Source organism: Petromyzon marinus, chromosome 4, assembly GCF_048934315.1.
Source record: "Petromyzon marinus isolate PM22_M1 ecotype Great Lakes invasive population chromosome 4, UKy_Petmar_22M1.pri1.0, whole genome shotgun sequence".
NCBI classification, from domain to species: domain Eukaryota; kingdom Metazoa; phylum Chordata; class Hyperoartia; order Petromyzontiformes; family Petromyzontidae; genus Petromyzon; species Petromyzon marinus.
This window is the reverse complement of record NC_133670.1, coordinates 3,955,106-4,027,194: the sequence shown is the minus strand read 5'-3', so window position 1 is coordinate 4,027,194 and position 72,089 is coordinate 3,955,106. Positions and strand designations below refer to the sequence as shown.

At 46.5% G+C, this 72,089-nt stretch overlaps 1 protein-coding gene across 1 annotated transcript; it reads right to left on the bottom strand.

The window, feature by feature from the left end:
• Positions 1–37,705: 37,705 nt before the first annotated feature.
• On the bottom strand, positions 37,706–64,434 carry LOC142906407 (pre-miRNA 5'-monophosphate methyltransferase-like). Its single transcript, XM_076054093.1, has 2 exons — positions 64,186–64,434; positions 37,706–38,341 (listed from the first exon to the last, which is right to left on the bottom strand). Exons 1-2 carry the CDS (start codon positions 64,432–64,434, stop codon positions 37,706–37,708), a joined length of 885 nt encoding a protein of 294 aa, XP_075910208.1.
• Between the last annotated feature and the right edge of the window lie 7,655 nt (positions 64,435–72,089).

Below are 72,089 nucleotides of genomic sequence, written 5' to 3'. Positions count from 1 at the left end.
GAACGCTGTTAAGATTCGTAGCGACTTTTAAGCTGGTTGGGAGAAGTGAGGAGTGAGGCTCCCTCCTCTGCCGATGTTCTGTCTCAGATGTGAATAATTAGTATTGTATTACAATTCTATAAACAATACAGTGTTGTAGTGCATCACGTGTTGATGTTCCATTGTACAGCCACGTTCCAAATGCTATAATGACGTAAGAGCCGTGGAAACCTCTGACGTCACGGTGACGTCATGGCCCGGTGACGTCACGGCAGAGGTCAGAGTGGAGTCGGCTCCTGGAGAGGAAACCACCTCGCCCCACGCTGCTCCTCCACTTCGAGTTCTTCAGAGACCTTCGCCACCACCACCACCATGGCGATCTTCACGGCTGTCCTCACTGTGGTTCTGCTGCTCACGCAGCCGATGGTGGAGCTCCTCGGAGGATCTCGGCGTGGGGGTTCGGTCATCAACGGCTCCAACACCACCACCACCACGATCAACTACTCGGGACTCATGAAGAACGTCTCTGCATCAGCAGGGGTCGCCACCTGGGGACCGATGTTCAGTAGCCACAGTGAGGACATTGTGGACAGCGTGCTCCCTGCCCTCCTGCAGGCTATGGGTGATCTGAGCAGCAGCTGCCAGGCCATAGTGGACAGCGCGCTCCCTGCTCTGCTCCACGCTGTAGGTCAGCTGTACAGCGGCTGCAAGGAGGCCATCAGCTCCACCATGCTGCTGAACACCCTGCACATCGCCGTGCATCTCTGGCGTTTCATACGTCGCCAAGTGAGTGAGCAACATCCATCATCATCACCACCATCAGCCATGGTCAATCCACTAGTGGGTAGAGACCAACACGAGCCGTCGCCACCTCCCACGATGCCGCTGTGCAGTAATCCACCCAGCACCTGCACGTGGAGCGATTTCATTGCTTCATCTCCCCACTGGGCACCCTCTCGGATGACCCCCTCGCAGCCCGTCGGCATCACTCACCCCCTTCACACCTCCACCGATCCCCCTCAACTCCACTCACGGTGTCTTCAACAGCCTGGTTGGGCACTGGAACAGTATCCCGGACAGTGCCGGATTAAGCTCGTGCGAGTCCTGTAGCTTATATTATAAAGGTGCCCAGAATAAATAAAAAACACAATTATAAAGCACGAAGTTTTTAACTTGCATAGTAAAGTAATTGTAATTTTACTATAGTAATAGAGCAAGTACAGAATCACTGAACGGGGATTTATAGGGTGAGATCATTTAGCGCGGGGCGCTTGAAAGTGCGGGGCCCACAGCTAATGATTATTTTGTTCCGAGGATAATCCGGCACTGATCACGGATTGAGTATGAGGAGCAGTGATGAGATTTAAAGTATTTTTTAACATGTTATTAAAATGTTATGTTTAATAGAAAATATAATGTTGTTTGTCTCTTAGCTGTGATTCGTAAAAACACTGTTGTTACTCAATGGTCTTTCGGTAAAGTCACGTAGAAAGAAAATAAAATAAATAATAGAATACGACGTTTCGATTGCAACTCAAGCAGTCGTCATCAGGTGAAACTAAATTTGAGAGAGAGAGACCAAACACAGACAGGGAGACACAAAGATCCCCCGTATAGCCTGAACAGACTGTAGGGGCAAGTGCTGTTAGCGAGCACCTGTGAAGGCCGGAACAGTACACGAGGGGGTGGGTGGCCAGCACCACGCCCGACCGCCTTTGTCTCCCTAGTGGCGATGTTTACACACCGCACCAGGTACTCATTTGAGGCTGAGTCGACCTAGGGGAGGCCCGGGACCGGTTCAGATAATCGTCACTGGTGTTGGCCGTGAGCGGGAATCGAACCCGGGTCGCCAGGTTCATAGCGCAGCGTAGCGCTAACAGCTGCACCACCGCTCCCCACACACAGGGAGACACACAAGCAGAGAAGGACGGTGATCAACCAGGCAAAGTATTATTTGTTGTGTTGGCCGACTCAATGAGTTGCATTACATTTCTAAGTTTGCTGAGTTTGATCCTCTTTCTATCAGCTTGTACCCTCTGTAAATTTCACCCCCACTATCTCGCCCGTTACGGCAGCCCCTCCGCTCCCACTCCCCCTCGGAGTAGCCGAGGGATTAGCCGGGGTATGCTTGCTCTGCGATCTTACATTTACTTGCAAATCCCACCACAAACGTATATAGTGTAACCTTTGGTTGCAGTAGCTCTCTCGCTACATTTCTTCCTGTCTCAGCAGTCCGCCTGCTGTATTATTTCACCTGAAGACGATTGCTTGTGTTGTGACCACGTGTATACTGTTTACTACAGTACTATGGTGTTGTGACCAAGTGTATACTGTTTAATATAGTACTATAGTGTTGTGACCACGTGTATACTGTTTACTATAGTACTATAGTGTTTTGACCACGTGTATACTGTTTACTATAGTACTATAGTGTTGGGACCACGTGTATACTGTTTACTACAGTACTATAGTGTTGTGACCACGTGTATACTGTTTACTATAGTACTATAGTGTTGGGACCACGTGTATACTGTTTACTACAGTACTATAGTGTTGTGACCACGTGTATACTGTTTACTATAGTACTATAGTGTTGGGACCACGTATATACTGTTTATAACAGTACTATAGTGTTGTGACCACGTGTATACTGTTTACTATAGTACTATAGTGTTGTGACCATGTGTATACTGTTTACTATAGTACTATAGTGTTGTGACCACGTCTATACTGTTTACTACAGTACTATAGTGTTGTGACCACGTGCATACTGTTTACTATAGTACTGTAGTGGTGTGACCACGTGTATACTGTATACTACAGTACTATAGTGTTGTGACCACGTGTATACTGTTTACTATAGTACTATAGTGTTGGGACCACGTGTATACTGTTTACTACAGTACTATAGTGTTGTGACCACGTGTATACTGTTTCCTATAGTACTATAGTGTTGTGACCATGTGTATACTGTTTACTATGGTACTATAGTGTTGTGACCACGTGTATACTGTTTACTACAGTACTATAGTGTTGTGACCACGTGTATACTGTTTCCTATAGTACTATAGTGTTGTGACCATGTGTATACTGTTTACTATGGTACTATAGTGTTGTGACCACGTGTATACTGTTTACTACAGTACTATAGTGTTGAGACCAAGTGTATACTGTTTACTATAGTACTGTAGAGTTGTGACCACGTGTATACTGTTTACTAAAGTACTATAGTGTTGGGACCACGTGTATACTGTTTACTACAGTACTATAGTGTTGTGACCACGTGTATACTGTTTCTATAGTACTATAGTGTTGGGACCACGTGTATACTGTTTACTACAGTACTATAGTGTTGTGACCACGTGTATACTGTTTGCTATAGTACTATAGTTTTGTGACCACGTCTATACTGTTTACTATAGTACTATAGTGTTGTGACCACGTGTATACTGTTTACTATAGTACTATAATGTTGTGACCACGTGTATACTGTTTACTACAGTTCTATAGTGGTGTGACCACGTGTGTACTGTTTACTATAGTACTATAGTGTTGTGACCACGTGTACACTGTTTGCTACAGTACTATAGTGTTGTGACCACGTGTGTAATGTTTACTACAGTCCTATAGTGTTGTGATCACGTGTGTAATGTTTACTACAGTACTATAGTGTTGTGACCACGTGTATACTGTTTACTACAGTACTATAGTGTTGTGACCACGTGTATACTGTTTACTATAGTACTATAGTGTGACCACGTGTATACTGTTTACTACAGTACTATAGTGTTGTGACCACGTGTATACTGTTTACTACAGTACTATAGTGTTGTGACCACGTGTATACTGTTTACTACAGTACTATAGTGTTGTGACCACGTGTATACTGTTTACTATAGTACTATAGTGTTGTGACCACGTGTTTACTGTTTATTACAGTACTATAGTGTTGTGACCACGTGTATACTGTTTACTACAGTACTATAGTGTTGTGACCACGTGTATACTGTTTACTATAGTACTATAGTGTTGTGACCACGTGTTTACTGTTTACTATAGTACTATAGTGTTGTGACCACGTGTATATTGTTTACTACAGTACTATAGTGTTGTGACCACGTGTATACTGTTTACTATAGTACTATAGTGTTGGGACCACGTGTATACTGTTTACTACAGTACTATAGTGTTGTGACCACGTGTATACTGTTTACTATAGTACTATAGTGTTGTGACCACGTCTATACTGTTTACTACAGTACTATAGTGTTGTGACCACGTGCATACTGTTTACTATAGTACTGTAGTGGTGTGACCACGTGTATACTGTATACTACAGTACTATAGTGTTGTGACCACGTGTATACTGTTTACTATAGTTCTATAGTGTTGGGACCACGTGTATACTGTTTACTACAGTACTATAGTGTTGTGACCACGTGTATACTGTTTACTATAGTACTATAGTGTTGTGACCATGTGTATACTGTTTACTATAGTACTATAGTGTTGTGACCACGTCTATACTGTTTACTACAGTACTATAGTGTTGTGACCACGTGCATACTGTTTACTATAGTACTGTAGTGTTGTGACCACGTGTATACTGTATACTACAGTACTATAGTGTTGTGACCACGTGTATACTGTTTACTATAGTGTTGGGACCACGTGTATACTGTTTACTACAGTACTATAGTGTTGTGACCACGTGTATACTGTTTCCTATAGTACTATAGTGTTGTGACCATGTGTATACTGTTTACTATAGTACTATAGTGTTGTGACCACGTCTATACTGTTTACTACAGTACTATAGTGTTGTGACCACGTGCATACTGTTTACTATAGTACTGTAGTGTTGTGACCACGTGTATACTGTATACTACAGTACTATAGTGTTGTGACCACGTGTATACTGTTTACTATAGTACTATAGTGTTGGGACCACGTGTATACTGTTTACTACAGTACTATAGTGTTGTGACCACGTGTATACTGTTTACTACAGTACTATAGTGTTGTGACCACGTGTATACTGTTTCCTATAGTACTATAGTGTTGTGACCATGTGTATACTGTTTCCTATAGTACTATAGTGTTGTGACCATGTGTATACTGTTTACTATGGTACTATAGTGTTGTGACCACGTGTATACTGTTTACTACAGTACTATAGTGGTGTGACCACGTGTATACTGTTTCCTATAGTACTATAGTGTTGTGACCATGTGTATACTGTTTACTATGGTACTATAGTGTTGTGACCACGTGTATACTGTTTACTACAGTACTATAGTGTTGTGACCACGTGTATACTGTTTCCTATAGTACTATAGTGTTGTGACCATGTGTATACTGTTTACTATGGTACTATAGTGTTGTGACCACGTGTATACTGTTTACTACAGTACTATAGTGTTGAGACCAAGTGTATACTGTTTACTATAGTACTGTAGAGTTGTGACCACGTGTATACTGTTTACTAAAGTACTATAGTGTTGGGACCACGTGTATACTGTTTACTACAGTACTATAGTGTTGTGACCACGTGTATACTGTTTACTATAGTACTATAGTGTTGGGACCACGTGTATACTGTTTACTACAGTACTATAGTGTTGTGACCACGTGTATACTGTTTGCTATAGTACTATAGTTTTGTGACCACGTCTATACTGTTTACTATAGTACTATAGTGTTGTGACCACGTGTATACTGTTTAATATAGTACTATAATGTTGGGACCACGTATATACTGTTTATAACAGTACTATAGTGTTGTGACCACGTGTATACTGTTTACTATAGTACTATAGTGTTGTGACCATGTGTATACTGTTTACTATAGTACTATAGTGTTGTGACCACGTCTATACTGTTTACTACAGTACTATAGTGTTGTGACCACGTGCATACTGTTTACTATAGTACTGTAGTGGTGTGACCACGTGTATACTGTATACTACAGTACTATAGTGTTGTGACCACGTGTATACTGTTTACTATAGTACTATAGTGTTGGGACCACGTGTATACTGTTTACTACAGTACTATAGTGTTGTGACCACGTGTATACTGTTTCCTATAGTACTATAGTGTTGTGACCATGTGTATACTGTTTACTATGGTACTATAGTGTTGTGACCACGTGTATACTGTTTACTACAGTACTATAGTGTTGTGACCACGTGTATACTGTTTCCTATAGTACTATAGTGTTGTGACCATGTGTATACTGTTTACTATGGTACTATAGTGTTGTGACCACGTGTATACTGTTTACTACAGTACTATAGTGTTGAGACCAAGTGTATACTGTTTACTATAGTACTGTAGAGTTGTGACCACGTGTATACTGTTTACTAAAGTACTATAGTGTTGGGACCACGTGTATACTGTTTACTACAGTACTATAGTGTTGTGACCACGTGTATACTGTTTCTATAGTACTATAGTGTTGGGACCACGTGTATACTGTTTACTACAGTACTATAGTGTTGTGACCACGTGTATACTGTTTGCTATAGTACTATAGTTTTGTGACCACGTCTATACTGTTTACTATAGTACTATAGTGTTGTGACCACGTGTATACTGTTTACTATAGTACTATAATGTTGTGACCACGTGTATACTGTTTACTACAGTTCTATAGTGGTGTGACCACGTGTGTACTGTTTACTATAGTACTATAGTGTTGTGACCACGTGTACACTGTTTGCTACAGTACTATAGTGTTGTGACCACGTGTGTAATGTTTACTACAGTCCTATAGTGTTGTGATCACGTGTGTAATGTTTACTACAGTACTATAGTGTTGTGACCACGTGTATACTGTTTACTACAGTACTATAGTGTTGTGACCACGTGTATACTGTTTACTATAGTACTATAGTGTGACCACGTGTATACTGTTTACTACAGTACTATAGTGTTGTGACCACGTGTATACTGTTTACTACAGTACTATAGTGTTGTGACCACGTGTATACTGTTTACTACAGTACTATAGTGTTGTGACCACGTGTATACTGTTTACTATAGTACTATAGTGTTGTGACCACGTGTTTACTGTTTATTACAGTACTATAGTGTTGTGACCACGTGTATACTGTTTACTACAGTACTATAGTGTTGTGACCACGTGTATACTGTTTACTATAGTACTATAGTGTTGTGACCACGTGTTTACTGTTTACTATAGTACTATAGTGTTGTGACCACGTCTATACTGTTTACTACAGTACTATAGTGTTGTGACCACGTGCATACTGTTTACTATAGTACTGTAGTGGTGTGACCACGTGTATACTGTATACTACAGTACTATAGTGTTGTGACCACGTGTATACTGTTTACTATAGTTCTATAGTGTTGGGACCACGTGTATACTGTTTACTACAGTACTATAGTGTTGTGACCACGTGTATACTGTTTACTATAGTACTATAGTGTTGTGACCATGTGTATACTGTTTACTATAGTACTATAGTGTTGTGACCACGTCTATACTGTTTACTACAGTACTATAGTGTTGTGACCACGTGCATACTGTTTACTATAGTACTGTAGTGTTGTGACCACGTGTATACTGTATACTACAGTACTATAGTGTTGTGACCACGTGTATACTGTTTACTATAGTGTTGGGACCACGTGTATACTGTTTACTACAGTACTATAGTGTTGTGACCACGTGTATACTGTTTCCTATAGTACTATAGTGTTGTGACCATGTGTATACTGTTTACTATAGTACTATAGTGTTGTGACCACGTCTATACTGTTTACTACAGTACTATAGTGTTGTGACCACGTGCATACTGTTTACTATAGTACTGTAGTGTTGTGACCACGTGTATACTGTATACTACAGTACTATAGTGTTGTGACCACGTGTATACTGTTTACTATAGTACTATAGTGTTGGGACCACGTGTATACTGTTTACTACAGTACTATAGTGTTGTGACCACGTGTATACTGTTTACTACAGTACTATAGTGTTGTGACCACGTGTATACTGTTTCCTATAGTACTATAGTGTTGTGACCATGTGTATACTGTTTCCTATAGTACTATAGTGTTGTGACCATGTGTATACTGTTTACTATGGTACTATAGTGTTGTGACCACGTGTATACTGTTTACTACAGTACTATAGTGGTGTGACCACGTGTATACTGTTTCCTATAGTACTATAGTGTTGTGACCATGTGTATACTGTTTACTATGGTACTATAGTGTTGTGACCACGTGTATACTGTTTACTACAGTACTATAGTGTTGTGACCACGTGTATACTGTTTCCTATAGTACTATAGTGTTGTGACCATGTGTATACTGTTTACTATGGTACTATAGTGTTGTGACCACGTGTATACTGTTTACTACAGTACTATAGTGTTGAGACCAAGTGTATACTGTTTACTATAGTACTGTAGAGTTGTGACCACGTGTATACTGTTTACTAAAGTACTATAGTGTTGGGACCACGTGTATACTGTTTACTACAGTACTATAGTGTTGTGACCACGTGTATACTGTTTACTATAGTACTATAGTGTTGGGACCACGTGTATACTGTTTACTACAGTACTATAGTGTTGTGACCACGTGTATACTGTTTGCTATAGTACTATAGTTTTGTGACCACGTCTATACTGTTTACTATAGTACTATAGTGTTGTGACCACGTGTATACTGTTTAATATAGTACTATAATGTTGTGACCACGTGTATACTGTTTACTACAGTTCTATAGTGGTGTGACCACGTGTGTACTGTTTACTATAGTACTATATGTTGTGACCACGTGTACACTGTTTGCTACAGTACTATAGTGTTGTGACCACGTGTGTAATGTTTACTACAGTCCTATAGTGTTGTGATCACGTGTGTAATGTTTACTACAGTACTATAGTGTTGTGACCACGTGTATACTGTTTACTACAGTACTATAGTGTTGTGACCACGTGTATACTGTTTACTATAGTACTATAGTGTGACCACGTGTATACTGTTTACTACAGTACTATAGTGTTGTGACCACGTGTATACTGTTTACTACAGTACTATAGTGTTGTGACCACGTGTATACTGTTTACTACAGTACTATAGTGTTGTGACCACGTGTATACTTATTCTTAGTTTTTTCGGTAAAGTCACGTTGAAGAGAAACAACAAAATAACAAAATATATATAGTAAGAATTTTTTTATTGTTTTTTATATATTTTGTTATTTTGTTGTTTCTCTTCAACGTGACTTCACCGAAAAAACTAAGAATATGAATTACTGCAGTCACGAAAGCTTTAAATCACGTGTATACTGTTTACTATAGTACTATAGTGTTGTGACCACGTGTTTACTGTTTACTATAGTACTATAGTGTTGTGACCACGTGTATATTGTTTACTACAGTACTATAGTGTTGTGACCACGTGTATACTGTTTACTATAGTACTATAGTGTTGTGACCACGTGTTTACTGTTTACTATAGTACTATAGTGTTGTGACCACGTGTACACTGTTTACTACAGTACTATAGTGTTGTGACCACGTGTGTAATGTTTACTACATTACTATAGTGTTGGGACCACGTGTATAATGTTTACTACAGTACTATAGTGTTGTGACCACGTGTATACTGTTTCCTATAGTACTATAGTGTTGTGACCATGTGTATACTGTTTACTATAGTACTATAGTGTTGTGACCACGTGTATACTGTTTACTACAGTACTATAGTGTTGTGACCACGTGTATACTTTTTACTATAGTACTATAGTGTTGTGACCATGTGTATACTGTTTACTATAGTACTATAGTGTTGTGACCACGTCTATACTGTTTACTACAGTACTATAGTGTTGTGACCACGTGCATACTGTTTACTATAGTACTGTAGTGTTGTGACCACGTGTATACTGTTTCCTATAGTACTATAGTGTTGTGACCATGTGTATACTGTTTACTATGGTACTATAGTGTTGTGACCACGTGTATACTGTTTACTACAGTACTATAGTGTTGTGACCAAGTGTATACTGTTTACTATAGTACTGTAGTGTTGTGACCACGTGTATACTGTTTACTATAGTACTATAGTGTTGGGACCACGTGTATACTGTTTACTATAGTACTATAGTGTTGGTACCACGTGTATACTGTTTACTACAGTACTATAGTGTTGTGACCACGTGTATACTGTTTACTATAGTACTATAGTGTTGTGACCACGTCTATACTGTTTACTATAGTACTATAGTGTTGTGACCACGTGTATACTGTTTACTATAGTACTATAATGTTGTGACCACGTGTATACTGTTTACTACAGTACTATAGTGGTGTGACCACGTGTGTACTGTTTACTATAGTACTATAGTGTTGTGACCACGTGTACACTGTTTGCTACAGTACTATAGTGTTGTGACCACGTGTGTAATGTTTACTACAGTACTATAGTGTTGTGATCACGTGTGTAATGTTTACTACAGTACTATAGTGTTGTGACCACGTGTATACTGTTTACTACAGTACTATAGTGTTGTGACCACGTGTGTACTGTTTACTATAGTACTATAGTGTGACCACGTGTATACTGTTTACTACAGTACTATAGTGTTGTGACCACGTGTATACTCTTTACTACAGTACTATAGTGTTGTGACCAAGTGTGTACTGTTTACTACAGTACTATAGTGTTGTGACCACGTGTATACTGTTTACTATAGTACTGTAGTGTTGTGACCACGTGTATACTGTATTTGCTATAGTACTATAGTGTTGTGACCACGTGTATACTGTTTACTACAGTACTATAGTGTTGTGACCACGTGTGTACTGTTTACTACAGTACTATAGTGTTGTGACCACGTGTATACTGTTTACTATAGTACTATAGTGTTGTGCCCACGTGTATACTGCGGGATTGTGGGTAATTGTCTCCCATGCTCGGTCTCAGTCGGTGTGCCTCACTCGTATAGTCAACATCCGTGCGAACCTATCTTGTTTACTATAGTACTATAGTGTTGTGACCACGTGTATACTGTTTACTACAGTACTATAGTGTTGTGACTACGTGTATACTGTTTACTACAGTACTGTAGTGTTGTGAATACGTGTGTGTGCGTAAAGCATTTTTTTATTTTGTGTCCATGTGTAGTGACTGTTCTTTAGTAACTGTACTGCAAGTGAAAGTCGTCCTACACAATAACCATCCTCTATCTCGTCTCCCTCACACCAGCCACGATTAAATGTAATTAATAAATTTGATTACTTTATATTAAATAATAAAAAATATAAAAAGGTATTTTGTATTAATATTTTTTATATGAATACGGTATTTTTGGTTTGTGGAACGAATCATCTGAGTTTCCATTATTTCTTATGGGGGAAATTCGCTTTGATATACGAGTGCTTTGGATTAAGAGCACGTTTCCAGAAGGAATTATGCTCGCAATCCAAGGTTTCACTTTATTAGTTATTTTTCTATCTACGTGATTTTACCGAAAGAAACCAAAGAGTATGCTGTTGTTAGTTTAAATGTTTGGTAAGTAAGACTTAGTCTGTGCTGCTCTCCAGTTGCCTGGATGAAAAGTGGCCCAAGTTTTTCCCAATCCTGGCCTCCTGGCTCAAAAACGTAAAAAACAAACTCGCAAGTCTGTCCCCAGGGTCACAACGCACTCACAGACACGGAGCAGGGAGATTCAGCTAATGACGCCGTTGATGTTTTTCGTAACTTTTGCAGAGAGCGATGAGAATGAGGATGAGGACCGGAAGGAGGAAGATTTCCCGGGTGCTGCAGAGAAAGAAAGGTGGAGGTCTCGGCCGAGCACCGAGTCCCTGGGCTCGTATGGCCGCGGCGCGGAGACGAAAGCGGCGGGCGCAGGGGAGGGGAAACAGCCCCGGCACCAAGCAGAGCTGTGCTCCTCACCTGAAGAATCCAGCTCCACTCAGGCCATCGCTCCCACTGGGGCCATCGCCTCCACCTCCACTCGGGCCATTGCCTCCATCTCTACTCGGGCCATCGCCTCCACCGCTGCCATCGCCTCCCCCGCTGCCATCGCCTCCACCTCCACTCAGGCCATCGCCTCCATCTCTACTCAGGCCATCGCCTCCCCCACTGATATCAACTCCACCTCCAATGCTTCCATCGCCTCCACCTCCACTCGGGCCATCGCCTCCACCTCCACTCGGGCCATCGCCTCCACCTCCACTCGGGCCATCGCCTCCACCTCTACTCAGGCCATCGCCTCCACCTCTACTCAGGCCATCGCCTCCCCCACTGATATCAACTCCACCTCCAATGCTTCCATCGCCTCCACCTCCACTCGGGCCATCGCCTCCACCTCCACTCGGGCCATCGCCTCCACCTCCACTCGGGCCATCGCCTCCACCTCCACTCGGGCCATCGCCTCCACCTCCACTCGGGCCATCGCCTCCACCTCCACTCAGGCCATCGTCTCCATCTCTACTCAGGCCATCGCCTCCCCCACTGATATCAACTCCACCTCCACTGCTTCCATCGCCTCCACCTCCACTCAGGCCATCGCCTCCACCTCCACTCGGGCCATCTTCTCCACCTCCACTCGGGCCATCGCCTCCACCTCTACTCAGGCCATCGCCTCCACCTCCACTCAGGCCATCGCCTCCACCTCTACTCAGGCCATCGCCTCCACCTCCACTCAGGCAATCGCCTCTACCTCCACTCGGGCCATCGCCTCCATCTCTACTCAGGCCATCGCCTCCACCTCTACTCAGGCCATCGTCTCCACCTCAACTCAGGCCATCGCCTCCACCTCTACTCAGGCCATCGCCTCCACCTCCACTCAGGACATCGTCTCCATCTCTACTCAGGCCATCGCCTCCCCCACTGATATCAACTCCACCTCCACTGCTTCCATCGCCTCCACCTCCACTCAGGCCATCGCCTCCACCTCCACTCGGGCCATCTTCTCCACCTCCACTCGGGCCATCGCCTCCACCTCTACTCAGGCCATCGCCTCCACCTCCACTCAGGCCATCGCCTCCACCTCTACTCAGGCCATCGCCTCCACCTCTACTCATGCCATCGTCTCCACCTCAACTCAGGCCATCGCCTCTACCTCTACTCAGGCCATCGCCTCCACCTCAACTCAGGCCATCGCCTCTACCTCTACTCGGGCCATCGCCTCCACCTCTACTCAGGCCATCGTCTCCACCTCAACTCAGGACATCGCCCCCACTGCTGCCATCGCCTACACCTCCAATCGGGCCATCGGCTCCACTGCTGCCATCGCCTCCATCTCTACTCAGGCCATTGCCTCCACCACTGATATCAACTCTACCCCCACTGCTGACATCGACTCCACCTTCACTCCTGCCATTGCCTCAACCTTCACTTCTGCCATTGCCTCCACTGCCACTATCGCCACCACCGCCACTCGCACCATCACCTCCACCCATGAGTAATCAAGCTAACCCCCAGGATTGGGAGCTCCCTGCTTTCCACCTGCCTCCACCTCCACCAGAGCCCTGGACTCCTCCACCCCACCGTGATACCAGACCGGGCCCGGCACACGAGTCTTTTGCTCCCTGTTCTTCACGGCAGCGTTACCGCAAGTCCCGCAACAGCCGCCTTCCTCCCCGCCTCCGCAAACCTCCTCTCGAATCCTCAACTCCACTGCTGCCATCGCCTCCATCTCTACTCAGGCCATTGTCTCCACCACTGATATCAACTCTACCCCCACTGCTGACATCGACTCCACCTTCACTCCTGCCATTGCCTCAACCTCCACTTCTGCCATCGCTTCCACTGCCACTATCGCCACCACCGCCACTCGCACCATCACCTCCACCCATGAGTAATCAAGCTAACCCCCAGGATTGGGAGCTCCCTGCTTTCCACCTGCCTCCACCTCCACCAGAGCCCTGGGTTCCTCCACGCCACCGTGATACCAGACCGGGCCCGACACACGAGTCTTTTGCTCCCTATTCTTCACGGCAGCGTTACCGCAAGTCCCGCAACAGCCGCCTTCCTCCCCGCCTCCGCAAACCTCCTCTCGAATCCTCAACTCCATCCGCATTGATTCGTCCCATCCACCCGGACCGAGAGCACCTTCCCCCCGGCCTCGCTCCACCTGCAGGGCAGCGGATCCCTCCCCAGCCCAGGTGCAACGGCCGGGGTCCCGCGTACGGAGTCCCAGGTGCCCCTTCTGCCTGGCACCACTCCCACGAGTCGCGCTTCACGCGGCGTCCCGCCCTCCTCCCCACGCCTCCACCGGATCAGTGGATTCCTCCCCACCTTCGTCCCAGCCGAGCGGCTCCTGCTCCACACTGGGCCACCCGTCCCACTTTTGTTCCGTGCCGCTCCACAGATTTCCACGACAGACATCATCATCCGCCCCTTGTCCAACCCACACCATTGCATCACCATAGCCCGGCGACATTCACGGACTGCTCACACACGTGACTCCTGCTGGTCGGGTGACCGTGATGAACTATATGTGTCGCGTTGATGGCCATGTGATGGACATTGCTTTGAGTGGCAGAGCAGGTGGTTGTCATGATTAATACATTTGTGTTGTTATTGGACACTGCAGTGTGCGTGTGAGTTGCTGTGCGGTGCAACAGAGCACGTATTTGGTGTCGATCTTCGCGTGTGTGTGATTGTGTGGAGCGGTAGTGTCATGGTTAACGCTACACCGCGCTTCGAAACCCAGGTTTGACCCGAGTTAGCTTTCCGCACACGGCCACAGCCGGTGCAAGCAGTTGCGCAACTCGGTTGCACACAACTGAAGTCACTCTACACGTGGAAGTCTCTGCAACCAATTTGCTTGGCGATTGGTGGCCAGAACCACGAGCGATCCACACAGCACAGGGTGCTGGTCAGTCTGACCAACCACCCATTTCACCTGACTTTCCACAAAATCACCATTAATGTTCCTTTCCCGGGCAGTGACACCAACTCTGCCAAAGTGTGTTAGGAACTAATGCTGTGTATGTTCGGCAGAAACTCTGCACGATTCTGCTGATAAGACACTTAATTTCGAAACCATTTGAGAATGTCGTATTTATAATAAACGTGCACCATTTTTTAGCTGCTTGCCGCCCCTGTACATAGTACCTCTGTATTGATTACAAGTCCTGTGTGCTCACCATTGTACCATGGCATGTGCCTAGGTGGCACTACCGGATGGCTCCCATCCATAGCTGCCAGGCCATCGGCCAGCGCGATAAATATTCGACGCCAACCAACAAATATTTATTCCCACGAGGGGTGACGGGAACCGAACCAGGGATGTCCAGAGCAATCAACTCGTTAATGCGGGAGACCTGAATAGTTCCCGGCGCGTGACACAGTAACGCTGTTCGGCTGGCGACAGCACTCTGCTGCCGTATGCAACAACACACTCCACCCCGTTGACAACCTGGGACAGAACCGCGCCAATGCTGGTGTTGGTTGCGTCAGTATCAAGGACGCACGGCATGGCAAAGTCAGAGTAGCGGAGGGGAATTGCGAAGCGCAACAAATGCGGCTTCCTCCTCCCCCCAATGAAACCTCTGACCCATAACCGTCAAGGCGTGGAGAGGTTTTACGAAGGTAGCGAACCCAGTGACAAACCGGCGATAATAAGACGCAAAACCAATAAAACTCTGCACCTGCATCATCAACGTGGGGGTCGGCCACGTCCGAACACACGTGGTTTTGTCGGGATCTATCGCAATGCCCGATTTACTGACAATATGACCGAGATACCGCACGGATTTCTGAAGGGGGTAACACTTCTGCGGCTTGAATTTGAGATGGGCCGCTCGCATTTTAAGAAAGACAGCGCGTAACCAATCAAGATGTTCTTTGAACGTACGGCTGAAGACGATGACATCGTCGAGGTATTGTAAGCATGAGTCCCATTGAAGTCCAGCCAGCACCAGCTCCATCAGTCATTGGAACGTAGCCGGTGCTGCGTGGAGTCCCATGGGAAGCTGATTTAATTCAAACAGGCCTTGAGGTGTTTGAAAAGCCGTTTGGGTTTAGAGGCCTCATTTAGTGGCAAATGCCAAAATCCGGACAGGAGATCAAGGGTGGAGAAGTTCTGTGCTCCCGCCAGAGCGTCCAGGGAATCGTCCATCCGAGGGAGAGGATACGCGTCAGCCACCGATATCTTATGAAGCTTCCTAAAGTCGACACACAACTGCAAGCTACCATCGTGCTTCTTAATGTGGTGGGTAATTGTCAGGCGTAATACGCCGCCACCACTACTGGAAAATATGTAGCTGCAGTCAGGGCCCAACAGGCGGCAATAGCGGGTCCGGCCTGTACCAAGTAGGACTCGTAGGTAAGGCAATTTGGAGGGCGGTTTGGAACCGGAGGTGGACACCCCAGGCCCCCAGTTGGGGCTGGGGGATTGCGCCGACATCCCCGGGGCCGGTGGGTCGTCGTCCTCTTCATCTGGAGACCTGGTACGTATTGTTCGCCTAGTCTCCATAATCTATAGTTAATTAACTAACGTTTGGCCACTTCCAACACCAGTTGTAGTGGGCTCAAATGGAGACTCAGGCTTCTATAGGAGACAACACGTTTATTTAACATTAACACGCTAAAACTAGATTCAAAGTTTTCGTGACTGCAGGAATTACGCTTTGGTTTTTTCGGTTAAGTCACGTTGACAGAAAAAAAAAAAAATAATAGAATACGCCGTTTTTCTAGTGTCGCTCCTCCTATAATTTTGTTGACGGACAAATGGACAAAGGGCACAATAGCTTAGTGTTTGTGTATGTATATGTTATGTTTTTAAGAGAAGACAAGTTTGTAAATATATTTTTGCCCCGGGAAACGCTGGGTACTTCCCGCTGGTACTGATATTAAAATATATATTTTGAACTGTGCCAAAATCAATCAAAACGAACAACAGTAGATCAGAATTAAATCTACAATGCTTGATATTTTATCATCCGCATAGGCGAGTGATGGTCAGGATGTTGTGTATGTGTAGTCACATAGAATTGGTCACTACGTAGCATAGCGCTGGCTGCTGGCAGGGAAGGGGATCTGCAGAGTGAAGCAGCCCTGATTGACAGCAGACCACGTGATAGACCTGAGAAGGATCTCGGGTAGGACACGTCGAGATCCTGCTAGTAGATTCTAGAAGGGGAGCGTGGCCGGAGGGGAGCGAGGCCGCGCTAAGAGGATTAAAGGGGACCCCGAGCAGGGGATGAGGGCCATCGTTTGGAGTGGGATCGCCGTCGTCGTCGTCGTCGTTGCTGTTGAAGATCGTCGCCTTCGCCGCTGTCGTCATCCACTTGATAATTGTGCTGCTAGCAGTAGTTGCCTGTCTTAGTTCAGCGCCGTCAGTGTCAGATGGCGAGCGTTGTGTTGTAGGCTAGCCACGAGTGAGAGTTGCGTTTAAGCGAGGGACAGAGCATTGTATTACAGCAGAGAGTGTGTAACAGTATGCTCGGTGTGTAATTAAAGAATTGCCTCGAAGAAGTTACGTCTCCAAGTTAGTCACTATATATTTTTTCATGGGCATGGCTAGAGTTGTCACCTGTCCAGGAATTACCATTTGTGTTTAGGTGGTGGGTATTCATTCTTACGAGATATAGCACCCGCATTGTGTCGTTTACTGTGTAGTTCTGATAATTCTAGACTGAGTGCTGACTGAGAAATCTGTCCAGGCTTGGTCTACAGTCAAAAATGTGGCAATCTCATAGCAGCACCCTCCTGCGTCTCCAGTGTGAATATGCTGTAGAGTAAGTTTTCAACGCAGCGTATGTTTGCATGCTGAACTTCTTTCGCACCGTACGCAGGCAACCATGCTTATTGGAGGTGCGGGAGAATAACAAATTGAACAAAAAGAACAGGGACACAACTTGAAAACATAGAAGTGCATTTATACGTGGGGCGGTTGTTGAAGGGGGAGAGGGATGAAAATTATTAAGAGAGGCGTATCAGGGCAGAGCACAGTGCTGATTGGAATCTGAACTTAAATCATGAAACGTAACAAAGCCATTTTCCTAAAGCAGAACGTTTTTTAATCAGTGGATATGACCTGCAACAACAGATGCATCACAGACATGGCCATTGACGAAGACAATGGAACCAATGTTGAGAAGTGCACAAGGAAGCATAGAGATGCACATGCTAGGAATTAAACTGAGAATGGAAGACGGACACGTCAATTGGACATCATATGCAAATTAAAGGCATAATTTTAGTTTAGAAAGGTGGGGTGAGGCAGGACACACAACTTGAAGAGATGACGGCCGGTGGTCGTGACTAACGTGGGAATGGGAGCTAAAGGAGGGAACACAACCAATAGAGCGTCCACTGCGAAGATGGATCGAATAAATCAACCGGTGGGCAGTAGCCAGACAGATTTTTGCATTGCAAATCCGCAAGAGATGGTGATGGCTTCGGACAGAAGTGGAGAAATCACGGCTGGAGATGGTGACGGCTGCATAAGCAGCTTTGGAAAACATTTACACGATATCACCTTCAAAAACAACCATTCACTAAAACACATTTTCATTAAATGTGTATTCAGAAAGATAAACTAAAACAGTACAGGAATTATATCGTCTTTATTTTGCAAATTTTACAATAAAGGGTATTTTTTTCATTGCACTAGTTTAAGATAAAACATTTTTTGCCGAAATAATGACATTAATAGGCACATTAATTGAAAGTGCAATTTTAAATAAACCGTGTAATTATTCGATAGTTTTGGTTAGAGTCTGTGCCTGTGTTAGAGTGCCAGAAAAAGTCCTGGCAAGGATTATTCAACATCACCTTGCCAGGCATGCTGAGAAGAGGATTGGGGAGCCCCATTGTGGTTTCAGGCCAGGGCAGCCACAGATGCCACATCTTCCTTCCGTTTGCTACAGCAGAGGAGTGTTGAATTCCGACAGGACTTACATCTCTGCTTTATTGACCTGGTCAATGCCTATGATACCATCAATAGGTCTGGACTCTGGGTTGTTCTTCATGCTTTCGGAGTCTCTGACTCTCTGCTCACAATAATTAAGGACTTCCATGATATTGAGCAGGGCCGAGTAAAGCTACTTGGCCGGAAGACAAAGCTATTCCCCGTTAACCTTGGGGTTCGACAGTAATGTCCTCTGGCTCCATACACTGTTTAAAATAGTTTTGGTCCACGTCGTTCGAGAAACCTTCCATGTCCGTACCGGAGCAATCTATATCTGATATAGATACATTGGGAGGCTGATTGATGCCCGGGTGCGCTTGAGAGCTTGCTCCCGATTTGTCATCCATGTTACGTATGCGAATGATCTAGACCTGGAGCGTGCCACTAGACAGGGGTGGGGAACGTCCGGCCGGCCGGCCATGAGGCCTGCGAAATCATTTGGTCTGGCCCTGCCAAGGCAACCGCAGGCGGGACTCGAAATTCAATCAATCTTGGAGCAAACCTGGAAAAGCAGTTGCGAGTAGCAACATCATCAATACCAGCTAACATCATCAATGCCAGCTAATATCTCCACACGCCTCACCAAAGAGAAGCAGTTCCAGCCATCGCATTAGCGGTGAGTTAACTAAATGTTTGACCAAATATAATAGGCTCATTTTTAAGTTGATGATTTTGTATGGCCCGCGAATGATGTTATAAATATCCAAATGGCCCTTGGCACAAAAAAGGTTCCCCACCCCTGCACTAAGAGGTGGGGCCTTAACCATCAGCCCCACCAAAACTAAGCACCTGCCTCGCTATGTTGTGCCATTAAACAAGGGGTGGGCAATTTTTTTTACTCGCGGGCCACAATGGGTTCTAAAATTTGACAGAGGGGCCGGGCAAGGAACAGATGGATGGAGTGTTTGTGTGAACTAATATAAATGACATGTAAAAATCATTACATGAAAGGATTTGGCCTTTAACAGGTAGCAAAGCATTTATTTGCAAGGCAATTTAACAAATTGCACGAACATGAACAATACAAAAACATGTCGTAACGTGACTGATCAAACATCATGAAAACATCTGAGGCCTGCGCCCAAACCAATTACCACATTCCCGGACAAAGTGCTCCATCTAATGGGGAAATGAGGGCATTACAGGTGAAAGGTAAAATTTAATTTAATAATATTTGGACAAGTTCGGGGGGCCGGATTAAAAAGCCCAGCCCATGTCTGCATTAAACCCTCCACCCCTTAACTCCCCATTGGTAATGGGGCAGTTGTAAATTGGATGGTTTTCCACATCTGGATAGTGTGCTTATGACCAACTCCGGTTTGACAGAAGAGATCTCACTCCGAATCAGTCGAGCGGCATTATCTTTTCATCGGTTGCATGACGCTGTGTGGAAGCTACCTGATATCTGTCGCTCCACAGCAGTCTTCGGATCTTCTCGGCCACGGTCATGCCCTTCCTTCTCGATGCTTGCCAAACGTGGACCCCCCTAATGGAACATCTTCGCCGGTAATAAACATTCAGGATGGCCTTCCTACGATCCATCCTGTGTTTAACCAGGCTGGATTGTGTGAGCTCACAATCCTTTACAGATCTGGACAAAGTCCCATCGGTAAGCGCCTCCAGCAGGTAATGCTACATTGGCTGGGTCATGTACCACGCCTCCCTAACCACTGCATTAAAGGGGTCTAAACAGGCGCGGCACGGGCTAGAGAAGAGATTAAATGATGTGGTACAAGAGGATGTGGAACTGAATTGACTTGCGAATGACTGGTACCAGCAGTGTAAAGAGCGGCTTATGTGGAGGAGACTCATGATGGACGATACTGGGCAGTTGGAGGTAGTCGCCCTCCAGCAACAACAGAGGGCAGCAGAGAGACGCTCACAACAACGAGCAGAGCCTCAGGCGGCTAAAACACATCAAGTTGGCACAGTAGGGGAGGCACAGCTTACACATCTGCCACTCATCTCAGTCAAACCATGGCAGCTGGATCTGACCCGTGATCACGTGGCCATAAAGTGCACTTAGCCTGGCACAAGTGCCGTGGCAACGTCACCGCCACTTAGTGGCGTTTGTTGTCCGTGTGTGTGTGTGCAATTGTGGTGACTCATTTCGCCCCTTACGACAAGCCAGCATCAGGATGCAAGGTATTTGAACATAAAATGTTTTTATAAATTTGTATGTATTTTATGTTTCACACAACGATCCCGACAGTCCTCGACTTATGAACTCAATTAGTTCCTGGGACCCGTTCGTGAGTCAAACGGTTTGTAAGTGGGAACACAATAATGTACACACGTGCGCGCACGCACACACGAGCACAAACACTGGAAGCGCGAGGATGACACAACTCGTGGAGGATCGCTCCGCTGAAAAAAGAATAGATCCTCGGTTCAGTTTGCAAGTGCGAGTTCGCGTTGTAATTCTCAATGTTAAAACATGTTTCATGGTAGCTGGTTCCTAAGTGCGGAAATTCGTAAGTCGAGTGTTCGTAAGTCGATGCCTGCATGTATGTGTAATGTTTATTTGTTACTGTAAACGGAAAAATCCGTGTAGCCAGTAACCCAGCTAGTTTCGGTGGAAACAGCTGGAACCCACTAACAGAGTTAATGTTGTGGTGGAGAGAAACCCAGCCAGTAAGGAAACTCGAGGCATAGATTATTGTAATAGTAGTATGACTTACATTGCTATAGCAGCGTTGATGAAAAATACTTGAATAACACATTTAGCATTATCTTATTGCAATATATTAAAGTGTAATGGCAAATTAAAACGACGCGAAACAATGTAGCAATCCTGTACAGTGATACACGTAATCAAATTAAGTTAATTGCAAACGCTGAAACACGTACATATTAGTGAACATATCGTGGATAGAAGAAACTGATTAAACAAAATATCCATACAATTAAAACATCAATGAAGCAGGTTGCTGGAATGGATGCTCCAGGCGCCACTCTACGCGTGAGTGGTGCCAGTGGACTGAGAGGCCGTGCCAGGAGTCGCTGTCGCTGGCTGCTCAATGACCACCACCCTCTCGGCCGCTGCAGGGAGGGCGCGGCGCTGAGCCTTGAACTTCAGCTTCCCGTCTTCAGTCAAGCAGCAGCTCACGCTCTGCGGGTCCACGTCCCTGGGCAGCTGCGTCTCCCTGTGGAACTCCTGGCAGCTGTGGCTGTAGCTGCCGCTGCTGACTTCTCCGCTCTTCACCTCGCGCCGTCCGGCCACCACCAGCTTGTCTCCAGACACCTTCACGGCCAGGTCCTGTGGGGAGAAGTCCTGCACGTCCAGGGACGCGACAAACCCGCCTCCCTGCTCCTGTGGATCTTCAATCTGGAACCCACTGCTCACGGCCGGCTGCTGCAGCAGTGCATCTCCGAGGCTGCCCGGAGCCCGCGTGTGGCTGCTGAGCTGATCGACTCCACGGAAGATTCTCTCCATCCTCTCAATCTCGCTCCTCATGTCTCGCTGCAGCTGCTGGAAGAGACTTTCACCGCGGGGGTTCCAGACCGGCCAGCCTGGCCAGACGTTCCTCTCCTTCACGTGCATCGCAGGAAAGTAAACACTCAGGGCCATGCTTGTTGATGTGCTAGTTTAGAGAAGACGTCACACAGCTGAACCCCAGGTTTGAGTCACTGCTATTTGCTGTGGATGAGGGAAGCCCTGGGAGCAGCTGCGTCATTCTGGACGCTTCTGGCTCCCCTGGAATCTGCTCGTAGCTACTGCCAGGGCGATAAAAGCAGCTCCTGTAGCTGCACTGGCAGAACATCGGCAGAGGAAGGAGCAGCGCTCACAGCGCTAACAGGTGAAGCGAGCGTCACTGTGAAGCACATCAACAAGCAAGCATAAGATGTCCTTAATTAACGCTAAGACACATATTAATCAAAAACGCTAAGACACCTATTAGCAACATCAGTAAGGATGAGCGTTTTTTGCTTTCTCAATTAAAAAAGAGAGAGGACATCGTCATCATCTCAGCCGACAAGGGCAATTTCACTGTCCTCATGGAAAAAAAAACACATACAATAACAAAATTCAGGACCTACTGAATGATGGTAGATTTACCAAAATCAATAGAGATCCCACCAACCGCCTTGTTACAAAAACCAACAATATCATCACTGATTCAACATCTTTAATCGAACCAACCAAGCGGCTTTCCTTAAAACCCTCTGCTGCTAGACCACCCAGACTTTATGGCTTACCAAAAATCATAAAGAAGATACACCCCTTCATCCTATCGTCTTCATTATTGACTCACTCACCTACAAACGGGCCCCATTTCTGTCTCAGACCTTACAACCATTCACTGGTAAGACCACCTCAGCTGGACTTAAATCAGCTCACTTGGTATCGTTAATTAATGACATCTCACTATTTCCAGGTGATTTGCTTGTCAGTTTCGATCTAGTATCGTTGTTTACTAAAGTTCCTGTGCCTTCCACCATTGCAATCATTGACGATTTGGTCCAACAAGGATTGAATGCTGATGTACCGGCCCTGGTTGGACACTGCCTCACCAACACTTACTTCACCTGGAATGGAACACTATACAAAGAAGTTGAAGCTACCCCAATGGGTTCGCCCTTATCTCCAGTTGAAGCCAATTTTTAATGGAAACATATTTTGAGACAGATGCCATCCAGGCATCCACCCTACGTCCTTGTCTAAGAGGTACATAGATGACACGTTCCTCATCTGGCCACATGGCCTACCAGCTTTGGGCCAATTCTTCAACCACATCAATTCCATACACCCAGCGATCAAATTCACCATGGAGGTGGAAAAGGATGGCAAATTACCATTCTTGGATGTTTTCATCGTACAGAGACCAGATGGCTCAATGGGACAATCTGTCTACAGGAAAGCCACCCATACGAATGCCTAACAAAACCTGACTCCCACCACCATCCATCCCAGAAGAATTCTCTCATCAAAACTCTACACCATAGAGCTCGATGTATTTCCGACCATCACCACCTAGCCAGTGAACTGGAACACGTACACCAAGCCCTCAAAATGAATGGATATTCAGAATACACAATCCGAAAAGCTATCACCCCAACTGTTGGGAAAGAACCATCTCAGGAACCAATCAAAACCATCACCTTGCCATATATAGCAGGGGTCACCAAAAAATATTTCTAAACTCATGAGGAAACACAAGATCCAGGTTCGATTCAACACAGTACATACAATTTGTGATCTGATCCCATCTGTGAAGGATGTGATCCCTGACATGCAATACCCCGGCGTCTAAAAACTAAGCTGTGTCTGCGGCAGTAGTTACATTGGGGAAATTAAGTGACATGTTTCGGACTATGTTCGTGAACATAAGCCAGATCTGAAACACGGTAGGACCAATACCTCAGCCGTGGCTGATCATTGTTTTAATGCTGTGGGCATACACGAAATTGATTTTTCCAAGACGAAGGTACTCTGCAAACCCACTGCCTATCAGCAAAGATTCGTTCATGAAGCAATGCAGATGTGTAAACACAGACACAATTTCAACCGAGAAGATGGGTACAAACTGAGCGATCATTGGAAGGACATTGTTAACCAGTTTAAGTCATAACGGGCCATTATGTTCCCAGCCTACCGCCTTCCAATATTAGTTGTTTTTTTCGGCTCTCTGAGTTTTTTACATTAACAGATGTCATTTCTCACTAACACAGCTACCTCGTGTGCCATCCTCGAGGCTGCTGCTTCAGGATCTCCCATTAACATACTAATCTCTCACATTAACATAGCCACCTTGGCGCACTCGCCGTGAAGGAGTCTCGGCGATCTTGCATTGACATGCTAATTTCTGCCTGGTAGCCCTGTGATTGGTGGAAAGCCCACCACCGCCGCGGTCGCTACCCACCACTTGCAATGGCATTGGCTGCTGACATTTGGGCTATGCCCTTTTCAAAGCTTTATAAGCAGTTGTCTTTAGCAGCTAACCCCACTTTTCCTGATGACGACCGCTCATGTTGCGATTGAAACGTCGTGAAATTTTTATTATTTTTTTGGTTATTTTTTCTCTCTACGTGACTTTACCGAAAGACCCAAACAATATGAATTCCTGCAGACATGAACGCTTTAAGTCAAGGTTGATTAAATGGCAAGTATTGGAGATTTAATTCTGATACAATTATGTTCGTTTTTATTGATTTTGGTGCAGTTTATAATAATTATTTTTATATCAGTATTTACGTAACTACACTCATTTCCATTCGGCTGTACTCAGCTCACCATTCCTTTGAACTAATAAAAAACTTCTGCTTAACAATTATTAAACATCCTCAGTTGTGTGTCATTAGGTTCAGTATACAAACTGGACTAACAACATTTGGTTTTATGCAACAAAAACTTTATTTCAAAATGTATTTTTTTAAAAGTGTACTGACGAAAGCAACAAATTTGACGTTCTAAATTATATTGTACGTGTACTGCATACAATGTTAACAGTAAGAGCTCAAAGCAGGAACGTACATGTTCACCAAATAACTATATTCGTGTGTAAACAATAAATTGCTTACAATATTGTACTTAATGTTGCCCGGTGAAATGAATTCTAAATCTAATGAGTCGCATTGAAAATAACATCCTACAGGCTGTTAATATTACTGTTTAGATACGACACATTACATGTCTTTAACATTCTCATGAAGACAAATTACAAAATGCATGACATTGTATCACACTGAATTCCAGCACGAATACTGTTAAATAGTTAGACTACTGGAATGGATGCTCCAGGCACCACTCTACGCGTGAGTGGTGCCAGTGGACTGAGAGGCCGTGCCAGGAGTCGCTGTTGCTGGCTGCTCAATGACCACCACCCTCTCGGCCGCTGCAGGGAGGGCGCGGCGCTGAGCCTTGAACTTCAGCTTCCCGTCTTCAGTCAAGCAGCAGCTCACGCTCTGCGGGTCCACGTCCCTGGGCAGCTGCGTCTCCCTGTGGAACTCCTGGCAGCTGTGGCTGTAGCTGCCGCTGCTGACTTCTCCGCTCTTCACCTCGCGCCGTCCGGCCACCACCAGCTTGTCTCCAGACACCTTCACGGCCAGGTCCTGTGGGGAGAAGTCCTGCACGTCCAGGCTGGCCGGTCTGGAACCCCCGCGGTGAAAGTCTCTTCCAGCAGCTGCAGCGAGACATGAGGAGCGAGATCGAGAGGATGGAGAGAATCTTCCGTGGAGTCGATCAGCTCAGCAGCCACACCCGGGCCCCGGGCAGCCACGGAGACGCACTGCTGCAGCAGCCGTCCGTGAGCAGTGGGTTCCAGATTGAAGATCCACAGGAGCAGGGAGGCGGGTTTGTCGCGTCCCTGGACGTGCAGGACTTCTCCCCACAGGACCTGGCCGTGAAGGTGTCTGGAGACAAGCTGGTGGTGGCCGGACGGCGCGAGGTGAAGAGCGGAGAAGTCAGCAGCGGCAGCTACAGCCACAGCTGCCAGGAGTTCCACAGGGAGACGCAGCTGCCCAGGGACGTGGACCCGCAGAGCGTGAGCTGCTGCTTGACTGAAGACGGGAAGCTGAAGTTCAAGGCTCAGCGCCGCGCCCTCCCTGCAGCGGCCGAGAGGGTGGTGGTCATTGAGCAGCCAGCGACAGCGACTCCTGGCACTGCCTCTCAGTCCACTGGCACCACTCACGCGTAGAGTGGTGCCTGGAGCATCCATTCCAGTAGTCTAACTATTTAACAGTATTCGTGCTGGAATTCAGTGTGATACAATGTCATGCATTTTGTAATTTGTCTTCATAAGAATGTTAAAGACATGTAATGTGTCGTATCTAAACAGTAATATTAACAGCCTGTAGGATGTTATTTACAATGCGACTCATTAGATTTAGAATGTTTCATTTCACCGGGCAACATTAAGTACAATATTGTAAGCAATTTATTGTTTACACACGAATATAGTTATCTGGTGTACATGTACGTTCCTGCTTTGAGCTCTTACTGTTAACATTGTATGCAGTACACGTACAATATAATTTAGAACGTTTAATTTGTTGCTTTCGTCAGTACACTTTTTAAAAAATACATTTTGAAATAAAGTTTTTGTTGCATAAAACCAAATGTTGTTAGTCCAGTTTGTATACTGAACCTAATGACACACAACTGAGGATGTTTAATAATTGTTAAGCAGAAGTTTTTTATTAGTTCAAAGGAATGGTGAGCTGAGTACAGCCGAATGTAAACGAGTGTAGTTACGTAAATACTGATATAAAAATAATTATTTGAAACTGCGCCAAAATCAATAAAAACTAACATAATTGTATCAGAATTAAATCTCCAATACTTGACATTTAATCAACCTTGATTCAAAGCTTTCATGACTGCAGGAATTCATATTGTTTGGGTCTTTAGGTAAAGTCACGTAGAGAGAAAAAATAAGAAAACTTAATAAAAATATCACGACGTTTCAATCGCAACACGAGCGGTCGTCATCAGGAAAAGTGGGGTTAGCTGCTAAAAACAACTGCTTATAAAGGTATAAAGGTTTGAAAAGGGCGTGGCCCAAATGTCAGCAGCCAATGCCAATGCAAGTGGTGGGTAGCGACCGCGGCGGTGGTGGGCTTTCCACCAATCACAGGGCTGCCAGGCAGAAATTAGCATGTCAATGCAAGATCGCCGAGACTCCTTCACGGCGAGTGCGCCAAGGTGGCTATGTTAATGTGAGAGATTAGCATGTTAATGGGAGATCCTGAAGCAGCAGCCTCGAGGATGGCACACGAGGTAGCTGTGTTAGTGAGAAATGACATCTGTTAATGTAAAAAATCAGAGAGCCGAAAAAAACAACTAATATCAGAAGGTGGTAGGCTGGGAACATCATGGCCCGTCATGACTTAAACTGGTTAATAACGTCCTTCCAATGATTGCTCAGTTTGTACCCAAGTCGGTTGAAATTGTGTCTGTGTTAACCCATCTGGACGGCTTCATTAACGAATCTTTGCTGATAAGCAGTGGGTTTGCAGAGTAACTTCGTCTTGGAAAAATCAATTTCGTGTATGCCCACAGCATTAAAACAATGATCAGCCATGGCTGAGGTATTGGTCCTACCGTGTTTCAGATCTGCCTTATGTTCACGAACACGGTCCGAGACATGTCACTTAGTTTCCCCAATGTAACTACTGCCGCAGACGCAGCTTAGTTTTTAGACGTCGGGGTATTGCATGTCAGGGATCACATCCTTCACAGATGGGATCAGATCACAAATGTTATGTACTGTGTTGAATCGAACCTGGATCTTGTGTTTGCTCATGATTTTGGAAATATTTTTGGTGACCCCTGCTATGTATGGCAAGGTGATGGTTTTGATTGGGTCCTCAGATGGTTCCTTCCCAATGGTTGGGGTGATAGCTTTTCGGATTGTGTAGTCTAAATATCCATTCATCTTGAGGCCTTGGTGTACGTGTTCCAGTTCACTGGCTAGGCGGTGATGGTCGGAAATACATCGAGCTCTATGGTGTAGAGTTATGATGAGAGAATTCTTCTGGGATGGATGGTGGTGGGAGTCAGGTTTTGTTAGGCATTCATATGGGTGGCTTTCCTGTAGACAGAGTGTACCATTGAGCCATCTGGTCTCTGTACGATTAAAACATCCAAGAATGTTAATTTGCCATCCTTTTCCATCTCCATCGTGAATCTGATCGCTGGGTGTATGGAATTGATGTGGTTGAAAAATTGGCCCAGATCTGGTAGGCCATGTGGCCAGATGACAAACGTGTCATCTATGTACCTCTTAGACAAAGACGTAGGGTGGATGCCTGGATGGCATCTGTCTCAAAACATTTTTCCATGAAAACATTGGCTATAACTGGAGATAAGGGAGAACCAATTGGGGTAACTTCACCTTGTTTATAGAATGTTCCATTCCAGGTGAAGTAAGTGTTGGTGAGGCAGTGTCTAACCAGGGCCGGTACATCAGCATTCAATTCCAGTTTGGAGCAAATCTTCAATGATTGCAATGGTGTCAGGCACAGGAACTTTGGTAAACAACGATACTAGATCGAAACTGACAAGCAAATCACCTGGAAATGGTGAGATGTCCTTAAATAACGATACCAAGTGAGCTGATTTAAGTACAGCTGAGGTGGTCTTACCAGTGAATGGTTGTAAGGTCTGATACAGAAATGGGGCCAGTTTGCAGGTGGGTGAGTTAATGATGAAGACGATAGGATGAAGGGGTGTATCTTCTATATGGATTTTTGGTAAGCCATAAAATCTGGGTGGTCTAACAGCAGAGGGTTTTAAGGAAAGCTGCTTGGTTGGTTCGATTAAAGATGTTGAATCAGTGATGATATTGTTGGTTTTTGTAACAAGGCGGTTGGTGGGATCTCTATTGATTTTGGTACAGCTACCATCATTCAGTAGATCCTGAATTTTGTTATTTTATGGGTTTTTTTCCATGATGACAGTGACATTGCCCTTGTCGGCTGAGAGGATGACGATGCCCTCTCTCTTTTTTAATTGAGAAAGCTCAAAGCGCACATACTTACTGATGTTGCTAATAGGTGTCTTAGCGTTTTTGATTAATATGTGTCTTAGCGTTAATTATGGACATTTTTCGATTTGAAGCTTTCGTGACTGCAAGGATTCATCTTATTTGGTTCATTCAGTAAAATCACGTAGAATGAGAATAAAATAATAAAATATAACAATTAAATTCTCACGACGTTTCGGCCACAACACAATTGGCCTTCTTCAGGTGAAGGAACAAAAAACTGTCGGGACGACAGAGCTACAATGAACGCTGCTAAGATTCGTAGCGTCTTTTAAGCTGGTTGAGAGAAGAGAGGCACCTTGACAAAGGGGTTAACATATCAAACAGGAGAATTTATCATTGAAATAGCTGATGGATTTAGCTTGTGACTGGTCACAGAAATAGCTATGTTAAAGTCAAAGCCTACACATCCACAGAGGCACCTAGTACAAATCAAACGGGAGAATTTAGCATTGAATAGCTGAGGGATTAGCTTGTGACTGTCGGGACGACAGAGCTCCAATGAACGCTGCTAAGATTCGTAGCGTCTTTTAAGTTGGTTGAGAGAAGAGAGGCACCTTGACAAAGGGGTTAACATATCAAACAGGAGAATTTATCATTGAAATAGCTGACGGATTTAGCTTGTGACTGGTCACAAAAATAGATATGTTAAATTCAAAGCCTACAGATCAACAGAGGCACCTAGTACAAATCAAACAAGAGATTTTAGCATTGAATAGCTGAGGGATTAGCTTGTGACTGGTCAACGAAATAGCTATGTTAAAGTCAAAGCCTACACATCCACCGAGGCACCTCGTACAAGGATGCAAAAAGGGGGATGCAACAACTCAAATATCATACAGTAAACCGATGTGAAAAAACCTGAGTCCAAATTACATCAATATAATAAATATACTCAATATATTCTTCAATAAGCAGAGCTCATAACAGCAACTGGGTATGCACTACACTATATAATGAATACCATATAGTAAACAGATAAAAAAAAACTAAAATATAAACTACCTCAATGTTAACAATAAACTCTATATATTCTCCAATCAGCTGAGCTACCAACAATAAGTCGTTATATATCACGATGCTATATGGCGAAAAAATGGGTGGATTCTTACCCTCCACATCAGCACCACGGACAGCTACCAGCCCCGTTCAGACGGATGAGTCCATCCATGGTCGGAACAGAGGGAGGAGAGAAACAGCTGCGAGGCGCTGTTATAATCATGTTATAAACCATACCATTAACCGTGGTGTGAGAAGTATTAAGAGTCAATGCCAGTGAAAGAGCTGCCGTCTGAAGATCACCATAAAATTATTAATTAAGAACCGCAATGGTTTAAAACATCTTTCCAATGGTTACTAAGCCAGAATCCATCTTCTCGGTTGAAATTGTCTCTGTGCTTGTATATGTGGATAGCCTCATGAACGAATCTCTCATGGTAGCCGGTTGGCTTGCACAGAACCTCCGTCTTTGAGAAGTCAATGTCATGTGAGCCCACTGAATTATAACAGTGATCTGCCACGGCGGAGGAGTTCGTTCTAATGTGTTTCAAGTCTGCATTATGTTCGCGGATGCGGTCCGAGATATGTCGTTTGGTTTCTCCAATGTAGCTACTACCACAGAGGCACTTTAGTTTGTAAACACCCGGGTACTGTATGTCTGGAACAGCATCTTTTACAGATGGAACCAGATCACGGATTTTATGTACTGTGTTGAATCGGACCTGGATCTTGTGTTTATTCAGGATTTTGGAGATCGTTTTAGTGACCCCTGCAATGTAGGGTAAGGTGATGGTTTTGAGTGGCTCCACAAGAGGATCCTTCTTCATGACTGGAGTGATGGCTTTGCGGATTGTGTAGTCGGAGTAACCATTAGCCCTGAGAGCCTGGTGTACGTGTTTGAGTTCACTGGTAATGTGTTCCTGGTCGGAATGCATTGGGCTCCATGGTATAGAGTCTTGATGAGGGAGTTCTTCTGGGATGGATGGTGGTGGGAATCCGGTTTCAAGTAAGCATCTGTATGGGTAGCTTTCCTGTAGACAGAGTGGCTCATTGAACCGTCAGGTCTCCTTTTAATTAAGATATCCAAAAAGGGTAGCTTTCCATCTTTTTCCACCTCCATGGTAAATCTGATGGCTGGGTGTATGGAATTGATGTGGTTGAAGAATTGGCCCAGAGCTGGTAGGCCATGTGGCCAGATGACGAACGTGTCATCTATGTACCTCTTAGACAAGGACGTAGGGTGGATGCCTGGATGGCATCCGTCTCAAAACATTTTTCCATGAAAACATTGGCTACAACTGGAGATAAGGGCGAATCCATTGGGGTAGCTTCAACTTGTTTGTACAATGTTCCATTCCAGGTGAAGGAAGTGTTGGTGAGGCAGTGTCTAACCAGGGCCGGTACATCAGCATTCAATCCTTGTTGGACCACATCTTCAATGATTGTAATGGTGTCAGGCACAGGAACTTTGGTAAACAACGATACTAGATAGAAAGTGACAAGCAAATCACCTGGAGATAGTGAGATGTCCTTAATTAACGATACCAAGTGAGCTGATTTAAGTACAGCTGAGGTGGTCTTACCAGTGAATGGTTGTAAGGTCTCAGACAGAAATCGGGCCAGTTTGTGGGTGGGTGAGTTAATGATGTGTGGTCTAGTCAAAAGAATGAGGTTTTGACTTTAACATAGCCATTCCTGTGACCAGTCACAAGCGATCCATTATCTATTTCAATGCTAAACTACTAGTTGCCTCTGTGGATGTGTAGGTTTTGACTTTAACATAGCCATTTTCGTGACCAGTCACAAGCTAATCCCTCAGCTATTGATATGTAAACCCCTTTGTCAAGGTGCCTCACTTCTCCCAACAAGCTTAAAAGTCGCTACGAATCTTAACATCGTTCATTGAAGCTCTGTCGTCCCGACAGTTCTTTACCTTTCACCTGAAGACGGCCGCTTGCGTTGTGGCCAAAACGTCGTGAGAATTTTATTGTGTTTTTTTTTATTATTTTATTCTCATTCTACGTGACTTTACTGAAAGAACCAAAGAAAATACAATAATAAAGATATAAAACAATAAAATTCTCACAAATCAAAATTCAGATACTTTTGATTTATTCACTCCATCTCCGCAGTTGACACTGCCGGTTGTGTTCCCTCCTTAGCTCCCATTCCCACGTTAGTCTCGACCACCGGCCGTCATCACTTCAAGTTGTGTGTCCTGCCTCACCCCACCTTTCTAAACTAAAATTACGTCCTTAATTTCCATATGATGTCCAATTGACGTGTCCGTCTTCCAGTATCAGTGTTTTTCTTAGGATGTGCATCATCTCTACGCTTCCTTGTGCATTTCTAAACATTGGTTCTATTTTCCGTTTGTGATGCATCTGTTTGAAAAAAAAACGTTCTGCTTAAGGCATATGGCTCAGTTACGTTTCATTATTAAGTTAAGATAACAATAAGCACTTTGCTCTGCCCTGATACGCCTCTCTTAATCATTTTCATCCCTGTAGTCGGGGTTCGTAGCGCAGCGCGCTAACTGCTGCGCCACCGCTCCCCCCACCACACATGCGCACAGCAACCCCAGAGAGCGACTTTTGGGTCAGAGGTAGCCGCATTGCACTGGGGCCGTCCATAAATGACGTCACGCACGTGGGGGGGGGGGGGGGGGTCAGACATTTGTAACGATGTGTGACGATGAGGGGGGGGGGGGTTGAGAAATATGACGTCACCTTAAATAAATACGTTCTACTTAATTAAATATACTTTTTAACAAATCTTTTCTCCCATAACATCAGAGTGCAGTGCCACATTAAATATGCACTACAATGACAATAGTTCAAAGCGATTTGAAGCATGTTTTATATTTTGGGGGGGGGGGGGGGGGGCGGAGCACAGCTTTGTGACGTCATATTTGAGGGGGGGGGTCTGACTTTTTGTGACGCCGCGTGACGATGGGGGGGGGGGGGAGGGTCAAAAATCGTCCAAAATCGCGTGACGTCATTTATGGACGGACTCCACAGCGTGAAATAGTGCAACAAACCAAACCCGCGTACAGCGAGGGAAGCCCTGGCTGGTTTATCATTCATTAATCTCCAGTTCAGTCACAAACGAATCTCTTAGAGCCGAAGGGAAATTTAGTTTTTCAGGTCCATACGGCTTACTAGAGCCGTTTCAAAACGGGCAAAACAATGTTTTGTGTTTCTCCCCTTGTGATGGGACTTTGTAAGATGAACGTTGAGATTTGTAAGGGGCACGGGGTGACCAATTTGGCCCCGTGGTGTGGTAGCGGGTAGTTTGTGATAAACTACCTCAGGGCGTGACGACCCTGCCTTACGCGAGTCCCAGGCACAGCTGGCCCGGCTGTCAGTAGCTGGTAAGGGCCCCTCCCAGGGTTACGCGGTTTTCTCACTGCCTTGTGAGTGTCTCGGGAGAGTCAATGGCTAAAAAAGTAAACCCCGACAGAAAATCAGGAGTGGGGCCCCTCAGGCGGTTTTGTGACGCACTGCGGCACATTCCCGGCAGCCCCTGCAGCCAAACTGGTACCAAACGTCGTGCTACGCACTCCTTTGGACATCACCGGCAAGGCCGAGGGGGGATCCTGACGCATGGGCAACCCAGGATTTCCAGAATAACCTGCCCGGGCTTTGTGCTAACAAGAGGTGCAAAAATGGGGAGAGGACACTCCTCGGCCACCTAATCGTGGCCAAGAAACAGGGATGGCAGCAGTCACGGGTTATAAGCTCATTTTAGATTGGCGTAAAAAATGGGCGCCACGGGTTGCCATCGTCGGTGGGAGGGGTCATTGCACCCCAATGGATAGCTACCGCCACCCGCCTCAGGCTGGGCAGCCCCCGGCCAATAAGGTCCTTTCCTGCCACGGCTCACCTGCTCCAATGGGTGCTTGGACCTTATGGTTCATCACCAGACAAGTGGGCTGCAAAACTTGCACCAGACAAAAGCAAAACAAAACGAAAGAAGGTTCCAGCCCTTCATTTTGCAAGCTGGAATGTACGCACAATGTGTTCTGGACTCTCCGAAGATCTATTGCAGATTGAGGACATCCGCAAGACTGGAGTTATCGACAGGGAGTTGGCGAGACTCCATGTCGATATTGCAGCACTGCAGGAGACCCGGCTTGCTGGCAGTGGCTCACTACGAGAGAGTGACTACACTTTCTACTGGCAAGGAAAACAGCAGAACGAACCAAGGCAACATGGTGTTGGGTTCGCTGTCAAAAACACACTCCTTGGCATGATAGAACCACCGACTGCAGGCTCCGAGCGGATTCTACTCATGAGATTGCTCACTGCTTCTGGCCATGTAAACATCCTGAGTGTCTACGCCCCAACACTCTACTCACCTCCGGAGATTCATGACCAATTCTATGAAGAGCTACACAATATTATTCGCAAAATCCCCAGCTCTGAGCACATGTTTCTGTTGGGAGACTTCAATGCAAGGGTTGGGGCTGACCACGACGCGTGGCCCGCATGCCTTGGCTATCATGGCATTGGAAAGATGAATGCCAGTGGCCAAAGACTACTGGAGCTTTGTTCATACCACAATCTCTGTATCACAAACTCATTCTTTCTCACAAAACCATGCCATAAAGTATCATGGAGACATCCAAGGTCTCTTAATTGGCACCAACTGGACCTCGTCATCACCCGACGAGCCCTCCTCAACTCGGTACTCATCACACGCAGCTACCACAGTGCAGTCTGTGACACCGATCACTCGCTGGTATCCAGCAAGGTCAGACTATGCCCCAAAAAGATACACGGACTCAAACAAAAGCGCTACCTACGCATCAACTCTGCCAAGACATCCCTCCCAGAGCTCCCTCAATTTTCCAACACAGCCTTGAGCAGTCCCTACACGACACACCAGATGGAAGCGTGGAGACAAAGTGGGCATACATCAGAGACGCCATCTTTAATGCAGCCATCAATAGCTTCGGCAAGCAGACAAGGCGGAACACAGACTGGTTTTAGGAACACCTGGGTATATTGGAACCCATCCTCCAAGCCAAACGCATGGCGCTCTTGAAGTACAAGCAAGTCCCAAGTACAGGATCGTTAAGGGCACTGAAAGCTGCTCGCAGTGCAGCTCAAACGACCGCCAGACGCTGTGCCAACAACTACTGGGTGAATCTCAGTAGTAGGATCCAACTCGCCTCTGACACTGGCAATATCCGTGCCATGTATGAAGGCATCAAGACAGACTTTGGTCCAAACATCAGGACTGCCCCCCTTAAATCCAGCACAGGGGCCATCATCACTGATAAACAAGAGCAAATGGCCAGGTGGGTAGAACACTACTCAGAGCTCTACTCACGAGACAACGGTGTAGTAGCTTTAGAACACTTGAGTCTTAAACTGAGGAATAGGGAAGGGGAGTTGTCCCATATCTGGGGCCCCCTCATGAATGCCACTCCAGAGACCCTGAGTTTACTTGACTAAACTGGAAATTAGACTGACTCCCCTCTCTCCCACACACGATAATTCACACCTGCTTAACCAGCCCCATGCATAACCAGCCCCATGCATAACCAGCCCCATGCATAACCAGCCCCATGCATAACCAGCCCCATGCATAACCAGCCCCATGCATAAGCAGCCCCATGCATAAGCAGCCCCATGCATAACCAGCCCCATGCATAACCAGCCCCATGCATAACCAGCCCCATGCTTAACCAGCTCCATACACAACCAGCTGCTTCCTGACGTATGTACGAAAAAAAACTCACTAACTTGTAAGATTCTTTCATGATTGAAATTATAATTTTGGATGGTCGGTGACATTGTATGCTTGTGCGAGGCAGGACACTAAGTGCATGGCTATGAATAACAGACGTGTCATAACATTCCGCCACCGCAAAGATTGTTCCATTGCAGCAGTTACAGCAAATGATCAGATTCCACTTCAAGAAATCTAATCAGGCACCAGTGCTGCTGCGTACCCTGTTTGCAGTAGGTACAACGGAGAAGTGTCATCTCCATGGGTCTCATCACACTGGTTTGGCCTCAAACAGTTACCATTTAAAGATATTGGTCCAAGATTATCAGTAACATTGAGTAAGCATTATTTTTGTCCGTAGATATTTTTTCTAGATGTTTACTTTGAGAGCAGCTGTAAGCAGTGGAGAAGTTCCATAGCCGACTCAGCCAAGCGGATTAAAGAAAAACGTGAAAGAGCCCATCGGCATCAACACCAGTAACGGCACAACACAAGTCCCATTCAGCAGACGAGCAACTCTTGCCGACAGTGCGATCGATGCTTCCGCTCAAGTTGCTGGGCTCTTCCCACCAGCGTGCAGGAAAATGCTACGAGCAGCTCTTCTCGGCAGTCATCATCGTTTGCGATGGCCAACCCGAAGATTTTTTTCAGCAATCAAATCCCGCTTGTCTAACTTTTCACCCTTAACTGCTGAAACATATCTATCAAACAGAGCATTGCACGCTAGTTGCCACTCGGTCGTGGTGATATCGCAACGGCACTTATGTCAGTCTGAGTGCACTCTGCAAACCGTGCATATAGACAACACAACAAAGATATTTATGGAGCGGAGGGAGCTCACTGGACAGGAACATGGGATGGATTGCCTCCATACCAGATGTTGTGGTTAATGGGAGGATGAATGGCAATTATGACTTCACACAATTACAATGCACCCATCAACTATTTACAATGTTCAGATTTTATTTCACTATAAATATAAAAGTGGCGTATCCAAAACATTTACATGTGCATTTCAAAAATATTTCAGATGCACGTGGAAATCCAAAGGAAACAGGGACATAGTTCACCTTTACAAAGCAGCCTCCACTGTCACATCATGAGCTGCCTTAAATTATTTGAGGAAAATCGCATGTGAAGAGGAAATATTTCTGTATGTCTTCCATGGGCTGGGTTTGATATAATTTTCAAAATGCCTCCTCCAAACAATGATTTGAAGTTGGTGATATTCATTTTCCATTTTATGAGATGCTGTTGTCCCATTTACTAAAAAAAAAACCATTCATTCCCTTTATCATAAATGATTCTGGTTAGGTCCTTCAAAACTGACAACTCTTTTTGCATGCAATTTTATTTTCAGAGGTACAAAAAAGGTACGTTTTGCATTGTTGTCACTTTATATATATAATATTCTGATAAATTATAACTCGTTTTCAACAACATGCTGCATTTACACGCACGACGAGAAAACAACGTACCATCAACAAATAAAGGTGTTAAAAACTGAAAATCACTTAACATTTCTGACCACGAATTCTCTCCAAATAGGCAACAGATCCTCGAAGGCCACAGCAGCAATGCAGTTTCAATCGGTACTTTTGTCAATGTATCCCAAGGCCACTCCCGTTCGTCCAAACAGCAGCAGGGACCGCCCCCACTCGGTGCTGCCCAGGCTGGACAGCAAGCGCATGTCTCCCTCCTCTCCCAGCAAGGCGGCCAGCTCATCGGCCTCCGCGCGGCCGCCACCGCCGCCAGCCCCACGCAGGAGCCGCAGATCCGGCAGGAGGGGGAACTCGGCCAGCCCCAGACGGCGCAGGCGGCGCGCGGCCGCTCGGTAGCACCTCCACGGCTGCGGCTCGACCAACAGGAAGGTGGCGGTGCGCGCGGCGGCCGCGAGGAAACGCCGCAGGCCGGCATCGCCGTGGTGCAGGTGAATCCACATCGTCACCGACATGCACAGGCACAGGTCAAAGCGCGCCCGGCCGTGGCGTCGCAGGAAGGCGTCCAGCGCGGCGTCTCGTGCTGCGGTGTCCATGAAGTCAAACGCCTCGTAGGCGATGACCTCCGGGTGAGGATTGTCGCCCCGCGCACGCTCCACCAGATCGGCGTCCAGGTCGCACGCCAGCACAGACAGCGGCAGCACGCGGGCAACCTGCCCAGAGCGTGCACCCTCGGGCTGGTCCAGCCCCGTCAGGTGCCGATACACAGCCACCGTCAGCTCCTGCGAGAAAACACGAGGACACCGGTGGCGGGTTTGTTTCTTTGCTGGAGAATGTCGTAAAAAAACAGACGTGATGCGAGGATGGAGTACTTCATTATTCAAAATGAAAATAAGTTAATACCTCAGTGGGCTTTGCCCGGTAGGATGGGGATGGTTTAGTTTTATTTGTATGTGTTTGGGTGATGTGTTTACCTCTCTTGCACTTTGGACTACTATCATGTTTTGTATTTTTTGTTGTTGTAACGTTCTTACCCTCCTTCTACTGGACGTCTGCGAAAAAGAGCTTTATCGCTCATCGCATTCCTCCAGTATGAATATTTTGATTCTGGCCACAGTATTAGATGCAACTTTATTCAATACAAACCTATGACGCAGTGATTCTAGGTCAAAAAAGCCAACGAGATTAAGTACGATGTTCAGCTACTGGCATAAATGCAACTTTAAATATCTAATAAACGCCTCAAACCGGTGATATGTCTGAACCAGTCCTTGACACGCACCTTCAGCAACCTTGATTGCCAAAACCACCCGTTACCAACATGGCATGGCATAGGCCTTCATCCAGCAGTTAATTGACAAAAAGTCTGGAGCTAATGATGAATTTCCATAACTCACGTATTTGACACTCACATAATGATGAAAAACGCGCATATGGGGTAGTGTATTCCATCTGTGGGAGAAAGGTGAAAATGCATTTTTGTAAACATGTCTCAGGCCCATGGCCACCCGCACTACCACAGAGTGACTAGTACACCCCTACACTACCACACAGTGACTAGTACACTACCACACTACCACACAGTGACTAGTACACTACCACACTACCACACTGTGACTAGTACACTACCACACAGTGACTAGTACACTACCACACTACCACACTGTGACTAGTACACCCCTACACTACCACACAGTGACTAGTACACTACCACACTACCACACAGTGACTAGTACACTACCACACTACCACAGTGACTAGTACACTACCACACAGTGACTAGTACACCCCCACACTAACACACAGTGACTAGTACACCCCCCACACTACCACACAGTGACTAGTACACTACCACACTACCCTACAGTGACTAGTACACTACCACACTGTGACTAGTACACCCCCACACTATCACACTGTGACTAGTACACCCCCACACTACCACACAGTGACTAGTACACCCCCACACAACCACACAGTGACTAGTACACTACCACACTACCACACAGTGAGTAGTACACTACCACTACCACACAGTGACTAGTACACTACCACACTACCACACAGTGACTAGTACACTACCACACTACCACACAGTGACTAGTACACTACCACACAGTGACTAGTACACCCCCACACAGTGACTAGTACACTACCACACTACCACACAGTGACTAGTACACCCCCACACAGTGACTAGTACACTACCACACTACCACACAGTGACTAGTACACTACCACACTACCACACAGTGACTAGTACACCCCCACACTACCACAGTGACTAGTACACTACCACACAGTGACTAGTACACCCGCACACTACCACACTGTGACTAGTACACTACCACACTACCACACTGTGACTAGTACACCCCTACACTACTACACAGTGACTAGTACACTACCACACTACCACACTGTGACTAGTACACTACCACACTACCACACAGTGACTAGTACACCCCCACACTACTACACAGTGACTAGTACACCCCCACACTACCACACTGTGACCAATACACTACCACACTGTGACTAGTACACTACCACACCACCACACAGTGACTAGTACACTACCACACAGTGACTAGTACACCCACACACTACCACACAGTGACTAGTACACCCCCACACTACCACACAGTGACTAGAACACTACCACACTACCACACAGTGACTAGTACACTACCACACTACCACACAGTGACTAGTACACTACCACACTACCACACAGTGAATAGTACACTACCACACTACCACACAGTGACTAGTACACTACCACACTACCACACTGTGACTAGTACACTACCACACTACCACACAGTGACTAGTACACCCCCACACTACTAGACAGTGACTAGTACACCCCCACACTACCACACTGTGACTAGTACACTACCACACTACCACACTGTGACTAGTACACTACCACACTACCAGACAGTGACTAGTACACTACCACACTACCACACAGTGACTAGTACACTACCACACTACCACACAGTGACTAGTACACTACCACACAGTGACTAGTACACTACCACACTACCACACAGTGACTAGTACACTACCACACAGTGACTAGTACACTACCACACTACCACACAGTGACTAGTACACTACCACACAGTGACTAGTACACTACAACACTACCACACAGTGACTAGTACACTACCACACAGTGACTAGTACACTACCACACTACCACACAGTGACTAGTACACTACCACACTACCACACAGTGACTAGTACACCAACACACTACCACACAGTGACTAGTACACCAACACACTACCACAGTGACTAGTACACTAACACACTACCGCACAGTGACTAGTACACCCCCACACTACCACACAGTGACTAGTACACTACCACACTACCACACAGTGACTAGTACACCCCCACACTACCACACAGTGACTAGTACACTACCACACTAACACACAGTGACTAGTACACCCCCACACTACCACACAGTGACTAGTACACCCCCACACTACCACACAGTGACTAGTACACCCCCAACTACCACACAGTGACTAGTACACTACCACACTACCACACAGTGACTAGTACATTACCACACTACCACACAGTGACTAGTACACCCCCACACTAAGACACAGTGAATAGTACCCCCCCACACTACTACACAGTGACTAGTACACTACCACACAGTGACTAGTACACTAACACACTACCACACAGTGACTAATACACTACCACACTACCACACAGTGACTAGTACACCCCCACACTACCACACAGTGACTAGTACACTACCACACTACCACACAGTGACTAGTACACCCCTCACACTACCACACAGTGACTAGTACACTACCACACTACCCTACAGTGACTAGTACACTACCACACTGTGACTAGTACACCCCCACACTACCACACTGTGACTAGTACACCCCCACACAACCACACAGTGACTAGTACACCCCCACACTACCACACAGTGACTAGTACACTACCACACAGTGAGTAGTACACTACCACTACCACACAGTGACTAGTACACTACCACACTACCACACAGTGACTAGTACACTACCACACAGTGACTAGTACACCCCCACACAGTGACTAGTACACTACCACACTACCACACAGTGACTAGTACACCCCCACACAGTGACTAGTACACTACCACACTACCACACAGTGACTAGTACACTACCACACTACCACACAGTGACTAGTACACCCCCACACTACCACAGTGACTAGTACACTACCACACAGTGACTAGTACACCCGCACACTACCACACTGTGACTAGTACACTATCACACTACCACACTGTGACTAGTACAGCACTACACTACTACACAGTGACTAGTACACTACCACACTACCACACTGTGACTAGTACACTACCACACTACCACACAGTGACTAGTACACTACCACACTACCACACAGTGACTAGTGCACCCCCACACTACTACACAGTGACTAGTACACCCCCACACTACCACACTGTGACTAGTACACTACCACACTGTGACTAGTACACTACAACACAGTGACTAGTACACCCACACACTACCACACAGTGACTAGAAAACCCCCACACTACCACACAGTGACTAGTACACTACCACACTACCACACAGTGACTAGTACACTACCACACTGTGACTAGTACACTACCACACTACCACACAGTGACTAGTACACTACCACACTACCACACAGTGACTAGTACACTACCACCCTACCACACAGTGACTAGTACACTACCACACAGTGACTAGTACACTACCACACTACCACACAGTGACTAGTACACTACCACACTACCACACAGTGACTAGTACACCCCCACACTACTACACAGTGACTAATACACCCCCACACTACCACACTGTGACTAGTACACTACCACACTGTGACTAGTACACTACCACACTACCACACAGTGACTAGTACACTACCACACAGTGACTAGTACACCAACACACTACCACACAGTGACTAGTACACCCCCACACTACCACACAGTGACTAGTACACCCCCACACTACCACACAGTGACTAGTACACTACCACACTACCACACAGTGACTAGTACACTACCACACTACCACACAGTGACTAGTACACTACCACACAGTGACTAGTACACTACCACACTACCACACAGTGACTAGTACACTACCACACTACCACACTGTGACTAGTACACTACCACACTACCACACAGTGACTAGTACACCCCCACACTACTACACAGTGACTAGTACAACCCCACACTACCACACTGTGACTAGTACACTACCACACTACCACACTGTGACTAGTACACTACCACACTAACAGACAGTGACTAGTACACTACCACACTACCACACAGTGACTAGTACACTACTACACTACCAAACAGTGACTAGTACACTACCACACAGTGACTAGTACACTACCACACTACCACACAGTGACTAGTACACTACCACACTACCACACAGTGACTAGTACACTACCACACTACCACACAGTGACTAGTACACTACCACACAGTGACTAGTACACTACCACACTACCACACAGTGACTAGTACACTACCACACAGGGACTAGTACACTACCACACTACCACACAGTGACTAGTACACTACCACACTACCACACAGTGACTAGTACACCAACACACTACCACACAGTGACTAGTACACCAACACACTACCACAGTGACTAGTACACTAACACACTACCACACAGTGACTAGTACACCCCCACACTACCACACAGTGACTAGTACACTACCACACTACCACACAGTGACTAGTACACCCCCACACTACCACACAGTGACTAGTACACTACCACACTAACACACAGTGACTATTACACCCCCACACTACCACACAGTGACTAGTACACCCCCACACTACCACACATTGACTAGTACACCCCCACACTACCACACAGTGACTAGTACACTACCACACTAACACACAGTGACTAGTACATTACCACACTACCACACAGTGACTAGTACACCCCCACACTAAGACACAGTGACTAGTACTCCCCCACACTACTACACAGTGACTAGTACACTACCACACAGTGACTAGTACACTAACACACTACCACACAGTGACTAATACACTACCACACTACCACACAGTGACTAATACACTACCACACTACCACACAGTGACTAGTACACCCCCACACTACCACACAGTGACTAGTACACTACCACACTACCACACAGTGACTAGTACACTACCACACTACCACACAGTGACTAGTACACTACCACACAGTGACTAGTACACTACCACACTACCACACAGTGACTAGTACACTACCACACTACCACACAGTGACTAGTACACCAACAAACTACCACACAGTGACTAGTACACCAACACACTACCACAGTGACTAGTACACTAACACACAGTGACTAGTACACCCCCACACTACCACACAGTGACTAATACACTACCACACTACCACACAGTGACTAATACACTACCACACTACCACACAATGACTAGTACACCCCCACACTACCACACAGTGACTAGTACACCCCCACACTACCACACAGTGACTAGTACACCCCCACACTACCACACAGTGACAAGTACACTACCACACAGTGACTAGTACACTACCACACTACCACACAGTGACTAGTACACTACCACACTACCACACAGTGACTAGTACACCAACAAACTACCACACAGTGACTAGTACACCAACACACTACCACAGTGACTAGTACACTAACACACTAACACACAGTGACTAGTACACCCCCACACTACCACACAGTGACTAGTACACCCCCACACTACCACACAGTGACTAGTACACCCCCACACTACCACAGTGACTAGTACACTACCACACTACCACACAGTGACTAGTACATTACCACACTACCACACAGTGACTAGTACACCCACACACTAAGACACAGTGACTAGTACCCCCCCACACTACTACACAATGACTAGTACACTACCACACAGTGACTAGTACACTAACACACTACCACACAGTGACTAATACACTACCACACTACCACACAGTGACTAGTACACCCCCACACTACCACACAGTGACTAGTACACTACCACACTACCACACAGTGACTAGTACACCCCCCACACTACCACACAGTGACTAGTACACTACCACACTACCACACAGTGACTACCACACTACCACACAGTGACTAGTACACTACCACACTACCACACAGTGACTAGTACACTACCACCCTACCACACAGTGACTAGTACACTACCACACAGTGACTAGTACACTACCACACTACCACACAGTGACTAGTACACTACCACACTACCACACAGTGACTAGTACACCCCCACACTACTACACAGTGACTAATACACCCCCACACTACCACACTGTGACTAGTACACTACCACACTGTGACTAGTACACTACCACACTACCACACAGTGACTAGTACACTACCACACAGTGACTAGTACACCAACACACTACCACACAGTGACTAGTACACCCCCACACTACCACACAGTGACTAGTACACCCCCACACTACCACACAGTGACTAGTACACTACCACACTACCACACAGTGACTAGTACACTACCACACTACCACACAGTGACTAGTACACTACCACACAGTGACTAGTACACTACCACACTACCACACAGTGACTAGTACACTACCACACTACCACACTGTGACTAGTACACTACCACACTACCACACAGTGACTAGTACACCCCCACACTACTACACAGTGACTAGTACAACCCCACACTACCACACTGTGACTAGTACACTACCACACTACCACACTGTGACTAGTACACTACCACACTAACAGACAGTGACTAGTACACTACCACACTACCACACAGTGACTAGTACACTACTACACTACCACACAGTGACTAGTACACTACCACACAGTGACTAGTACACTACCACACTACCACACAGTGACTAGTACACTACCACACTACCACACAGTGACTAGTACACTACCACACTACCACACAGTGACTAGTACACTACCACACAGTGACTAGTACACTACCACACTACCACACAGTGACTAGTACACTACCACACAGGGACTAGTACACTACCACACTACCACACAGTGACTAGTACACTACCACACTACCACACAGTGACTAGTACACCAACACACTACCACACAGTGACTAGTACACCAACACACTACCACAGTGACTAGTACACTAACACACTACCACACAGTGACTAGTACACCCCCACACTACCACACAGTGACTAGTACACTACCACACTACCACACAGTGACTAGTACACCCCCACACTAAGACACAGTGACTAGTACTCCCCCACACTACTACACAGTGACTAGTACACTACCACACAGTGACTAGTACACTAACACACTACCACACAGTGACTAATACACTACCACACTACCACACAGTGACTAATACACTACCACACTACCACACAGTGACTAGTACACCCCCACACTACCACACAGTGACTAGTACACTACCACACTACCACACAGTGACTAGTACACTACCACACTACCACACAGTGACTAGTACACCCCCACACTACCACACAGTGACTAGTACACTACCACACTACCACACAATGACTAGTACACCCCCACACTACCACACAGTGACTAGTACACCCCCACACTACCACACAGTGACTAGTACACCCCCACACTACCACACAGTGACAAGTACACTACCACACAGTGACTAGTACACTACAACACTACCACACAGTGACTAGTACACTACCACACAGTGACTAGTACACTACCACACTACCACACAGTGACTAGTACACTACCACACTACCACACAGTGACTAGTACACCAACACACTACCACACAGTGACTAGTACACCAACACACTACCACAGTGACTAGTACACTAACACACTAACACACAGTGACTAGTACACCCCCACACTACCACACAGTGACTAGTACACCCCCACACTACCACACAGTGACTAGTACACCCCCACACTACCACAGTGACTAGTACACTACCACACTACCACACAGTGACTAGTACATTACCACACTACCACACAGTGACTAGTACACCCACACACTAAGACACAGTGACTAGTACCCCCCCACACTACTACACAATGACTAGTACACTACCACACAGTGACTAGTACACTAACACACTACCACACAGTGACTAATACACTACCACACTACCACACAGTGACTAGTACACCCCCACACTACCACACAGTGACTAGTACACTACCACACTACCACACAGTGACTAGTACACCCCCCACACTACCACACAGTGACTAGTACACTACCACACTACCCTACAGTGACTAGTACACTACCACACTGTGACTAGTACACCCCCACACTACCACACTGTGACTAGTACACCCCCACACTACCACACAGTGACTAGTACACCCCCACACTACCACACAGTGACTAGTACACTACCACACTACCACACAGTGAGTAGTACACTACCACTACCACACAGTGACTAGTACACTACCACACTACCACACAGTGACTAGTACACTACCACACTACCACACAGTGACTAGTACACTACCACACAGTGACTAGTACACCCCCACACAGTGACTAGTACACTACCACACTACCACACAGTGACTAGTACACCCCCACACAGTGACTAGTACACTACCACACTACCACACAGTGACTAGTACACTACCACACTACCACACAGTGACTAGTACACCCCCACACTACCACAGTGACTAGTACACTACCACACAGTGACTAGTACACCCGCACACTACCACACTGTGACTAGTACACTACCACACTACCACACTGTGACTAGTACACCCCTACACTACTACACAGTGACTAGTACACTACCACACTACCACACTGTGACCAGTACACTACCACACTACCACACAGTGACTAGTACACCCCCACACTACTACACAGTGACTAGTACACCCCCACACTACCACACTGTGACCAATACACTACCACACTGTGACTAGTACACTACCACACTACCACACAGTGACTAGTACACTACCACACAGTGACTAGTACACCCACACACTACCACACAGTGACTAGTACACCCCCACACTACCACACAGTGACTAGAACACTACCACACTATCACACAGTGACTAGTACACTACCACACTACCACACAGTGACTAGTACACTACCACACTACCACACAGTGACTAGTACACTACCACACTACCACACAGTGACTAGTACACTACCACACTACCACACTGTGACTAGTACACTACCACACTACCAGACAGTGACTAGTACACCCCCACACTACTACACAGTGACTAGTACACCCCCACACTACCACACTGTGACTAGTACACTACCACACTACCACACTGTGACTAGTACACTACCAAACTACCAGACAGTGACTAGTACACTACCACACTACCACACAGTGACTAGTACACTACCACACTACCACACAGTGACTAGTACACTACCACACAGTGACTAGTACACTACCACACTACCACACAGTGACTAGTACACTACCACACAGTGACTAGTACACTACCACACTACCACACAGTGACTAGTACACTACCACACAGTGACTAGTACACTACAACACTACCACACAGTGACTAGTACACTACCACACAGTGACTAGTACACTACCACACTACCACACAGTGACTAGTACACTACCACACTACCACACAGTGACTAGTACACCAACACACTACCACACAGTGACTAGTACACCAACACACTACCACAGTGACTAGTACACTAACACACTACCGCACAGTGACTAGTACACCCCCACACTACCACACAGTGACTAGTACACTACCACACTACCACACAGTGACTAGTACACCCCCACACTACCACACAGTGACTAGTACACTACCACACTAACACACAGTGACTAGTACACCCCCACACTACCACACAGTGACTAGTACACCCCCACACTACCACACAGTGACTAGTACACCCCCAACTACCACACAGTGACTAGTACACTACCACACAGTGACTAGTACATTACCACACTACCACACAGTGACTAGTACACCCCCACACTAAGACACAGTGAATAGTACCCCCCCACACTACTACACAGTGACTAGTACACTACCACACAGTGACTAGTACACTAACACACTACCACACAGTGACTAATACACTACCACACTACCACACAGTGACTAGTACACCCCCACACTACCACACAGTGACTAGTACACTACCACACTACCACACAGTGACTAGTACACCCCTCACACTACCACACAGTGACTAGTACACTACCACACTACCCTACAGTGACTAGTACACTACCACACTGTGACTAGTACACCCCCACACTACCACACTGTGACTAGTACACCCCCACACAACCACACAGTGACTAGTACACCCCCACACTACCACACAGTGACTAGTACACTACCACACTACCACACAGTGAGTAGTACACTACCACTACCACACAGTGACTAGTACACTACCACACTACCACACAGTGACTAGTACACTACCACACAGTGACTAGTACACTACCACACTACCACACAGTGACTAGTACACCCCCACACAGTGACTAGTACACTACCACACTACCACACAGTGACTAGTACACTACCACACTACCACACAGTGACTAGTACACCCCCACACTACCACAGTGACTAGTACACTACCACACAGTGACTAGTACACCCGCACACTACCACACTGTGACTAGTACACTATCACACTACCACACTGTGACTAGTACAGCCCTACACTACTACACAGTGACTAGTACACTACCACACTACCACACTGTGACTAGTACACTACCACACTACCACACAGTGACTAGTACACTACCACACTACCACACAGTGACTAGTGCACCCCCACACTACTACACAGTGACTAGTACACCCCCACACTACCACACTGTGACTAGTACACTACCACACTGTGACTAGTACACTACAACACTACCACACAGTGACTAGTACACTACCACACAGTGACTAGTACACCCACACACTACCACACAGTGACTAGTAAACCCCCACACTACCACACAGTGACTAGTACACTACCACACTACCACACAGTGACTAGTACACTACCACACTGTGACTAGTACACTACCACACTACCACACAGTGACTAGTACACTACCACACTACCACACAGTGACTAGTACACTACCACCCTACCACACAGTGACTAGTACACTACCACACAGTGACTAGTACACTACCACACTACCACACAGTGACTAGTACACTACCACACTACCACACAGTGACTAGTACACCCCCACACTACTACACAGTGACTAATACACCTCCACACTACCACACTGTGACTAGTACACTACCACACTGTGACTAGTACACTACCACACTACCACACAGTGACTAGTACACTACCACACAGTGACTAGTACACCAACACACTACCACACAGTGACTAGTACACCCCCACACTACCACACAGTGACTAGTACACCCCCACACTACCACACAGTGACTAGTACACTACCACACTACCACACAGTGACTAGTACACTACCACACTACCACACAGTGACTAGTACACTACCACACAGTGACTAGTACACTACCACACTACCACACAGTGACTAGTACACTACCACACTACCACACTGTGACTAGTACACTACCACACTACCACACAGTGACTAGTACACCCCCACACTACTACACAGTGACTAGTACAACCCCACACTACCACACTGTGACTAGTACACTACCACACTACCACACTGTGACTAGTACACTACCACACTAACAGAGAGTGACTAGTACACTACCACACAGTGACTAGTACACTACTACACTACCACACAGTGACTAGTACACTACCACACAGTGACTAGTACACTACCGCACTACCACACAGTGACTAGTAATCTACCACACTACCACACAGTGACTAGTACACTACCACACTACCACACAGTGACTAGTACACTACCACACAGTGACTAGTACACTACCACACTACCACACAGTGACTAGTACACTACCACACAGGGACTAGTACACTACCACACTACCACACAGTGACTAGTACACTACCACACTACCACACAGTGACTAGTACACCAACACACTACCACACAGTGACTAGTACACTAACACACTACCACACAGTGACTAGTACACCCCCACACTACCACACAGTGACTAGTACACTACCACACTACCACACAGTGACTAGTACACCCCCACACTACCACACAGTGACTAGTACACTACCACACTAACACACAGTGACTATTACACCCCCACACTACCACACAGTGACTAGTACACCCCCACACTACCACACAGTGACTAGTACACCCCCACACTACCACACAGTGACTAGTACACTACCACACTAACACACAGTGACTAGTACATTACCACACTACCACACAGTGACTAGTACACCCCCACACTAAGACACAGTGACTAGTACTCCCCACACTACTACACAGTGACTAGTACACTACCACACAGTGACTAGTACACTAACACACTACCACACAGTGACTAATACACTACCACACTACCACACAGTGACTAATACACTACCACACTACCACACAGTGACTAGTACACCCCCACACTACCACACAGTGACTAGTACACTACCACACTACCACACAGTGACTAGTACACTACCACACTACCACACAGTGACTAGTACACTACCACACTACCACACAGTGACTAGTACACCCCCACACTACCACACAGTGACTAGTACACTACCACACTACCACACAATGACTAGTACACCCCCACACTACCACACAGTGACTAGTACACCCCCACACTACCACACAGTGACTAGTACACCCCCACACTACCACACAGTGACAAGTACACTACCACACAGTGACTAGTACACTACAATACTACCACACAGTGACTAGTACACTACCACACAGTGACTAGTACACTACCACACTACCACACAGTGACTAGTACACTACCACACTACCACACAGTGACTAGTACACCAACACACTACCACACAGTGACTAGTACACCAACACACTACCACAGTGACTAGTACACTAACACACTAACACACAGTGACTAGTACACCCCCACACTACCACACAGTGACTAGTACACCCCCACACTACCACACAGTGACTAGTACACCCCCACACTACCACAGTGACTAGTACACTACCACACTACCACACAGTGACTAGTACATTACCACACTACCACACAGTGACTAGTACACCCACACACTAAGACACAGTGACTAGTACCCCCCCACACTACTACACAATGACTAGTACACTACCACACAGTGACTAGTACACTAACACACTACCACACAGTGACTAATACACTACCACACTACCACACAGTGACTAGTACACCCCCACACTACCACACAGTGACTAGTACACTACCACACTACCACACAGTGACTAGTACACCCCCCACACTACCACACAGTGACTAGTACACTACCACACTACCCTACAGTGACTAGTACACTACCACACTGTGACTAGTACACCCCCACACTACCACACTGTGACTAGTACACCCCCACACTACCACACAGTGACTAGTACACCCCCACACTACCACACAGTGACTAGTACACTACCACACTACCACACAGTGAGTAGTACACTACCACTACCACACAGTGACTAGTACACTAGCACACTACCACACAGTGACTAGTACACTACCACACAGTGACTAGTACACCCCCACACAGTGACTAGTACACTACAACACTACCACACAGTGACTAGTACACCCCCACACAGTGACTAGTACACTACCACACTACCACAAAGTGACTAGTACACTACCACACTGTGACTAGTACACCCCCACACTACCACAGTGACTAGTACACTACCACACAGTGACTAGTACACCCGCACACTACCACACTGTGACTAGTACACTACCACACTACCACACTGTGACTAGTACACCCCTACACTACTACACAATGACTAGTACACTACCACACTACCACACTGTGACTAGTACACTACCACACTACCACACAGTGACTAGTACACTACCACACTACCACACAGTGACTAGTACACCCCCACACTACTACACAGTGACTAGTACACCCCCACACTACCACACTGTGACTAGTACACTACCACACTGTGACTAGTACACTACCACACTACCACACAGTGACTAGTACACTACCGCAAAGTGACTAGTACACCCACACACTACCACACAGTGACTAGTACACCCCCACACTACCACACAGTGACTAGTACACTACCACACTACCACACAGTGACTAGTACACTACCACACTACCACACAGTGACTAGTACACTACCACACTACCACACAGTGACTAGTACACTACCACACTACCACACAGTGACTAGTACACTACCACACTACCACACTGTGACTAGTACACTACCACACTACCACACAGTGACTAGTACACCCCCACACTACTACACAGTGACTAGTACACCCCCACACTACCACACTGTGACTAGTACACTACCACACTACCACACTGTGACTAGTACACTACCACACTACCAGACAGTGACTAGTACAATACCACACTACCACACAGTGACTAGTACACTACCACACTACCACACAGTGACTAGTACACCAACACACTACGACAGTGACTAGTACACTAACACACTACCACACAGTGACTAGTACACCCCCACACTACCACACAGTGACTAGTACACTACCACACTACCACACAGTGACTAGTACACCCCCACACTACCACACAGTGACTAGTACACTACCACACTAACACACAGTGACTAGTACACCCCCACACTACCACACAGTGACTAGTACACCCCCACACTACCACACAGTGACTAGTACACCCCCACACTACCACACAGTGACTAGTACACCCCCAACTACCACACAGTGACTAGTACACTACCACACTACCACACAGTGACTAGTACATTACCACACTACCACACAGTGACTAGTACACCCCCACACTAAGACACAGTGAATAGTACCTCCCCACACTACTACACAGTGACTAGTACACTACCACACAGTGACTAGTACACTAACACACTACCACACAGTGACTAATACACTACCACACTACCACACAGTGACTAGTACACCCCCACACTACCACACAGTGACTAGTACACTACCACACTACCACACAGTGACTAGTACACCCCTCACACTACCACACAGTGACTAGTACACTACCACACTACCCTACAGTGACTAGTACACTACCACACTGTGACTAGTACACCCCCACACTACCACACTGTGACTAGTACACCCCCACACAACCACACAGTGACTAGTACACCCCCACACTACCACACAGTGACTAGTACACTACCACACTACCACACAGTGAGTAGTACACTACCACTACCACACAGTGACTAGTACACTACCACACTACCACACAGTGACTAGTACACTACCACACAGTGACTAGTACACCCCCACACAGTGACTAGTACACTACCACACTACCACACAGTGACTAGTACACCCCCACACAGTGACTAGTACACTACCACACTACCACACAGTGACTAGTACACTACCACACTACCACACAGTGACTAGTACACCCCCACACTACCACAGTGACTAGTACACTACCACACAGTGACTAGTACACCCGCACACTACCACACTGTGACTAGTACACTATCACACTACCACACTGTGACTAGTACAGCCCTACACTACTACACAGTGACTAGTACACTACCACACTACCACACTGTGACTAGTACACTACCACACTACCACACAGTGACTAGTACACTACCACACTACCACACAGTGACTAGTGCACCCCCACACTACTACACAGTGACTAGTACACCCCCACACTACCACACTGTGACTAGTACACTACCACACTGTGACTAGTACACTACAACACTACCACACAGTGACTAGTACACTACCACACAGTGACTAGTACACCCACACACTACCACACAGTGACTAGTAAACCCCCACACTACCACACAGTGACTAGTACACTACCACACTACCACACAGTGACTAGTACACTACCACACTGTGACTAGTACACTACCACACTACCACACAGTGACTAGTACACTACCACACTACCACACAGTGACTAGTACACTACCACCCTACCACACAGTGACTAGTACACTACCACACAGTGACTAGTACACTACCACACTACCACACAGTGACTAGTACACTACCACACTACCACACAGTGACTAGTACACCCCCACACTACTACACAGTGACTAATACACCCCCACACTACCACACTGTGACTAGTACACTACCACACTGTGACTAGTACACTACCACACTACCACACAGTGACTAGTACACTACCACACAGTGACTAGTACACCAACACACTACCACACAGTGACTAGTACACCCCCACACTACCACACAGTGACTAGTACACCCCCACACTACCACACAATGACTAGTACACTACCACACTACCACACAGTGACTAGCACACTACCACACTACCACACAGTGACTAGTACACTACCACACAGTGACTAGTACACTACCACACTACCACACAGTGACTAGTACACTACCACACTACCACACTGTGACTAGTACACTACCACACTACCACACAGTGACTAGTACACCCCCACACTACTACACAGTGACTAGTACAACCGCACACTACCACACTGTGACTAGTACACTACCACACTACCACACTGTGACTAGTACACTACCACACTAACAGACAGTGACTAGTACACTACCACACTACCACACAGTGACTAGTACACTACTACACTACCACACAGTGACTAGTACACTACCACACAGTGACTAGTACACTACCACACTACCACACAGTGACTAGTACACTACCACACTACCACACAGTGACTAGTACACTACCACACTACCACACAGTGACTAGTACACTACCACACAGTGACTAGTACACTACCACACTACCACACAGTGACTAGTACACTACCACACAGGGACTAGTACACTACCACACTACCACACAGTGACTAGTACACTACCACACTACCACACAGTGACTAGTACACCAACACACTACCACACAGTGACTAGTACACTAACACACTACCACACAGTGACTAGTACACCCCCACACTACCACACAGTGACTAGTACACTACCACACTACCACACAGTGACTAGTACACCCCCACACTACCACACAGTGACTAGTACACTACCACACTAACACACAGTGACTATTACACCCCCACACTACCACACAGTGACTAGTACACCCCCACACTACCACACAGTGACTAGTACACCCCCACACTACCACACAGTGACTAGTACACTACCACACTAACACACAGTGACTAGTACATTACCACACTACCACACAGTGACTAGTACACCCCCACACTAAGACACAGTGACTAGTACTCCCCCACACTACTACACAGTGACTAGTACACTACCACACAGTGACTAGTACACTAACACACTACCACACAGTGACTAATACACTACCACACTACCACACAGTGACTAATACACTACCACACTACCACACAGTGACTAGTACACCCCCACACTACCACACAGTGACTAGTACACTACCACACTACCACACAGTGACTAGTACACTACCACACTACCACACAGTGACTAGTACACTACCACACTACCACACAGTGACTAGTACACCCCCACACTACCACACAGTGACTAGTACACTACCACACTACCACACAATGACTAGTACACCCCCACACTACCACACAGTGACTAGTACACCCCCACACTACCACACAGTGACTAGTACACCCCCACACTACCACACAGTGACAAGTACACTACCACACAGTGACTAGTACACTACAACACTACCACACAGTGACTAGTACACTACCACACAGTGACTAGTACACTACCACACTACCACACAGTGACTAGTACACTACCACACTACCACACAGTGACTAGTACACCAACACACTACCACACAGTGACTAGTACACCAACACACTACCACAGTGACTAGTACACTAACACACTAACACACAGTGACTAGTACACCCCCACACTACCACACAGTGACTAGTACACCCCCACACTACCACACAGTGACTAGTACACCCCCACACTACCACAGTGACTAGTACACTACCACACTACCACACAGTGACTAGTACATTACCACACTACCACACAGTGACTAGTACACCCACACACTAAGACACAGTGACTAGTACCCCCCCACACTACTACACAATGACTAGTACACTACCACACAGTGACTAGTACACTAACACACTACCACACAGTGACTAATACACTACCACACTACCACACAGTGACTAGTACACCCCCACACTACCACACAGTGACTGGTACACTACCACACTACCACACAGTGACTAGTACACCCCCCACACTACCACACAGTGACTAGTACACTACCACACTACCCTACAGTGACTAGTACACTACCACACTGTGACTAGTACACCCCCACACTACCACACTGTGACTAGTACACCCCCACACTACCACACAGTGACTAGTACACCCCCACACTACCACACAGTGACTAGTACACTACCACACTACCACACAGTGAGTAGTACACTACCACTACCACACAGTGACTAGTACACTACCACACTACCACACAGTGACTAGTACACTACCACACAGTGACTAGTACACCCCCACACAGTGACTAGTACACTACAACACTACCACACAGTGACTAGAACACCCCCACACAGTGACTAGTACACTACCACACTACCACAAAGTGACTAGTACACTACCACACTGTGACTAGTACACCCCCACACTACCACAGTGACTAGTACACTACCACACAGTGACTAGTACACCCGCACACTACCACACTGTGACTAGTACACTACCACACTACCACACTGTGACTAGTACACCCCTACACTACTACACAATGACTAGTACACTACCACACTACCACACTGTGACTAGTACACTACCACACTACCACACAGTGACTAGTACACTACCACACTACCACACAGTGACTAGTACACCCCCACACTACTACACAGTGACTAGTACACCCCCACACTACCACACTGTGACTAGTACACTACCACACTGTGACTAGTACACTACCACACTACCACACAGTGACTAGTACACTACCGCAAAGTGACTAGTACACCCACACACTACCACACAGTGACTAGTACACCCCCACACTACCACACAGTGACTAGTACACTACCACACTACCACACAGTGACTAGTACACTACCACACTACCACACAGTGACTAGTACACTACCACACTACCACACAGTGACTAGTACACTACCACACTACCACACAGTGACTAGTACACTACCACACTACCACACTGTGACTAGTACACTACCACACTACCACACAGTGACTAGTACACCCCCACACTACTACACAGTGACTAGTACACCCCCACATTACCACACTGTGACTAGTACACTACCACACTACCACACTGTGACTAGTACACTACCACACTACCAGACAGTGACTAGTACACTACCACACTACCACACAGTGACTAGTACACTACCACACTACCACACAGTGACTAGTACACCAACACACTACGACAGTGACTAGTACACTAACACACTACCACACAGTGACTAGTACACCCCCACACTACCACACAGTGACTAGTACACTACCACACTACCACACAGTGACTAGTACACCCCCACACTACCACACAGTGACTAGTACACTACCACACTAACACACAGTGACTAGTACACCCCCACACTACCACACAGTGACTAGTACACCCCCACACTACCACACAGTGACTAGTACACCCCCACACTACCACACAGTGACTAGTACACTACCACACTACCACACAGTGACTAGTACATTACCACACTACCACACAGTGACAAGTACACCCCCACACTAAGACACAGTGACTAGTACTCCCCCACACTACTACACTGTGACTAGTACACTACCACACTGTGACTAGTACACTACCACACTACCAGACAGTGACTAGTACACTACCACACTACCACACAGTGACTAGTACACTACCACACTACCACACAGTGACTAGTACACTACCACACAGTGACTAGTACACTACCACACAGTGACTAGTACACTACCACACTACCACACAGTGACTAGTACACTACCACACTACCACACAGTGACTAGTACACCCCCACACTACTACACAGTGACTAGTACACCCCCACACTACCACACTGTGACTAGTACACTACCACACTGTGACTAGTACACTACCACACTACCACACAGTGACTAGTACACTACCACACAGTGACTAGTACACCCCCACACTACCACACAGTGACTAGTACACCCCCACACTACCACACAGTGACTAGTACACTACCACACTACCACACAGTGACTAGTACACTACCACACTACCACACAGTGACTAGTACACTACCACACTACCACACAGTGCTAGTACACTACCACACTGTGACTAGTACACTACCACACTACCACACAGTGACTAGTATACCCCCACACTACTACACAGTGACTAGTACAACCCCACACTACCACACTGTGACTAGTACACTACCACACTACCACACTGTGACTAGTACACTACCACACTAACAGACAGTGACTAGTACACTTCCACACTACCACACAGTGACTAGTACACTACTACACTACCACACAGTGATTAGTACACTACCACACAGTGACTAGTACACTACCACACTACCACACAGTGACTAGTACACTACCACACTACCACACAGTGACTAGTACACTACCACACTACCACACAGTGACTAGTACACTACCACACAGTGACTAGTACACTACCACACTACAACACAGTGACTAGTACACTACCACACAGTGACTAGTACACTACCACACTACCACACAGTGACTAGTACACTACCACACTACCACACAGTGACAAGTACACCAACACACTACCACACAGTGACTAGTACACCAACACACTACCACAGTGACTAGTACACTAACACACTACCACACAGTGACTAGTACACCCCCACACTACCACACAGTGACTAGTACACTACCACACTACCACACAGTGACTAGTACACCCCCATACTACCACACAATGACTAGTACACTACCACACTAACACACAGTGACTAGTACACCCCCACACTACCACACAGTGACTAGTACACCCCCACACTACCACACAGTGACTAGTACACCCCCACACTACCACACACTGACTAGTACACTACCACACTACCACACAGTGACTAGTACATTACCACACTACCACACAGTGACTAGTACACCCCCACACTAAGACACAGTGACTAGTACTCCCCCACACTACTACACAGTGACTAGTACACTACCACACAGTGACTAGTATACTAACACACTACCACACAGTGACTAATACACTACCACACTACCACACAGTGACTAATACACTACCACACTACCACACAGTGACTAGTACACCCCCACACTACCACACAGTGACTAGTACACTACCACACTACCACACAGTGACTAGTACACTACCACACTACCACACAGTGACTAGTACACTACCACACTACCACACAGTGACTAGTACACCCCCACACTACCACACAGTGACTAGTACACTACCACACTACCACACAGTGACTAGTACACCCCCACACTACCACACAGTGACTAGTACACCCCCACACTACCACACAGTGACTAGTACACCCCCACACTACCACACAGTGACTAGTACACTACCACACAGTGACTAGTACACTACAACACTACCACACAGTGACTAGTACACTACCACACAGTGACTAGTACACTACCACACTACCACACAGTGACTAGTACACTACCACACTACCACACAGTGACTAGTACACCAACACACTACCACACAGTGACTAGTACACCAACACACTACCACAGTGACTAGTACACTAACACACTACCACACAGTGACTAGTACACCCCCACACTACCACACAGTGACTAGTACACTACCACACTACCCCACAGTGACTAGTACACCCCCACACTACCACACAGTGACTAGTACACTAACACACAGTGACTAGTACACCCCCACACTACCACACAGTGACTAGTACACCCCCACACTACCACACAGTGACTAGTACACCCCCACACTACCACAGTGACTAGTACACTACCACACTACCACACAGTGACTAGTACATTACCACACTACCACACAGTGACTAGTACACCCCCACACTAAGACACAGTGACTAGTACCCCCCCACACTACTACACAATGACTATACACTACCACACAGTGACTAGTACACTAACACACTACCACACAGTGACTAATACACTACCACACTACCACACAGTGACTAGTACACCCCCACACTACCACACAGTGACTAGTACACTACCACACTACCACACAGTGACTAGTACACCCCCCACACTACCACACAGTGACTAGTACACTACCACACTACCCTACAGTGACTAGTACACTACCACACTGTGACTAGTACACCCCCACACTACCACACTGTGACTAGTACACCCCCACACTACCACACAGTGACTAGTACACCCCCACACTACCACACAGTGACTAGTACACTACCACACAGTGACTAGTACACCCCCACACAGTGACTAGTACACTACCACACTACCACACAGTCACTAGTACACCCCCACACAGTGACTAGTACACTACCACACTACCACAAAGTGACTAGTACACTACCACACAGTGACTAGTACACCCGCACACTACCACACTGTGACTAGTACACTACCACACTACCACACTGTGACTAGTACACCCCTACACTACTACACAGTGACTAGTACACTACCACACTACCACACTGTGACTAGTACACTACCACACTACCACACAGTGACTAGTACACTACCACACTCCACACAGTGACTAGTACACCCCCACACTACTACACAGTGACTAGTACACCCCCACACTACCACACAGTGACTAGTACACTACCACACAGTGACTAGTACACTACCACACTACCACACAGTGACTAGTACACTACCACACTACCACACAGTGACTAGTACACCAACACACTACCACACAGTGACTAGTACACCAACACACTACCACAGTGACTAGTACACTAACACACTACCACACAGTGACTAGTACACCCCCACACTACCACACAGTGACTAGTACACTACCACACTACCACACAGTGACTAGTACACCCCCACACTACCACACAGTGACTAGTACACTACCACACTAACACACAGTGACTAGTACACCCCCAAACTACCACACAGTGACTAGTACACCCCCACACTACCACACAGTGACTAGTACACCCCCACACTACCACACAGTGACTAGTACACTACCACACTACCACACAGTGACTAGTACATTACCACACTACCACACAGTGACTAGTACACCCCCACACTAAGACACAGTGACTAGTACTCCCCCACACTACTACACAGTGACTAGTACACTACCACACAGTGACTAGTACACTAACACACTACCACACAGTGACTAATACACTACCACACTACCACACAGTGACTAATACACTACCACACAGTGACTAGTACACCCCCACACTACCACACAGTGACTAGTACACTACCACACTACCACACAGTGACTAGTACACTACCACACTACCACACAGTGACTAGTACACTACCACACTACCACACAGTGACTAGTACACCCCCACACTACCACAGAGTGACTAGTACACTACCACACTACCACACAGTGACTAGTACACCCCACACTACCACACAGTGACTAGTACACCCCCACACTACCACACAGTGACTAGTACACCCCCACACTACCACACAGTGACTAGTACACTACCACACAGTGACTAGTACACTACAACACTACCACACAGTGACTAGTACACTACCACACAGTGACTAGTACACTACCACACTACCACACAGTGACTAGTACACTACCACACTACCACACAGTGACTAGTACACCAACACACTACCACACAGTGACTAGTACACCAACACACTACCACAGTGACTAGTACACTAACACACTACCACACAGTGACTAGTACACCCCCACACTACCACACAGTGACTAGTACACTACCCCACAGTGGCTAGTACACCCCCACACTACCACACAGTGACTAGTACACTACCACACTAACACACAGTGACTAGTACACCCCCACACTACCACACAGTGACCAGTACACCCCCCCACTACCACACAGTGACTAGTACACCCCCACACTACCACAGTGACTAGTACACTACCACACTACCACACAGTGACTAGTACATTACCACACTACCACATAGTGACTAGTACACCCCCACACTAAGACACAGTGACTAGTACCCCCCCACACTACTACACAATGACTAGTACACTATCACACAGTGACTAGTACACTAACACACTACCACACAGTGACTAATACACTACCACACTACCACACAGTGACTAGTACACCCCCACACTACCACACAGTGACTAGTACACTACCACACTACCACACAGTGACTAGTACACCCCCCACACTACCACACAGTGACTAGTACACTACCACACTACCCTACAGTGACTAGTACACTACCACACTGTGACTAGTACACCCCCACACTACCACACTGTGACTAGTACACCCCCACACTACCACACAGTGACTAGTACACCCCCACACTACCACACAGTGACTAGCACACTACCACACAGTGACTAGTACACCCCCACACAGTGACTAGTACACTACCACACTACCACACAGTGACTAGTACACCCCCACACAGTGACTAGTACACTACCACACTACCACAAAGTGACTAGTACACTACCACACAGTGACTAGTACACCCGCACACTACCACACTGTGACTAGTACACTACCACACTACCACACTGTGACTAGTACACCCCTACACTACTACACAGTGACTAGTACACTACCACACTACCACACTGTGACTAGTACACTACCACACTACCACACAGTGACTAGTACACTACCACACTACCACACAGTGACTAGTACACCCCCACACTACTACACAGTGACTAGTACACCCCCACACTACCACACTGTGACTAGTACACTACCACACTGTGACTAGTACACTACCACACTACCACACAGTGACTAGTACACTACCGCAAAGTGACTAGTACACCCCCACACTACCACACAGTGACTAGTACACCAACACACTACCACACAGTGACTAGTACACCAACACACTACCACAGTGACTAGTACACTAACACACTACCACACAGTGACTAGTACACCCCCACACTACCACACAGTGACTAGTACACCCCCACACTACCACACTACCACAGTGACTAGTACACTACCATAGTGACTAGTACACTATACCACACTGGGACTGGACGAGTCTCACGGCCACGGCGTTGTTCGAGTGAACGTCCCGAGAGTTTCAGAACCTTCCCCAGCGGTCGACGTCCTCAGCCCCGTCCGTGGTAACGTGGAGTTGCGCTCACCCCGCTGTTGCAGCCCACGTCCAGGGCGAGGAACGGCGGCGCGGACTCCGGCAGGAGCCGCCTCAGAAGCTCGCGGGGCAGCAGCGCGACGCGTCGAGCCGGGGGGTTGAAGGCCGCGTAGTTGATGAAGTTCCCGTGGGGAGCCGCGCCTGGCTCCCTCTTCCTCGGGGCCCCGGGCGCTGCCATCTCCTCCCCGCCGTCCTCCTTCTTCATCTCCTCCTCCTCGTCCTCCTCTTTCCTCGCCTCCATCCCTGTGGAGGCCGTAAGCGAGGAGGCTGTCAGGCGGGATCGGCACAAAACACTGTGGAGACAGAGTCAGCCATGTTACGTGGGGAAGTGAACACCGTGGAGGCACAGACAGCCATGTTACGTGGGGAAGTAAACACTGTGGAGACAGAGTCAGCCATGTTACGTGGGGAAGTGAACACCGTAGAGGCACAGTCAGCCATGTTACGTGGGGAAGTAAATACCGTGGAGGCACAGTCAGCCATGTTACGTGGGGAAGTGAACACTGTGGAGGCAGTCAGCCATGTTACGTGGGGAAGTAAAACATTGTGGAGACAGAGTCAGCCATGTTACGTGGAAAAGTGAACACCGTGGAGGCACAGTCAGCCATGTTACGTGGGGAAGTGAACACCGTGGAGGCACAGTCAGCCATGTTACGTGGGGAAGTGAACACCGTGGAGACAGAGTCAGCCATGTTACGTGGGGAAGTGAACACTGGAGGCAGTCAGCCATGTCACGTGGGGAAGTAAACACCGTGGAGGCACAGTCAGCCATGTTACGTGGGGAAGTGAACACCGTGGAGGCCGTCAGCCATGTTACGTGGGGAAGTAAACACCGTGGAGGTAGTCAGCCATGTTACGTGGGGAAGTAAACACCGTGGAGGTAGTCAGCCATGTTACGTGGGGAAGTGAACACCGTGGAGGCACAGTCAGCCATGTTACGTGGGGAAGTGAACACTGGAGGTAGTCAGCCATGTTACGTGGGGAAGTGAACACTGTGGAGGTAGTCAGCCATTTTACGTGGGGAAGTGAACACCGTGGAGGCACAGTCAGCCATGTTACGTGGGGAAGTGAACACCGTGGAGGCAGTCAGCCATGTTACGTGGGGAAGTGAACACTGTGGAGGTAGTCAGCCATGTTACGTGGGGAAGTGAACACTGTGGAGGCAGTCAGCCATGTTACGTGGGGAAGTAAACACCGTGGAGACAGAGTCAGCCATGTTATGTGGGGAAGTCAACGACGTGGAGGAACATTCCGCCATGTTACGTCGGGAAGTGAACAACGTGGACACAGCCGGCGACGTTCCAAATACATAAAAACACTGGGGCACAGCGCTCACAGTCCAACAAAGACAAAGATCCCCCGTGTAGCCTGTGACAGACTGTTGGGGCAAGTGCTGTTAGCGAGTGGCAGCACCGATTAAGATCGGCACTGTGGCACACGACGGGGTGGTTGGCCAACACCACGCCCGGCCGCCTTTGTCTCCCCCAGTGGCGATGTTTACTACACACCGCGCACCACGTACTCATTTGAGGCTGAGTCGACCTAGGGGGAAGGGGGGCCCAGGATTCGAACTCGTGTAGTCGGGGTTCAGAGCGCAGTGCGCTAACCGCTGCGCCACCGCTCCCCCCACCACACACGCGCACAGCAACTCCAGAGAGCGACTTTTGGGTCAGAGGTAGCCGCATTGTACTGGCGCCGTCCATAAATGACGTCACGCACCTAGGGGGGGCGGGGGGGTCAGACATTTGTGACGATGTGTGACGAGGGGGGGGGCTGAGAAATGTGACGTCACATCAAAATGCGCAACTTTAAATAAATATAGACAACACGTTCTACTTAATTAAATAGACTTTTTAATAAATGTTTTCTCCTACAACATCAGAGTGCAGCGCCACATTAAATACGCACTACAATGACAATAGTTTAAAGCGATTTGAAGCATGTTTTTTTTTGGGGGGGGCAGAGCTTTGTGACGTCATATTTGAGGGGGGGGGGTCTGACTTTTTGTTACGCCGTGTGACGATGGGGGGGGGGTCAAAAATCGCGTGACGTCATTTATGGACGGCCCCTTTGGCACCGTGCGTCGCTGAATCATTGCTCATCGGAGTGCCAGCTGTATGACAACGCGACGTGGCACGCAGTGCCAACGCACACCTGTCAACCCCTAACCATTGCCTCTCTTATTACAGACCAATTCAGACCTTATTGGTCACCCCGTGCCCCTTACAAATCTCAACGTTCATCCTACAAAGTCCCATCACAAGGGGAAAAACACAAAACATTGTTTTGCCCGTTATAAAACGGCTGTAGTAAGCCGTATGGACCTGAAAAATCAATTTCCCTGTACACTAATACGGAAATTGAAAGGCATTTTATTACAAAAAACAAACATCATTAAAATTCACACAAACACTATAGTATTATAGTAGTTCGAAAATTAGACTGTGGAAAATAGTCATGTGTAATGATGAAAAATTCTTGAAGATAACATTTATCATTATCTTATTGCAATATATGAACGTGTAATGGCAAATTAAAACGTTGCGATACAATTTGACAATCCTTTACAGCGATACACTTAATCCAATGAAGTTGAATGTAAACGCTGAAACACGTAAATATTACTGAACATAGCGTGGATAGAAGAAACTGATTTAACTAAATATCCACACAATTAAAACATCAATGAAGCAGGTTGTTGGAATGGATGCTCCAGGCGCCACTCTACGCGTGAGTGGTGCCAGTGGACTGAGAGGCCGTGCCAGGAGTCGCTGTCGCTGGCTGCTCAATGACCACCACCCTCTCGGCCGCTGCAGGGAGGGCGCGGCGCTGAGCCTTGAACTTCAGCTTCCCGTCTTCAGTCAAGCAGCAGCTCACGCTCTGCGGGTCCACGTCCCTGGGCAGCTGCGTCTCCCTGTGGAACTCCTGGCAGCTGTGGCTGTAGCTGCCGCTGCTGACTTCTCCGCTCTTCACCTCGCGCCGTCCGGCCACCACCAGCTTGTCTCCAGACACCTTCACGGCCAGGTCCTGTGGGGAGAAGTCCTGCACGTCCAGGGACGCGACAAACCCGCCTCCCTGCTCCTGTGGATCTTCAATCTGGAACCCACTGCTCACGGCCGGCTGCTGCAGCAGTGCGTCTCCGTGGCTGCCCGGGGCCCGCGTGTGGCTGCTGAGCTGATCGACTCCACGGAAGATTCTCTCCATCCTCTCGATCTCGCTCCTCATGTCTCGCTGCAGCTGCTGGAAGAGACTTTCACCGCGGGGGTTCCAGACCGGCCAGCCTGGCCAGACGCTCCTCTCCATCACGTGCATCGCAGGGAAGTAAACACTCAGGGCCATGCTTGTTGATGTGCTTCACAGTGAGGCTCGCTTCAGCTGTGAGCGCTGCTCCCTCCTCCGCCGATGTTCTGCCAGTGCAGCTACAGGAGCTGCTTTTATAGCCCTGGCAGTAGCTACGAGCAGATGCCAGGGGGAGCCAGAAGCGTCCAGAATGACGCAGCTGCTCCCAGGGGCTTCCTCCATCCGCTCAGAATCTAGAGCGTGACTCGTGTCTCAGGTTGCAGTTTGTGAGCAGTTTACTGCCATGGAATTCACTCAGCACTCATAATGAATGTAAAACAGAGTGATGTGCTCTTCTATATTTAACTGAAATTACTACACTTTGAAGGGTGATACAAACCGAAACTTAAATTCTCGCTTACACAGCACAATGACATCATCAGCCTTATCAGGAAAGACTGAGTCACACAAAAACAACGAATGTCCCTTACATTTAACTTAATTAATAAAAAAAACTGTCAATTCTGTACAATGGTTATTTTTAAAATATACGTAATGTTATGGTTTGATACTTACACATTGGCAGGGTGAACTAAATGCTATTGTAGTGAACTTGTCATAAACTGCAGCCTGAGACACGAGTGACGCTCTTGATTCTGGGCGGATGATGTAAGCCCCTGGGAGCAGCTGCGTCATTCTGGACGCTTCTGGCTGCCCCTGGCATCTGCTCGTAGCTACTGCCAGGGAATATGCTATTCTGTAATTTTATTTTATTATTTCTTATTTCTACGTGACTTTACCGAAAAAACCAAAGAGCAGTTTCTTCTATCCACGCTATGTTCAGTAATATTTACGTGTTTCAGCGTTCACATTCAACTTCATTGGATTAAGTGTATCGCTGTAAAGGATTGTCAAATTGTATCGCATCGTTTTAATTTGCCATTACACGTTCATATATTGCAATAAGATAATGATAAATGTTATCTTTAATTATTTTTCATCATTACACATGACTATTTTCCACAGTCTAATTTTCGAACTACTATAATACTATACTGTTTGTGTGAATGGTAAATGATGTTTGTTTTTTGTAATAAAATACCTTTCATTTCCCTGCAAGAGTTGCAACTGTTCTTTTTTTCTACATTGTGTTTGTTTCATCGTTACTGTGGACCAGAGTTCTGGACACAGAATTCCCCAAAACTAAGACAACCGGTAACGCGGCCTCATTGCTCCCTGACCATGACAACTCCCAAGGTGCCAGGCTCACGCCGTCGGCCCTGCCGAGTCACTCCGCACTCAGAATCTGGGATTGGCTTGCAATGATCTAAGATCAATCTTACCACTTCACATTTCACTTGTATCATCCTTCAATTGGTAGTAAATCCTTCGCTAAGGAATTGGTCCTCAAATCGTGGGGACAAGCGTACCACGGAAAGATTAGTTGCCATTTAATGTTTGCGACACAGAGAATGTAAATAGTTACATGACCACCTCGCTGCTGTAGCAGTGTAAGTCATGCTGCTATTAATATATTCTATGTCTCGAGTTTCGTGGCTGGCTGCTGGCTGTGCTTCTCTCCATCCCAACAATAACTCCGTTGTTAGTGGGTGCAGGAGACAATAGGGACACCAACAAGGTGGGAATAACCAGAACAGTATTTGAAGACTGACACAGTTCATTTAAAATTGCACTTTCAATGTATGCGCCAATTAACGTCATTCTTTTTGACAAAATAACTTGTTTTATCCTAGAGAATTAGAAACTAAACCTGAAGACATTAAACTAGTACAATTAAAATGTACGATTAATTGTAAAGTTAGCAAAATAAATAAATGATCTAATTCATATACTATATTCTTGGTTCTTTCGGTAAAGTCACGTAGAAGGGAAACAATAAAATAATAAAGATAATCCCTCAGCTATTTGCACAAGCCAATCCCTTAGCTATTTCAATGCTAAATTACTAGTTGCCTCTGTGGATGTGTAGGTTTTGACTTTAACATAGCCATTCCTGTGACCAGTCACAAGCTAATCCCTTAGCTATTTCAATGCTAAATTACTAGTTGCCTCTGTGGATGTGTAGGTTTTGACTTTAACATAGCCAATTCCGTGACCAGTCACAAGCTAATCCCTCAGCTATTGATATGTAAACCCCTTTGTCAAGGTGCTTCACTTATCCCAACCAGCTTAAAAGTCTCTACGAATCTTAACATCGTTAATTGAAGCTCTGTCGTCCCGACAGTTCTGTACCTTTCACCTAAAGACGGCCGCTTGCGTTGTGGCCAAAACGTCGTGAGAATTTTATCGTGTCATTTTATTATTTTATTCTCATTCTACGTGACTTCACCGAAAGAACCAAAGAAAATAAAATAATAAAGATATAAAACAATAAAATTCTCCAAATCAAAATTCATATACTGTTGATTTATTCACTCCATCTCCGCAGTGGACACTGCCGGTTGTGTTCCTTCCTTAGCTCCCATTCCCACGTTAGTCTCGACCACCGGCCGTCATCACTTCAAGTTGTGTGTCCTGCCTCACCCCACCTTTCTAAACTAAAATTACGTCCTTAATTTGCATATGAAGTCCAATTGACGTGTCCGTCTTCCAGTATCAGTGTTGTTCTTAGGATGCGCATCATCTCTACGCTTCCTTGTGCATTTCTAAACATTGGTTCTATTTTCTGTTTGTGATGCATCTGTTTGAAAAAAAACGTTCTGCTTAAGGCATATGGCTCAGTTACGTTTCATTATTAAGTTAAGATAATAATAAGCACTTTGCTCTGCCCTGATACGCCTCTCTTAATCATTTTCATCCCTCTTCCCCTTCAACAACCGCCCTACGTGCAAATGCACTTCTGTGTTTTCAAGGCTGTGTCCCTGTTCTTTTTGCGTTCAGTTTGTCATTCCCCCGCACCTCCATTAAAGCATGGTTGGCAGCGCACGGTGCGAAAGAAGTTCACCATGCAAACATACTCTGCGTTGTAAAATGATTCTACTGATAGCAGACCAAACCTGGACAGATTTCTCAATACGAGTGCAATATCGAGGGTACAGATCAATACGACCTGAACACAGATGCTATTTCTCGGACGGTTGGCAACTCTAGCCATGCCCATACAAACATACACAACATCTTGACCATGAATCGCCTATGCGGCAGATTAAATGTCAAGCATTTTACATTGAATTCCAATCTACTTTTGTTCGTTTTGATTGATTTTGGAGCAGTTTCAAGTAAGAATTTTTTATACAATTATTGTATTGTCATTTACTGTATAATTATGATAATAGACCAAGCACTGAGACATTTTCCAGGGTTGGTCTACAATCGAAAAGGTGGCAACCCCATAGCACACCCTAACGTGTTCCAGTGTTAACACATCGTATGTTTGTATCTTGAAATTCTTTCGCACCGTACGTAGCCCACCGTGCTAATCGGAGGTATGAGATAAGGACAAGGAACTAAACACAATAAGCAATTACTTAAGAAGAGTTTCAATTGAGTATGGGATGATTGCGAGTGCTGTCAATATGGCGGTGTTGACAACAAGCATCCACTTGAAACGAACGCGCTTCCGAAAATCTGCGATTTTATCATTTCATGCCGATACGTGGAGATGAGCGGGTTCACCGCGGGTCTTAAACAGCCCTTCCCCAGCCAACATGCACTGGGGGAAATTCCATCAATATTCTCATTAATAATCTGCTTTGGAAGACGAAGAAGAAAAAAGCTAATCCTGCAGGCATCGCGGATAATAAGATTAGAATATTACTTCGCCCCACATCACGGCGGATACGCACGAATGTTGAACGTCTTTGGGGCCGTCCATAAATGACGTCACGCACCTGGGGGGGGGGGCGATCAGACATTTGTGACGATGTGTGACGAGGGGGGGGGGGGGTGAGAAATGTGACGTCACATCAAAATGCGCAACTTTAAATAAATATAGACGACACGTTCTACTTAATTAAATATACTTTTTAATAAATGTTTTCTCCTACAACATCAGAGTGCAGCGCCACATTAAATACGCACTACAATTACAATAGTTTAAAGCGATTTGAAGCATGCTTTATTTTGGGGGGGGGGCACAGCTTTGTACCGTCATATTTGAGGGGGGGCTCTGACTCTTAGCAATCATTGGAAAGATTTGATAAATCATTTCAGTTCTTGATTGATTGTTCACGCTTACAGTGCCTTGCAGACAGCATACATAAAAACAAATTTCGTCTCCCCCCTCCTCTTTTCAAAAAATAGATGGACTAGTCCTGGCAAACAGCCAATCGTTGCGCGTGACGCAAACGTTATTTTTATATATATAAATAAATAAATATGCCGTTTTCAAAATAAATTTATGCAAACCGACACACCTGATGATGACCGTTTGAGTTATGGTCGAAACGTCGTGAGAATTTTTTATTGTTTTATATATATTTTGTTATTTTGTTGTTTCTCTTCAACGTGACTTTACCGAAAAAACTAAGAATATAGTAGAACCAATGTTTAGAAATGCACAAGGAAGCGTAGAGATGATGCACATCCTAAGAATTACACTGATACTGGAAGACGGACACGTCAATTGGACTTCATATGACTTCATATAATTAAGGA

What these genes read in the sequence shown, in the direction of transcription:
- LOC142906407 (XM_076054093.1), bottom strand. Translation starts at nt 64,434, where the DNA reads ATGGAGGCGAGGAAAGAGGAGGACGAGGAGGAGGAGATGAAGAAGGAG. An exon ending in ACGTGGGCTGCAACAGCGGG is followed by an intron (nt 38,342 to 64,185) that starts GTGAGCGCAACT and finishes GTTTTCTCGCAG; the next exon opens with GAGCTGACGGTGGCTGTGTA.